Source organism: Cyrtonyx montezumae, unplaced genomic scaffold (genome assembly GCF_038088225.1).
Source record: "Cyrtonyx montezumae isolate F1298 unplaced genomic scaffold, pur_monq_1.0 scaffold_34, whole genome shotgun sequence".
NCBI lineage: Eukaryota > Metazoa > Chordata > Aves > Galliformes > Odontophoridae > Cyrtonyx > Cyrtonyx montezumae.
The window spans coordinates 5,888,801-5,948,396 of record NW_027072039.1 but is presented as its reverse complement, the minus strand read 5'-3'; the positions used below and the strand labels follow the sequence as shown (position 1 = coordinate 5,948,396).

Genomic DNA, 59,596 nt, shown 5'->3' with positions numbered 1-59,596 from the left:
GCACAACAGTCCTCACCCTCCTCTGCTGCTCAGGAAGAGGTCTGTGCTCCTCTCCACGCTCCTCCACACCTTCATGCAGAGCTATGCTGCACTGCTTACACCCCCAAGCTGGCTCCACAAAGCAAAGCAGCACGATGTGAGCCCAGCTGCTTTCAGCACTGGAACTGTGACTTCTGCATGGTGAGGTGGAGCCATCTGCCATTTAACCCCCCCCCCCCACCTTACCACCCAATGCTACATGGGTGAGCATCTTCGCCTTCCTCGGCGTCTCCCCCCTCAAGCACGAGCTGGCAGTCGCAGCATTCCTTGGCCTAGTGAGTTTACTGCAGAAACAACAAGGAAAAACATAGGAAGCTTTCCACTCCTGACTTAAAGCAGAAATCACAGATTGCTAGAATGTCTGGGCTTGGAAAGGACCCCAAAGCCCATCCAGGTCCAGGCCACTAAGGGCCCCATCCAAGCTGGCCTTGCCCACCTCCAGGGATGGGATGTCCGCAGCTTCAAAATGCCTGTATTAACATTCAAAATGCCTGTATTAACATTCAAAATGCCTGTATTCACATTAACACATTCAAAATGCCTGTATTAGCATTCAAAATGCCTGTATTCACATTAACACATTCAAAATGCCTGTATTAGCATTCAAAATGCCTGTATTAACAGTAACGCATTCAAAATGCCTGTATTAACTGCAGCAAAACTGGCCCAGGATCCTACCTCTGCTACACCCAACGGCAGCTGCAAGGTGACAAAGCTGCAGAATCTCACCAGGATCGCCAGCGATGTCCTCGTCCTCTTTTTTACCCTCTTACAGCGACTGAAGGTGATCGTCGGCAAATGAATGAAACACGAATGAATTTCATGCGAATGAAGCAACACGTGCCGGCCTTGCTGCTGGCATTCTGTCCACATGAGTCGCTCCACCTGCACACCGCTCCCAGCATTTCTGTGTTTAACCCTGCTCCCACAGTCCTAGGGAAACGTGGCAGATGTGGGGGCTGGAATATTCCCTCCCTCCCCACTCATACTCAGGAACAGTCTGGAGGTGGGAGAGGAGGGGAGTTCCGTTTCCAGATGTGTTGTGGAATCCTGGGTCCGGATCGATTGCTCTCGGGTGAGGAGCAGAGCACGACAGGACTCAATCCATGAATGATCAGGCTTCAGTTTATCACCCGGACAGCCTTATTCTGATAGTGTTCAAGACAGGGGCGTACAGAGAATAGCACACAATCATTGGCTGAGAGCCTCAGAGAAAGATGACTTGAAGCAGTTCCCAACAATTAACAGTGGTGAGAAACCATCCTGAGGGAGGTAACTCTTGATATCATCCTAATCCTAAAAAGCCAGGCAGGAATGCGTCGGCAGCGGATGTGAAAGGCAGTGCTGGCAGGCCGTCCCCTGTTCAAAGTGCACTTTTCCTCTCCCACTCGCCACAGACCATCTCCTGCTTTTCCTTTTCTCAAGGTTCACACAGTGTAGTTTCCTTTGAGCACTGTATCAGCGTGGCCAGTGAAAAGGGACGAGAAAGGAAATCTACGGCATTTAAAACTGCTACTAAAGTGCAACACAAATGTCCTAAACCCTTTGTAATCAATGCAGCATAAGGAGTCTGCAAAGCTTCGAACTTCCAGTTACTGCAGGGCACACCCTTAAAACACAACACAACAACAACTACGTAGAAGCAGACCAAGGAGCCCTTGGGTGAAGCAAGGAATACCAGGCCACCACAGAGAATTTCAGCTCCCAGGGTCTAACAACACCATATTTAGAACATTTGGAAAAGAAGAAAGTTAAAGCAAAACAAAACAAACCAAAAAAAAGAGACCAACAAAACAAAATACAATTCTCGAACCTTGCGCAATGAACAATTAAACTTTTTGGTGTTTTCAAAGAAATCCCAACACACAGCCTGGCATAACATTATCTGCTTCCTATGGTAGAGATGCCCATTTGACCCATGACTCAGGACACCATGTGCACTGGACACGTTCCATCCTTAAATGTGTCTCAGCATTCCTCCATTCATAAAAACAAATCACTAAATCATTCCTGTTTACTCTTCAGCCTGAAAGGAAAAACCAAAGCTGAAGCTAGATGGAAAATAGCCAGAGGGAGGAAAAAGTTTTCACAGACTAGAGGCCAATCTCATCGGCTCCACAAGCCTGGAAAGTGCATTCCTCAGTGTTGCCTCATTTTTACTTTCCTGGCTGGGCTGCCATAACACAGAGCCCAAAGGGAACACCTGCTAGCTAAACAGAATAGACTACCAAGGACAGCTTACTCTAAAAATACCTATAGTTAGAATTATCAGCAGTCCTGTGAGGCCTTCTTCACTGAAGGCAGGGTGAACAACATGATCACAGAAGTTTCCCATAGACATCTTGGCAACTTGGGTTGCTCAGCTGAAGCAGTTCATGTCCACTTTGAGTTGTTTGTCACTTGGCCCAGGAGCATCATGACCTCCTATCAACATTTAATACTTTTCCATGAGTATATAGTCTGTGCTGCAGTGCAAACTGTGCTCGTACATATCACCGTGACCTCCCTGCTCCTGCAGCCATTCCCCAATACGGATGGTACAGCAATGGAAAGAAAACCATATGTTTGAAAATGGCATCTCTCCGAGGATTGAAAGAACCCGGAGAAGTGTGGGTGCCCCATCCCTGGAAGCGCCCCAGGCCGTGGATGAGCCCTTGGCCAGCCCGAGCTGCTGGGGGAAAACCAGCTCAAGGCAGGGGTGCAACTGGGGCAGCACAGAGGTCCCTTCCAACCCAAACATTCGTGTACTTTTCAGGGTCCCTTTCAACCCAGCAATACTGCGGTTCTGTGCTCTTCAAAATCCCTTCCCATCCAACCACACTGTGACCCTCGGATTCATTTGTTGGGCTCAGAGCAGCACGCAGCTTCACAGTGTAAAACATGTGAATGCGATTCGTGTCAAAAGACAGAGGGTCAAAAATACTGAGGCAATACTTTTAAATCCAACCAGCAGATAAAACTGGTTAAAGGAGTAAAATTTCCTTCTAAGGCATGGAAGGATAAACTAGGAACAGAACTCTATCTGCATCTCAAACATTAACCCTGCAAAACGGAGCCCAGAAGGCGCCTTCCTCAAAGCGAGGGGTGGCGGAGATAAGCATTTCAAACACAGACCTTGCAAGGCCGGCCTGGGATACAATGAGGGATGAATCAGAGGGAATTGTGAAAGACCAACAGCCTTCATCCCGAAGACCACCTGAAGGAGCGTGCAGCCCCCTATGAATGGCCACACAAGCACAGAAGGATAAAATGATTGACCAAAAGGAGGAGGGGACTTCAGGGAATTTGAAATAAGACACTGTATAAAAGAAGAGGGGGGGAAGCAGAATCTCAATCACCACATAAAACAATAGGGATGTTTTGTTCTGTTTTGTTTTTTCATTGTACTCTGCACAGAGATCTTCAATCCAGAAACCGATCAGGAGCTCTTCAGCTCCCAGAGACAGCTCGGGGCAGCGCTGGGAAGCATCCAGCATCAGATGGGACCAACGTGTAGAAGAGTCATTTCAAGCTTTATTATTATTTTTTTCCCCGTTTATGATCGTGCCAGATAAAAAAGGCATTAACTAATTATTTTAATTGAACTTCTTTGTGCTGTTTCCCACGGGAGCTGCAGTGCAGCTGCCTCCGTCCCAGCTGGGTGGGGGATGGGAACCGGTTACCAAACGCTGTTTTCCCCAGAGCAGGACTCAGTGACACAGCTGCCTCTCCAGAGATGGGGGACTGCTGGAAACGGGTACTGCACTGCACTGCACTGCACGTAACACTGCCTGCTCGGAACCGAAGGAGCTCGGGGAGACAACTTCCACCAGACCCACGGAAAAAAAACAAAAAAACCACCCTCATTTATTCCTTCTTCCTTCTTTCTTTCTTCCCTTTATTACTTTCTTTCTCTTTCTTTCTTTCTTTCTTTCTTTCTTTCTTTCTTTCTTTCTTTCTTTCTTTCTTCTTCTTTCTTTCTTTCTTTCTTTCTTTCTTTCTTTCTTTCTTTCTTTCTTTCTCTTTCTTTCTTTCTTTCTTTCTTTCTTTCTTTCTTTCTTTCTTTCTTTCTTTCTTTCTTTCTTTCTTTCTTTCTTTCTTTCTTTCTTTCTTTCTTTCTTCTTTCTTTCTTTCTTTCTTTCTTTCTTTCTTTCTTTCTTTCTTTCTTTCTTTCTTTCTTTCTTTCTTTCTTTCTTTCTTTCTTTCTTTCTTTCTTTCTTTCTTTCTTTCTTTCTTTCTTTCTTTCTTTCTTTCTTTCTTTCTTTCTTTCTTTCTTTCTTTCTTTCTTTCTTTCTTTCTTTCTTTCTTTCTCTCTCTCTCTCTCTCTCTCTCTCTCTCTCTCTCTCTCTCTCTCTTTCTCTCTTAATTGCAGGAGGGAATATGCAATATGTAAAACATGCGGATGTGATTGGTGTCAAAAGACACAGCGTCAAGGATGCTGATGCATCTGATTTTCGCAGAGAAAATCGCTTAGAGTAAAATTCCCCCATAAGGCACGGAAGGATAAACTGAGAACAGAACTGTCTTCATTTCCAACAGAAAACCTTGCAAGGTGGGGCCGGAGTGCAGCATTCCTCAAACCAAGGAGTGGCAGAGATAAGCATCTCAAACAAACCTTGCAAGGCCGAGCCCGGAGGGATGAATCAGAGGGCACTGAGGAAGACCAACAGCCTTCATCCCAAAGACCACCTGAAGGAACGTGTGACCCCCCTGGCGAAGAAGAATAAAATGATGAACCGAAAGGAGGAGGGGACTTCAGGGAATTTTAAATAAGACACTGCGTGAAAGAAAAGGGAACCATCTTCTTGGTGGAGCAGTCTGCTCGGCACACCCAGCGCTGCTCGCTGACTGCTTTTCACCTTCTGATGGTAATAAAACATTCCAAAAGCTCCGACTGGACTCTGAGCGTTTGACACAATAAAAACACCCTTAAATCAAATACCTTTATAGGGCTGATGCCTTAAAAATGCACGTAAAGCTTTCCAATGAAAAATCTGCCCGTTTCTGAAGGCAAAATATTCTAAGTTTTGGAGCAGTTCTGATCTCGCAGGCAATGAGCTTAAGGGCACTGATGGAAAAATATGCTGCTAGGATTGAAAGCACCCGATTAATCAAGGAGAACTGGCAGCAAGTCCAGAAAAAGGATTTTGTTCCTTAGGACACTTCTAGTGCAGAGTTTGAGTTCTTGCTTGGCCCCAAAGGAAGCTGCTAGGCCTTCCCTGCACCCATCCCTGTTCCCGACTTCTCAAAGGGTCTACTGATACCTCTAACCCCAGGAGTTCTGACTTCGTTTGGGCTCTGTCTTTCGGTGCCAAGAGAGAGGGAGGGTAATTGGGATCTACTGCTGCTAAAAGTCTGCTGAAATTTCCTGCTGAAAGCCCTGTGTGAAAGCTGAGCTGTGCTGGTACCGGAGCTGGGATCGTGGTATTCCCAAAGCTGGACAAGCTGCTCCTCAGAGCAGTCCTGGTAACCCCCCAAAGGCACTGCTGGGGGTGTGCTGTGGGATGGAAGCTTCCCCTTTAAAAACTTAAAAATTGATAGCTGCAAGTGGATTTCACTCCTCCTGGTGTCTGACAATAGGGAGTTAATCTTTCCTCCGTGTTATTTTAGCTCCTTTTGTGAACGTGCAATAGATGTGCCCAGAGCTCAGCCAAGAAGCTTTGGGAAACGTTTCTGTTTTCTCACTAAACAAATTGTGACAAGTCAAACATCCCACGTACAACAGCTTCCTTCTCCCCTCTCTGCCCTCTGCCTCGCAGCCTGGGGATGCTGTCATGGGCTGCTTCTCCCTGCACAGCTTCTGTAATCACAGCCTGCTCCAGGCACCGTTACTGCTCACGCATCACCCCAGGGCAGCTCAGCATTCACGACTCTGGAAGGGACAATATTACCCTTAATTTAGTTTTTGGTCCTTTTTTTGTTGTTGTCTTTGTTTGTTGGTTTGTTTGATTTATTTATTACATCTGTACAGCTGTCAAAGGAAAGCACAGCACCCGGTTTAAGAGGTCCTAATTAAATAAGAAAATATCACATTTTCAAAAGTTTGCAGTGAGGTCTTTCGGATCAGAATATTTTATGGAAATGTTCACCATCTGCTAGGACAGAAAGGTTTTAATGTCTGCAGACAGCACGAAGCTGGAGCACTTCAAGCTGCTGCTAACAGCAGAAAAAGCAAGCTAGTCATGCTGCCAGCCACCTGCCTGTGCTGCTGCCATGCTCCTGGACTTCAGGGCATTAGTGCTTGCACAGATGTGTGGTGCATATCAGGGAGGTAATCCAGCTTAGAATAAACCCAGAAGAAAAAAAAAACCAAAAAACTAAAGGTTAGTTTTCACGTGGATCACCTTCCTCACACAGACAATGCACACCAGCAGCTGCTCCCAGAAAACAAGAGAGGGGACCCCTGGCAGGAAAGAGGGGGCACAGGGGGCAGGAAGTACGAGTTCTTGGCAGCCAAGAGACAGTTTACCCTACCTGGAAAGCTGTGGGGAGGGATGAGGGTGATCATAAAGCTGAGCTGGGCTGTGCTGGATACGGTGTGGCTGCTCTTGGACAGTGATGTGCAAAACTGCAGCAGGGATGCCAGAAACCTCCACACAGCTCCCTCCGATCTTGCTGCCCATCGGTCCCACAGAAGGCTGCTCATGGCATCTGACTGCTTTCTTTTTTTGCTCATACACATCATGTCACCCTGAAGGGCACGCATTCTTCGACACTTCACACAGTGAGATTTAGGCAAAACAAAAGCCTTAGGATCCCAAATGATAATAAGCTGACAAGATGTGAATTTCACTTAGTAGAGTCTAGAGCCGTGGACTGAGAAGGAACAAGCCCTTGCGAAGCAAGGATCTGTGATAAAAAATGAAACAGCACTCAGAGTTATTACGTATTATTAAGATCTATTCCTTCCCCGTCAAAGATAACAGACGCATTCATTAGAAGAGCAAAAACTGGACCAAGCCAGAGGGAGAAATGCAATACTCAACTACCTCAACATATCACGGCCCACTGTCCTGCAGGAGAAGCCCCTGCTGATCCCTGCTGCCCTGCATAAGGAAAGCTGGGGGAGCCAGGAGGGTGACACGGACACCAGAGGCACCAGACCTCAGAAGCCCACATCCTAAGGAATGGCTCCAGCACGGGGCTGGGGTAGGGGCAGTGACTCAGCGCTGCCCAGACCTCCTGAGAACACACTGAAAACGCATTTTAAAACACTTAAAACCTCACCTTCTCATTACAGGCTAGTGAATGTCCAGAGGGAAAACCAACAGCTTGCAGCAATCAAATCCCACTTTTTGAGTCAAATACAATTTTTCCTAAGGCCTGCAGTCAGGAGAAGATCCAAATCGCTTCCTGAATCCAACCTGCTCCAATGTAGGCAATTTGCTTTGAAAAAACAGAAGTGAATTGGACATCTAATTCCTGATTAATTACCACTGATGACTGTAGGACAGTAGATCTGAGGATTAAGGAATTACGCAGGCTGAAAACACCACAACGCATCCCTAATATCACTCTGTCTCATTTAATATTCTGCATGCTTTAAGATCCCTTCTTGGGTCTTCATTCACTAACGGGAACATCCATCTTGGATCTGGTTAGTGCAAAGGTTTGCCTGCAGCTCTGCTTGAACATGTTTTCTCATCTGTACTCTTCAAACGCTGCCTTAATCGTTTCCCTGGGAACAAACCAACATCCCACACACGTAGCAAGGGTAACTACCATCCCCACTTGTTTTTTATACGGATAATTCTTAACACAGAATAGTAACACAGGGTCCATTCATACAACTGCCTTAAGTGGAAATAACAATCCACAGCATCAAGCTGATTTTTGAATAAAAAATGCGTAGAAAATGTGGATAAAGCCTGAAGTTCATGATTTGAATGAGCTCTTTTTCAGTGAGGCTTGATGCCTACAGCAGAGGTTCCCCAAGCAGCAGCATCCAGAAGCAGTGCCTTGCTCAAGACCCCCATAAAGCAGCCTGGGCTCTGCCATTTCCACAGCACCCAACAGGGATTAAGAGATGTTGGCACCACCCATCCAAATGCTTCCCTTCCTTCTGGTGCCTGTTTTCATTTCACAGCACAGAGGAACAAACCGGGAGCACCGATACTGGCCAACATTCTTAGAGGACATAATGGAAACTGGGATCAGGGTGACACAGCTGCTCAGCTTCCACCAGGTGATTCTTCAGCTAAACTGGGATTTCAGTTGTATGAAGGTTTCGAGAAGTTCACATAAAGACACAACCTGAAATTGCACAAAACTTCAGTAATACTCCTCAGAGTGGATTTTCTTTCCTCTCTCATCTACCCATGCAGTGCTGCCAAAAATAAATCGATGGCAAAAAAAAAAAAAAAAAAAGACAATGTAAGAAATAATTCAGGTGTCCCAGAAAACTTAATGAATCCTCAGGTTTAAAACACAAGCAATTTGCTTTCACCTCCAGCTCAAACCATGTTTCTTCTTGCAAAATGAAAAGCATTGCATATGGGATTAGTTTACCTCATGACTTCTCATTCTGTTCAAACTTTCAGGGGAAGGACCACGTGGGGAGAAGCGCAGGTGGGAGCTCTGCAGAGCTCAGGGCACTAAAGTTTGTGGATTTATTGACAATAGAGCAAGTCTGTCCAGGTTTAATCATAAACACTTCCTGCAAAAGAGGGTGTGGAGGAAATCGATGTCTACAGTATAGAGGGAACAGATGTCTAAAGAGGGAACAGGTGTCTACAGGAGTTTGAATCTGCTCTTTGATACTGGTATTTTTATTTGCTGTGAATCTGGAAAGTATATCCATTTCAGTTGCAGGGTTAGGAAGTCTCTCATGCTAACACATATCTATCTATTGGCCCCAGCCTTGCTTCCATAAGTTACATATCCGTTGAAATGAAGGATCTTTATGTGCACGTGGTTGTCTTTAAGTAAACATAATCAACAACATAAAACTGAAGAGCACTTGCTTTTCTTCTCAGAACAGACTGTTGCACTCTAGAAATGTCAGAAAACACCTGACTCAAGCAGGGATTGAATATCTGAATATCTGACAGATAGAAGTTTCTCACTAGAATACTGAAACATATATTCAGATTGAAGTATTAAAAGTAAGGAAAGTCTAAAATTAACTACAAAGAAGTTTGATTAAGAAATAAGAAATTGTTCTAAAGGACGTGATAACAGGTAATAGTTCAGGAATAACACAATGCTGAAAGCATATCAAGATCACACGGAAGACAAAATGGTCCAGCAAGGATCACTGCACACAACTTTTCCACGTGTAATTACTCACACGGTACTGCCAGACGCAGCAGCCAAACAGAACTGGTGATACAGCACGGAACTTACGCTGCCAACAAAAACAGACCAGCAGCTATTTCCTTCTCAGATCTTGAGTCAAGATATATATATCTGAGTTCACAGACCAGGGCTGCTGATTTGCCCAGTGCTGTGGTTCAGAAAGAGGCTTTTGCTAGAATGACACAAGCAGCTGAACAATGCAGGAATGCTGCACTAAAGGATAAAGACAGGGGGGTCAGACTGCTCTGCAGTTCATGAAAAGGAGAACTGAGAACTCCTCAGTGGGTCCATGTTCTCGCTGCAAGACCCAGAGGCACGTGGTGAGATCCTACTGAGTTGTTTTCCTTGTATTAAATAAAGGTGATTTGCCTGGCATACACTTAGGCAGTCATAAACAATAAATGTGAAATATTTTGCAACAATCTCTTTCTCATCTCCACAGCCAGGCAGCAAGAACTGCCCTCCTCAGAGGTTTGGAAGGTGAATGCACCCTAACTCCTTGGGTGATTTTTGGAAAGCAGAGTAAGAGCAAAGGAGATAAATGATGACAATGAGCGACAACTCACCCGACCTGCAGCTCCTGGCACCCTCCTTCCCTGCACTGAATCACCGATTACATCTCTCTACTCTCACATCCAGTGACTGAATAAGCACCCTGCATCCCAAATTACAAAATGCTTTTCAAGTGAAAGCTGGCATGAAAAGGTGTTAGAGGTAAAATTAGCAAGATGCTGCGTAACATTCCCAGAATTCAATAGGAAGGGGCTGTTGTCCCTTCACTCATACACGGCTCCCCACTATTTCCCAGAGTAAATCATGCCTGTGGGGTAAAGAACAAAGGCAAATATTGATTCCTCACGTTTTCTCACTTCCCCTGATAGGAAAACACTGGCTGTTGGTTTTTTTTTTCAGTATCTTAGAAGCACTTTCTCGTGCCTAAGGTATGAAACAGGCTCCTAAAAAATAAGTTAACATGACAGCAAACAGGCAAAAATAAGATCCAAGAACAAAACCTCTTGGCAAAAGCAGAGGTTCTCTTTGCACAGCTTGTAGTACAGAGGAAGACAACAGTGATGGTCAAAAGCACACACAGTCTTTAAACACCTGAGGTCTTTCAAAAGCTGCAGAGTCATTTGGAGCTTGAAATGAAGCTGTAGTGTGACACTAGTGATGCACTATGCCTCTGTAGAACAATTAAGTGCAACTCCTGGAGCTGCGTGCGTGGCTGCTGCACTCCCGCAGGAATACCTCACTGTTCTTTTTGTGCTCATGAAAGACAAACATTCTCTCTGTTGGGGTTCAGCTGGGGAGTCCTGGCCCAGCTTTTCTTTAAATCCTGGCATCCACTTTCTCTTTCCTCTGGTGTGTCAGCAGTATTAAAAACTGTGCATGCAATAAGTGTGCAGTGCCAAGGAGGTGCAGTGCAGCCTCCTGAACGTGGCAGAAAGAGTCAGTACTGTAATTTCTCAGTCGCAGCTAGCTGATATTCCATCCTAAATAACAGATTTACACAGAAGCAGAATAGAAGACCTCAAATTTTCTTCTCAAAGGGCAGATTTGGGATCACATTTATAAGGTCACTCCGCCAAAATATAGCTCCACCTCTTCTCCCATTCCCCACCGCACACCCTGGAGCATTTACACTATTGTGATGGGGTCCAGTTTGACCTGCAGCCACGGCACTGCCCTGAAACTCACGCTCAGGAAACAACTGATTGGATTAACTTGGCAGCATCTGCAAAGTGCTCCAGTGCTAGTCAGCACGAAAATAAACCAACAACACCCTGCAACCCTCCAGGAGTTGAGCTGAGGCAAATCACACCGGAGTCAGATTGAATAGGACTTCATTTGACTTCTGTTTGTGCACACTTCCTCACATAGCAAGTTCCCATTACGGTCTCTCTTTGCTTCCTGCTTCTACAGTTTCACACCATTCTCCCGGCACATGAAACTATTAATAGAGTTCGTGAGATACTCCAAAACTTCTGGCTCCTGTGTTCAGTGTGAGTGTAAACAGCTCACAGCACATCTGAAGGACGAAACTGAACGTGCACGAAGCTCAGGACAGAGCTGCCAGTCATCTTTGCTCTCCCACAGCACACACGCATCTCCCAGAGGTATCACCCTACCTCTGATCCCTTTTCTTGCCTAGAAATGTATTTTACTTCAAAAACAAATAAATAGGTAACCGCTGGAAAGATAATTGTTTTTTGTTTGAAGTTGACTTTTTTTTCTCTTTTCTTTTTTAACAAAGCCCCTAGCACAGTTCACCACGAATATAGATTAGATCTAAAGTTTTGCATAAATGCATCAGAACCGTGCTGCACCCAAGGAAAAAAAACAGCAGCAGCAATAAACCCAGGCCAGCAGCAGCAGCAGCCGAACGCTATCCAATCCAACTTCCCCTTCTGTTACTGTGACTTACCTTTTACTGTAACTTCCCCTTCTGTTACTGTGATTTACCTGCTAGACGTATTGTGGCTGCCCTATTATGCCAGAGCATACCTTCTCTCTCTGTTTCTCTCCTGTTAACCGTGGGCTCCTTCTCCTCTGCTCTGAGTTCCTGATGTCCCCCTCTCCCACCTCCTCTGAGCACCATCCTAGACCCAGCCCTCACCTCTGCATCACAGCAGCTTCCACCAATGCCAGGTTTCAGTTCCCTGATGTCAAGTTTCAGCCCAGCCCAGGGAACCCACCCCCTGCTTCAGCTTCAGCCTTCTGTTCTGTGTTTTTGTTTGGTTTTTTTAATTCACTCTGTGCTCTATATCCAATTTCTTTTGCAGCTTGCACGTCTGATGTGACAAAAAACAGCTGTTTGTGTTGGGGGAAGCCTCTTCCTTACACTAAACCCTTGTCTTTGTTGGAAACACCTCTTCTGGTTGCCCTAGAGGCTTGGAGTTGATTTCTAAGGGGAAATTTTAATATTAAGCTATATGTAAGAAGCATTTAGTCTGCCTTTGAAGAGGTTTATTTCTCATGAAACGTGAACAAAATTCTAACTCTATAATTCTCAAGAAATGCAATTTTTATAGATATATATATAAAAAAAAGGGGGGGGGGGGAAGAAAGGAAAAAAAAAGAAGAAAAAGATGGGAGGAATACCTCTTTTCTGCGAATAATATATAAGGGAATAATATATAAGGGAATAAATAAAGAGCTGAACGCTTAATTTAATGATTGATTCTGCAAACTTTCTCATTAATAACTTGACTCAAGCACTGACCTATTTGGAGCTGTTCACATGAGTACAGGCATAGCAAAACAGATGAAATTTTGCAGAATTTGGATGCTGAATGAATAGTTAATGGAGGGCAGCACCGCCTGTTCCCGTTTGTCAGCACAACACAGCTCTCTGCTCCTGCTGAAAGCCTCCAGGTACATGTGCAGTAAGGCTGAAAAACAACAACAGACTGATGGTGGCATCTGAAGCATTGTCCCTGCCTCGTCAGGGCTCCGTCACATTTCACACCTCAAATCATCTCTGAAGTTGTAAGGCTGGGTAAACGTGCAAGCCCTGAAAATAAGACAGTGGGTGAGAAGATCCATTGCAGGGCTTCTCCATCCCAATTACAATTTGCAGCCCCTGTAATTCTGTCAGAACCTATCAACCAGTTTTATCTAACATTCCCACTGCACAAGTGCATTCCCCACACACACCACCACCCAATTTGGGCTCTCAGAAAAATTAATGACCTCTACCATGTTCCAACCTTTCAAATGACAGACTGAAAATCTCACACACCAGATAACATTTGCGGGGATCCCGCAGAGAAAAGGAAATTGGAGGGATAAAAATAATCCTTTGCTGCCTCAGTGTGCATTGGATGAAGAGCAGTGAGTGGGTGCGAGGAGCCCCCCGTGTCCTGGGCCACACATTAAACTCACTGAGAATTCTACAGCCTATGGCAATGTTTCTCAAAGTATTTATCAAGGAAGAACTGTTTTTTGGGGGGCAGAAGCATAAAGGTTGCTAACTGTATTTCACCTTTCCCTTTTCTGTGCCTACACTGTAAGAAATATGGCATTATCCTTCCATTTCCACCATCACCAGGTAACAGAGGGGCAGGGCAGCAGGAGGTGGGCAGAAGGAATCAAGTCCTTCAGGAGACATTTCTGATTTTTCCAGAGCTCCTCTCAGAAACAGCGGTGAAAAAGGAAAGGGAGAATACTGTTTTCATTAGGTAGAGGATCCAAGGGAAATACAACGTTCAGACTCAAGATCTCAAGGAGAGTTACTCACGGAGAGCTGGCTCACCTAAGAAGGAAAGGAAGAACCACGATAGGTTCTTTTGTTCTGGTTGTGGCGCAGTACGCTGACTGCAGATAAAGCACCGAAAGACAAAACTCAATGGGATGACACACTCAGCAGTGCTAATAGAGCGCACTCCTGCAAGGAAGGCAAGATGCAGCTGCCATTTTGCAATTGATTGACGTCGCAAATGACATTGGCATAAATGTGGTCAACTTTGCTCAACATCTGTGAAGTGAGTGGAAGCATTTTGTGCAGCGATCCGACAAGGTCGACGATGCCCTGCTCACTCAACTAGGATAGGCAGGTGTCAGCAGGGCAGGTAATCTGCCAGAAGCACTGCATGCCAGCTCACGTCAGGGTGATGCTCACGAGGCACTGCCTGGATGCACAACCCAGATTCTGCTGCAACATCTGCAATATTTATTTTGCTTGTATTGTCCGTGCCTTTGAGTGGGTTTGTACTTACAGCGAAAGCGAGAAAGATAAAAAAGGGAAAACACGCAATAAATGAGAAAGGAGGGAGAAAGAGGAGCAGCCTAGGAACGTGGCAGGAAACTCTATCTCAGCTCTGTGCCCATAAATTTGTCCACAAACTCCTTTCTCCCATAAAATTGTCCACAGTGGCAGGGAAGCACAGCTGCAGATCACTAACCATGCATAGCAGGAAGGATGCAGCACACCAACAGCTTCAGCAGTGTGTGTGCAGGCAACACTTCACAGTTTTGTTCTAAGGGATTTTATGCAGATAGAAATCACAGAGGGCAAAAGTCTAATGGGATTTTGAAAATGGATTGGACAGCACAAAATACCCACAGCTATGTCGGAGATAATAGCTCTAGAGATCATAATGACATGTTTCAGCAGACGTAAGGCCCCCTCCAGCTTCAGAACAGAAGCACTCATTAAGCAGCTTACGATTACAAATTTCCCTGCGTGACCTTCTTGTGTCGAAACTACCAAGTGCCACAGCTTTATGCCTTTCTCCTCAGAAGCCACAAATTCTGTAACTCTATGAGATGAAGGGCCTGGGAGGTGTGGAGCTCTCTGTGCAGTCCCAGACATGCATGACCAAACACAATAGAGCAGGAAGAACTTGGGAACTTGGGTTTTGTTGTGCTGCCCTTAGGAACACCCTGAGGAGGATAAATAATATATTTTCCACGCAGCTCCCTTTGGGGATCAGAAGGAAGCCCTGATACCAAGACCACTGCAGCTCAGCATTTCTGCGAGGGCACGAGGACTGGCTGAGAACCAGCATGATTTTTCTTCAGAGCAGCTGCCACTTGGAGAAGGAGGAATTCCTTCTCCTGGAACCGCAGTGCCCTGAAGTGTCCCGTAACCCAAGCCTCTGCAACTTCTTCTGCATAGGTTCATAGGTTCATAAGGTTGGAAAGGACCTACAAGATCATCTAGTCCAACCATCCTCCTATCACTATCCCTACCCAACTACTAAATCAAATCCCTTAGCACCTCATCTAAACGCTTCTTGAACAGCGCTAGGGATGGTGCCTCACCCACCTCCCTAGGCAGGCCATCCCAGTGCCTGACCACTCTTTCAGAGAAAAAATGTTTCCTCAGGTCTAATCTAAATCTTCCCCGGTGCAACTTGTGGCCATTCCCTCTCGTCCTGTCATTGTCTATCAAGGAGAAGAGGCCCACCCCCTCCTCACCACAACCCCCCTTCAAGAAGTGGTAGAGTGCAATAAGGTCTCCTCTGAGCCTCCTCTTCTCCAGACCGAACAATCCCAGCTCCCTCAGCCGCTCCTCATAAGACTTGTGCTCCAGACCCCTCACCAGTTGTGTTGCCCTTCTCTGAACACGCTCCAGGGCCTCAATGTCCTTCTTGTAGTGAGGGGCCCAAAACTGAACACAGTACTCGAGGTGCGGCCGTACCAGAGCTGAGTACAGGGGGATGACAAAGGTGGCTCAGACAATTGTGTCAGAAGTATTTCCTCTCTATACTGTGTTTTCTCCAAGGTTCTCTCTGAGGCAGGTCCTGATCCAGAAAGCAGTTCTGGTGGTGAAGAAGCACACTGTCCCTAAGCACAAACAGAAGATTGGAGCACACACTGAAATTATTCTATTTACCAGAGAACAGAAAGATTCACAGTCAGAGCTGGAAGAGTGATGCACCATATGCTTTCCCGGAGCCACACACCACAGGGTCCCCTTCACCACCCCTGCCTTGCTGATCCCTGTTGTACTTCCACCTGGAAAGACATATGGCACTGCCAACGAGAGAAATCCTTTTTTTTTTTTTCTTTTTTTCCTGATCTTAATGCAATTTCCCAGCTTCAAAGGATTGTTTAGTTGCAAAAATGCTCAGGGCAAGTATTAACAATAAATAAATACCAGGTGCCTAACTGTTCCCACTAACAATGGAAACAAGTCCATGGGCCTGTCGGCATTATGGACAAATAAAAACCTGACAGAATGGCTGGGGTTCTACTTTTTCACCTCGTGCAACATTGACAGAATTCTCTCATCTGCAGAAATTCGGGGTCTCACAGTTACATCAGAGACACCACGAAGAGTTCACATTTTCCTTTTCAGCTCTCAGGGGAAGGGAGGCGTTATAAAATACATCATTCTGCTTGTAAAATAAAAGAAAAACACTGCCTTGCACAGAACTGACCACAAACTAACATTCAGCTGCACAACAGGCACTTTTTTTCCTGTGACTGATTTCCTTTAATGCCATTTTTCCACATTTGTCATTACTATAAGCTGCTTACAATTGCTGCTTGGTGAGGTCAGAAAGTAATGTTAAGTGCTGGGAGTTCCTGGAAGAGTGAGAGACTGCAGAGAGTTCTCATAACCATCCTTCTGTCACTTAACGTATACAGAAATCCTTAACAGTGTTGTTATTCTGGACGTGATGCTTTCTGCCTCCTCGAGTCGCTTGGATCACTTGTGTTTGAATGCAGGAAGCTGGCTGCAGCATCTGGCTCAGTTAGGAGCCTTCAGTCTTCATCCTGCTCTCCTCCTGATAATAGAGACACAGAGATACTCCAGAGACTTCAAGCAAAGGTTCACCAAAACTCCTTTCCTGATAAGCTTCTTGAAATTCTGCCTTTTTCCACGCTGGCTCTGCTCAGGGCAAACCCGCCACATTGCCCCTTGGCCTACGCCATCCTTAGCAATCCGTTACAAAACGTAACCCTGCTCCCAAAGAAACAGAGGTGACCTACTCAGGGCAATGTGGCAGATGTTTTCAGGGCAGAAAAGTCACCCCAGCACTGAGTGAATGCCCTAAGTCACAGTGTAGAACATCTGCCTGCATTCCTCCCGAAGCAGATAAACATTTCATCCCCTGCACTCACCCTTTCCTTTTCGCTGGCTTACAGACTAGGACGAACACAACTGAATTTTCTTGACTATTTGATAAAACATATTAGTGATAAAGCTTCCACACCTGCGTCACTGTACTTAATAATACAGTTTAATACTGTCCAGAGAGGTGGAAGCCCCATCCCTGGTGACCCCAAGGTGAGGCTGGACAGGGCTGTGACATCTGATGGAGCTGTGTGTGTCCCTGTGCACAGCGCGGAGTGGGACAGCCCTTAAGGATCCCTTCCAACTCAGGTCATTCTGTGATACAGTATTATAACCATTCATAACATATTAAATTGCAGGAAGCATTAACTGTAACGGTATAACCGTAAGAAGTGATAACAAATCATGATAAGGCAGGGCATTATCATTAATTTCGTTCTCAGGCGTGGACATGGTGGCAGAGGTTATGTAATTTAACAAAGCTCTTGGCTCATTTCACAAACCACGTCGGGTGCCTTATTTACGAGGAGCACCCTCAATTCTCAACACTTTGACTCGCTTCACTGGTCATGTGCAGACGAGATGACACGTTGTACTAGCACAAACAATCCCAACTCATTGCAAACTTACAAATATCAGTATTTTCAGAATTTTTACAGCTTGGGTTTTCAAAAACAGCCCTTTCGGGGCAAACTATTTCAAACCAAGCACAGCAGCAAGCTCACTCACTTGAGGAAGAGCATAAAGACAATGCAAAGACAGCAGCTCTGAAAATGTTTCGAGCTGCTTCTCTGTGTTAGTATCAATGCCAGATACTCCTGCAAACCATACAGTGAAGGAGAAGAGATGATACCATGTGGCATATTGTACTGTCATTCAGTCACAGCCCATTACAGGCAGATAACAGGATGAAACACCTTCAAGTGCCTGTCTCTGCATTGCAGAGCAAAGCCTTGGGTGCAGGTATCTGCTCAATGTCTGATGCTTAGCGAGATGGGTTCAGGCCTTCCTGGAGAGCAGGAGAGATCTGAAGGATTACTCAACTGCTTGCACCTTATCTATAACATTACGGCCCTCAGGAGTTTGAATTTTGGTGTGAAAATGAGTTATATATATGCTGGTGAAGGCAGACTTTGAGCTCCTTGGACACAGCTGGAACCCTCAAGATCCACATCCACAAGGGAGAAGAAGTGACACAGCGATGATATGAAGTGCTTCCCATGAGTTAACACGCTCCCTAAGGGACACACCATTAACTCAAGGCCAAAATAGGCTGCCTGGCTTCTGGGCTGCCTCGTGCACAGCCAGAGCAAGTCCTGACAACACAGTGAACCAACACCACATAATAACCCCACCCTGCACGCCTCGAAATACTGTCAAAATGGATCTGTGTGCATCATGAGAACATCTGGCTCCACTGCACTCAGAGAAACCCCAACTGTTCTGGGCACTACAAAACAGGCCACGTCTGTCTGAATGGAACAGAAAGCAGAATCTAGACCAAAGCATCAGCAGTACAAAAACATCAGTTCACTGAGCTGTGTCTACAGGCATGACTTTGTGCACAATTCATTAATTGTAGTGATGATAGACCAGGAAAGTGCAGCACTGACCACAGCTGAGGGTGATAGTGAGGAAGGAGAGAATGAGGACAACAGCTGTTCCAAAGGCACAGAAAGAAGGTTGTGCTCCTGGTTTAGATAGGCAGACAAATAAAATCACGAACGAGAGCCACGAGCACCTGTAAAAACAATCCTGCAGGAAGCACACAGCGTGAAAGATGCCTTGTTTAAGAGCTGTATTGGAGGCCTTTGAATCGAGAGAAATGCCATAAACACTCAGAGTTCAATCGGAGTTTTTGTAATATTTTATTACCATCAGAAGGAGAAAAGCAATCAGCAAGCAGTGCTGGGTGTGCCGGGGAGTCCCTGCTCCACCAACACACACCAAAGAGAGAAACAAATACCTATGTAAAGGTATAGCACATGCATAGTCATCCCATTCCAAACTCTGGTTATTGAGGGGATTGAACATAAGGGTCAGTTTTGCTGTTAATTTTCAAGCCTTGAAGGGGGAGAGCTCCTTCACCATTCCTGTGGGTGTTTGAAGAGAGACAGGATGTCTGTCCTGCTTTCTTATCGACAAGTTTAGCTGCTTCCACGTTCTTGTATTAGATTGATGCCCATCCCCATTTCTCTGGCCCGGCAGATTAATCAGCAGGGAGCGGCACCTTCGTTGCCATGCACAAGTGTTATTGTCCTTGGCAGTGTTCAGCTTCTCCAAGCCGCACCCCAAAAAAAGACTCCTTGCCCCTATTTCTGCTTATCTTTACAACCACAAACAGACATCGAGGCGCCGCGATGACCATCTATGATCTGCAGTTGTCTTTACTGTGGAGCTGTTCTCATGAGTCAGTGTCTTATTAAAAATTCCCTGAAGTCCCCTCCTCCTTTGGGTCAATCAGTTTCGCTAGGGGGTCCCACATTCCTTCAGGTGGTCTTTGGGATGAAGGCTGTTTCTGATTGTCGCTCGGTGCATTCCAGGCTGGTCTCTGCAAGGTCTGTGTTTGCGATGCCGCTCTCTGTCCCCCCTCAGTTTGAGGAATGCCCTTCTGTGCTCCGTTTTGCAGGGTTAGCGTTTGAAATGCAGGCAAGAGTTCTGTTCTGAGTTTATCCTTCCATGCCTTACAAGGAAATTTTACTCCTTTAAGCAATTTTCTCTGCTGAGTGGAATTAAGGCCAGTTTAAAGGTATTGGATCAGCATCTTTGATTTACGAATCACATCCACAAGAAAGGACGGACACCCTGTTGTCCCAGCAAGATAACCAAACTGATGCCTGTCCTAAACAAAACCCCACAGGAACGGTGAGGAGCTCTCGCCCTTCGAGGCTTGAAAATTTACAGCAAAATTGATTTAATCCCCTCGACCACCAGAGTTTGTAATGGGATGAATATGCATGTGCTATACCTTTACATATGTATTCGTTTCTCTCTTTTGTGTGTATGTTTGGTGATCCCTCACGCACCCAGCGCTGTTGGAGCGGACGTATTCGTGTGCCAAGTTACCTGCCCGCATTTCTCAGCGTCAATCCAAACGCTGAAGGGGAGAGGAGGGCCACACCGGGCAGGAAGGAGCCCTGAACGGCCGCGCGGTCCCACTGCGTGACACCGGCTAACGCTGCCGCACCCAGCCCCGCCCCGCACCGCTCGGGGCCGCCGTCCCCTCAGACACCGCGAGCGGATGGAACCGCGTCCGCTCCCCCAGCGCCGCCGCTATGGCGCGTTCCCGCCTCCCGCCCCTCCCCCCCCACCGTCATCTCACCCGCCACGCTGAGGCGGCACGGTCCTTCCCGCGCTCGGCTGAGGGCGGAGGGGCTGCCGCCATCTTGGAGGCTCCGTTGTCCCTCAGTAGGCGGTGCTGAGTGGGAATCCGGGCTCGGGCAGCGCTGAGCGGATTTTGTTTTATCCTCTGAGCTCCGCCGTTACAAACGGAGGTGCGGGGTTGGAGGGGGGGTAGGGGGTGTCGAGGATCCGTCTGCTGGGACGAGGTGTGTAAATAATGGAGCTGGAAGCAGTGCTGGGAAGGCCTGGGGGAAGGATGCACGCGGGTGTGGATCGCAGGATCCTTACTTAGAGCTGGAAGGGACCTCTGAGGGCCATCGAGTCCATCTCTGCTGCCGTGTACAGGGACAGTACAGTGAGGTCGTGTTGTTGCCTAGGGCCTGATCCAGCCTGGCCTTGAAGGTGTGCATGGACAGGGCATCCACCGTGACACTCAGCAGCTTGTTCCAGTGCCTGACCACCTTCGGTTTTTAAGGATTTTTTGCCTATATGCAGCCTGAACCTGCCCACTTTAAGCTTGAAGCCATTTCACCTTGTTCTGTCACCATACTAACAGGTCTGTCCCCTTCTTTCCTGCAGTTCCCCTGTAGGTGCTGATGGCCATTCTCAGCTCTCCCCGCTGCCTTCTGCAGCCTGCACAGCCACTGCTCTCAGCCTGTCCTTGCAGGAGAGGTGTTACGTCCCTTGGATCGTTTTTGTGGCCCTCTGTGTGCACTCCAGCAGCACTGTGTGTCCTGCTCTGAGCACTCCCCATATGGACGCAGTGCTCCAGGTGAGGTCTCGGCACAGAGCAGAGGGGCTGATCCCTCCCTCACCCTGCTGGCCGCACTGCTTTGGATGCAGCTCAGTTGGCCTTCTGGGCTGTGAGGAACGCTGTTGGCTCACGTCCATCTGCCAGTAACTCACCAGTAACTCACCAGTACCCTCAAGTCTTTTTTGCCAGGGCTGCAATCAGTCCTTTCGTCCCCTAGTTTGTATTGGTAATGGGGATTGCCTCGACCCAGGTGCAGGACTTTGCATGTGGGTTTGTTGAACTTCATGGGGTTCTGCTCAGCCTGTCTTGGTCACTCTCGATGGCATCCTGTCCCTCTGGTGTGTCTGCTGCACCCCACAGCTCAGTGTCATCAACAGACTTTCACTCAACCTCACTGTTGATGTCAATATTAATGAGTTTTGGCCCCAGCAGCAACCCCTGGAGAGTGTCACTCATCACCAGCCTCCATCCAGACACTGAGATATTGACAGCCATGCTCTGGACTCAGCCCTGCAGCCAGTTCTTTGTCCATCAAACAGTCCACCCATAAAAAACATATCTTTCCAGTACGGAGAGAAGGATGCTGTGGGGTGGTGTGTCCAGATAGGTGACATCAGTGACTCTTCCCTTGTCCACTGATGCAGTGACACCACCACAGAAGGCCGCTGGGCTGGTTAAGCAGGATTCCCCTCGGTGGAGCCGTGCTGGTTCTCCCATATCACTCCCCAGCCTTCTATGATCTTAGCAGAGCCTCCCAGAGGATCTGGGATGCATCTCAGCAGGACCCGTGGATGTTCAGGCTCCTCAGGTGGTCACGAAGCCCACTCCTGCCAAACGAAATGTTGGACAGAATCCGGGGTTTGAGGGGCCTGATGTGGTGAGCACTCAGTGCCACAGTGAGCTGCTGCTGCTGAAGGACAGTCTGACCTGGTTCTGGTCAGCATTTCCTTGTGGAAATCCTCCCTCTCTTGAAGGAAAGGTGGAGTGCTTCCTCAATTAAGCCTCAGTAATTGAGATGCTTAGTGCCCTCTTACGTGCAAGTGTCCTGCCACTATGAAATGAGATTTCCTCCTTTCCTAAGAGCAGCCTGCCTGAGTGTGCAGGTCACAAACTGACCTCGGTAAGCGTGGCTCATTTCTTACTCTAGTCACACACCGTGATTAATTTGGCTTTCGAGCAGAGGATGGAAGAGTCATTAAGAATGATGCTCTGAAAGAAATGTTTTACCCCGTAAAATAAACGCGTGGCTATCAGAGGAATTCCAAACATAAACAAATCCATCAGCCCCCCTGCAGTTCTGGGAACACAAAGCACGTGCCCTACAAGGCACCCCAGACTGATCCTGGTGAGTGCCAAACCCCAATTGCTCTGAGCACACATGAAGAGGTATCTCTGATTCTCTCTGTGACCTAGTTGTGTGTTCACGTTGTGTTTATGCTTTGCATTACTCCCCTCGGCATAAGAGCTGCATTAGGGATGCTGATGTTGATGGTTGGGCTGGATGACCTTAGAGGTTTTTTTCCATTGTGTGATTCTGTGGTTTTCAGCTTAAGAAAACAGCGTTCCTGTCTGATCTGTACAATAAATTCCAGAAATACCCCTAGGTCTCATGTGTAACACTGTGCGAAGATGGCACTACATATACATCTTTGCACTTCTTGATGATGAATTAATGCTTTTTGGAACCTCCCTCTGTTTTTCTCCTAACCTCTCGTTGTGCATTTGCAGCCGTGTTCTGCTGTGTAGTTAGCTCTGTTGGCTTCAGAGCGTGTTCCGCTTGTCTTTGCTTTTAGAAAACGTGAACCGCTGTAAGAACGGCGCTGCAGAAGAGGAGTGCTGGAGGTGTCGGTGAGCAGCAGGGATGGGCTGCGGGGTGGGTGTTGCGGAGCGCTGCAGCCAGCAGGGGGAGGACTGTCCATCAGGAGCGGCAGAAGCGGTGCTCTGCCTGTAATGAAACAGTAATGTTTCTCTCTTCTGTGCACAGCTTTCTTCTCCTTCATTTTTGCTTCCTGTTGTTCACAGAAGACCTCAGCTCCTCCTGCAGCCGTCATAGAAAGATAACTCCAGCTTGGTTGCCCTCCAGTGAACAGACACAAAGCTCCGTACCAGCTCTGTAATGAAAAACAAATTAAAACATGTATTAATTTTTAATCTGGCTTTGCATTTTCAGTTGTCTTCGCAACAAAACTTGGTGTGATGCCAGTGTCTCTTTCCGTTGCAGAGCGGTGTAAATGGTAAATTCTTTTTTTTTTTGGCATTTGGGTAAATGAAGTGGTAAATGAAATGTTTGGAAGTAGGTTGCACTTATTTACTAAAACATGCTCCTGGTGCTTCTCTGGGAAGGCCTAGCAAGAATATTAATGCTGGAATTCGGTGCTTTATTTTTTGTAATGTACTTTATTTTATTCACAAGTTAATTAGTAGAAACTTAACAATGAATTACCTAGTTGTATTAACATAGAGCAAAGCAGATGCAAAGTCAGCCACCAGTGTTGTGCTCTTAAATATCCTAACAGTGACAGAGGTGTGCTGGTCTGTCAGCATTATCCTCATCTAAACAGCTGATGTTGTTACTGACTGTTTAGAGAGAGGATTGCTCACGATTTTCCTCTTTTTTTTCTTGACAATCGGTGTCGCAGCAGGAGTTGAGGAGGCAGAAGAGCATTGTCCTGAAGTTCATTCTGGAAACAAACACTGTTATATTTATCTAGGACATAGCAAGTAAAGCACTGGAGAATGGTGGAGTAATCCCAGTAAAACTCGTCGCTGTGCCGTGATTGCTGCTGGAAATAAATCCTGTACAAGATTTTTGAACGACTTTCAGTGAGAATCTCCCTCAGTCACGACACCTGAGTCAGATCCTGTGGAGCTGTCCCAGTGATCCGGACAATCCTGGCTCCTTATAAGTTCATAAGTTCATAAGGTTGGAAAGCTTGTCAGCTTTTGCTTTACTGAGAGTGACCTGTGGGTACCTTCTAACTTAGAACCAATAACTGCTGATGAATTTGTCAGGTAGTGGGAAAGGAACGAGTTTGTTGTGTTGTAACGGTATTTAGTGATTTCATCGATGACCTAGAAAAAAAAATGAATATAACTACTAGTAAAACTTGTAGATTTTTTTTCAAGTGAATTTGATATCGACTTTAATAATAGTTAATCCCTGCAATCCTAATTAATTGATAAATTGAATGGTTGTCCAGATCAGTTTGCAGCCAAGTGCAAGGGGTCGTTTTAGAGAAGTGATTATTTTCCAGCAAGCAGTGACTGTCCCTGAAGCGACATTAGAGTGTTTGGATTAGGATTCGTTCTTCTTTCATTATTTTATTTTCAGTCTTTATTGGGGAGGGCTTTTGATTACTTGAGGCTTCTGCAGAAGTTGTCTCGCTCTTTGTCATGGTAGCTGAGGAGACCCCATCCTCTGCTGCACATGGACTTTACTGCTCTGTTGCAGGAGATGTTGTTGGGAACAGTCGTGCTCCTGGAGCTTTAGGTAGGACGTCAGAGTCATGAGCCCACATCCCTTAACACCCTGAAGGTAAGAATCCAACTTGGACCTTAATTCTTCCATGTGTGGAAGGGTCCGGTGCCTGCCTGAGCAAGATGAGTGAGTCCACATCATCTGTTGCAGTGTGGCCTCCTCCACGCTGAAAGTTTCCCAGCCAGGAGTGGTGTGTTGTCTCATTCCTGACAGAAAGTACTAATGCAATAGTAACTTAGAAACAGGAACCTCAGTTCTGGGGAGGAATGCTGTCTTATGGTTGAGCAACAGGATGGGAAGCTTGAAATAAAATTCGGAATGTGTTTTGGGGATTGTCTTGGTGTGAGAAGTTCAGAGGTCACCGGCTGAGGCCTGCCTCCAGACCTCATTGAGTGGTGTTGCACTTCTGTTGTGGTATAACACAGAGCTTTGAAATGGCTGACACCATCCTATCTCGAACTGTAAGAACATCCCTCCATCCCAGCACTGCAGTGCTGGGACTCACGCACCTCTCTGAGAGCAGTGGTATCGTAGCCCCGGGGGAGGACCAGAGCTTCCGTTTTGAATGCTGGCATTTCAGGTGTGCTGTTGAACCCACAGTGCTCCCTGGGGCAGCACAGATGCTCACACTGGCCTTGCCACCCCCACATGATGCTGCACCTCCCCTTGCTTTGTGCTCCTAATGGCAATCCCCCAGGATCCCTAGTATGAAGTCCTTTCTGTCTGTCTCATGCTACAGGCCAAGAAACATTTCCCTCAGCAGACTCTCATCTCAAAGACTCTCTTCCATGGCTATCAACCCAAGATTTTGGCAGCTGTCTTAACGGCCTAGACCCTGATCCTAGTGCCAGGGAGGCAGCATATGTAGCTGTGCAGAGGCTGCAGGTGGAGCCTTGTCCCTCCGAGGTCAGATGCATCATTAAGACTGTGTTGGAAACATCTATGATGATGTGATAACAATGCATGTTTCTTTCTTCCTCTGTTAGTTCTAACTTCAGTACAGATGAGTAGCCTTCCTTGTTCTGGTGTTCATTCAGACAGCTGTTCATTCAAGTACTGTGGTGTGTGATTTGGGTGTATGTTTACTATTCCCCATCATTTTTCCTCCTACTTCTGCCTTCTTCTATGCTCTGTGTGCCACTTCAGGCACTAAAAGGATTTGCGGGAGTAACCACCTGGGCTGCAGTCCTGTGACCTACAGGTGACTCAGTGCAAAATGAGACAAGCCCAGATTAGTAAGATTTGCTGATGTGTCACGTGTTTAATACCTGCCTGGATGTCATAGTGGAGCACATCTGAATGATCACGGACAGGTCCAGCATTAGGACAAGAAAGGTGGGTCACAATCAAATCTGTGTAAGAGTTTGCTTGTATCTTCTGTTCTGTGTGCTGTTTTCCTGTCTATGATACGTGTGTCTGCGAAGCTGATGAGCTGTGATGTCACCTGAAGCGTGATTTCTCGTGTCTGACAGTGACACAATGCTGCGACCACGTCTTAGTGTATGTTGCATAAAAATCATGAGGCACCCAAAGCAGATTTTTAGATCTTGAGAACATTAAAACTGAAATGCTGAAATCTTATCGTGGCTTTTGTCTTTTAAGTAGGTCAAGAAATATTGGCACTGTAACAGAGCAGTTAAGTGATTAATCACTGCAAAATTTAAAATGATGAAATTATTGAACATTGGGAGTTATTAAAATGAACGATCTTCTCTTACAGGGCAATTTCTGTGTGTGTGAACTCAGACTTGGCCTTCATCAAGCAGTGCAGAGATGGCTGGGGGTTTCTGATGAGCCTGACTGACCCCCCCGAACACGCTGTTTCCTTTGTGCTGTGTCTGCCATGTTTTGGCTGATCGGGAGACCTGCCATTCTGTTGATGAGGAGATTGATTGTGGAGCACTCCTGCAAACAATACAGAGATGCTAATTTATTACATTTTTGAATATCTGGAGTTGAGCGGTTTGAGGATCTGACATTTTCTGGTTTAGTCTGCGTGTCTGTGTTAATACTAATTAATTCTGACAATATCTGCACCTTAACATTTCCTTCTTATTGGAATTATGGAGGAGTCTGGTGGACACATAATTACTGGAGCTGGCGAGCTCCAGCCAGAAGTTTGTCTTAACTGATCTTCTTCCAGACCAGGTGACTGTCCTCACCAACCTTAGGGCTGCCTTTAGAATGATACCTGTCCCTTCTTGCATTGCCACCAAACCACCTCGAAGTGTGGAACAGAGCCTTCCTCTGGTCTTATCTTTCCTTTGTGTGTCCCTTCTTCCTTTCTCCCAGTTACAAAAATCTTCAGGAGTGCTCTGTAACGTCATTACAGAAAGCTTACCAGTTCTGTGGGGCACGCTTGGATCTCCTCACACAGTGACACTGTAAGATATTTCGTGTTGTATTCTGAGGTTTTTTTTGTTTTTAGCCCCTTGTTGTATCCTTCCTGACACACTGCTGCTGTTTCTCTTCCCAGTCTTTGCTTGCATCTTTGCATGGCAGCCAGCACGTGGCTTTGACCGTCTGTATTCCCTTTCTCTGAACCTTTTTTCCCAGTTCTGCAGAAGCTGCTCCAATAGTAAGAAAGGAAGCACAGCTGCACTCAGCATTCAGGGTGCAGGGTTTCACTGGGCATGTTTTGTTCCCTGTGCCTTACCTGACATAACAGCATCTGATTTCTTCCCTTGACCCGTCCTTGTACCGCGTGCTGTAACGCTAGGATTTCAGAGTGGCAGTGATCATTCTGTTACACACAATTTACCCATATTATGCAAACTGTCCTTCACGGGCCACTCTGTAGTTTTGGTCACACCAGGTCCTCCTCAGGAGTTTTGTGGAATTGCTCTCATTTTTACCTGCCTGAAGGAGTAGTTTGGAAAGCTGCAGTTTGCTAGCACTGCCTTGTTCAGGTCCTGACTGTTTTTCGGGTTCTGTCTATGCAGAACGTCACACTCAGCCGTAACGTTCCTATTTCTGAGCCATCCCTTTCTTTCTTTCCCTTCCCATTAGGTTTTACTGCTGACTCGAGATCCAGTAGCCAGGCTTTTCCACTGCGAGTCTCTGATCACTGCAGATTCTGCCTGGAGATCCTTGTGGTGCAAATTCTGACCCACGCTGAGAGACGCAGGAGCACAGGCCTGAAGGAGGGCACTCCACCTCCGGATAACTTTGTACGTCAGCTGTATAGCCACGTCTGTCTCATGCTGCATGACTTGCTGCAATGGCCCCACCATGGGACCCCCAGTCCCTTCTCCACCCGCCACTCCCACAGGGATATTTACTCCACGTTTACATCCCTTCAGCCACTCCAAGGTCTCGCACTTCAGCTGCTGATTAAGACCACAAACAGCACGGTCAGGAAGTTTTAAGCAGTTTATTCACAAGGGCTCTCGAGCCTCCCCCCACTCCTAGCTCAATTACTGTGCAATTGTGATGCAGAGAGCACCGACCAGCTGCAAGCCATTAGAAAACACTTCATGAGCAGCGTGGCTTTATTAGAAATAAATCATGCTAAAAGCTGATCCTTAACAGGTACAAAAAAATTAATAGGTAAGGAAAGGAGAAGAAAACAGATGCAATATTAAGACCAGTGGGTGAACTGAGGATCGGTGTGAAAGATGATACAAAAAAGGCGAAGAAAAACAGCAGTGCAGCATTAAAGATGAGAGTACAGAGCAGACGAGAGGTACAGCACACATCCTGCTGCAACATTTCTTATCCATATGCTTAGTTCAAATACTGTAACAGTACTGGAAGGCAAAAAAAAAGCACCAGACATCTGACGAAAGAAAGAAAACACGAAACAAAATCGGGATAAAAAACGAACATTGGAAAAAGGGAAAGAGTAATCTCAAATACAGTTACTCGACAGAGAAACGACACTTGGAGAAGTTGCTATGTCAACATATACAGACAATACCATTACTCCAGCAGTACGGAAATGATTTTCCCGGCGTGCAACCTCTTCCACGCGCGGCACTGCCCGCGTTATCCCCAGAAACGCGTGGGGCCGCACCCCACACGCTGAACAAGGCAGCGCAGCGGCAGAGGAGGTTATTGCCATGGGATGATGTGGCCTCCTGGTCGTGGCAGTTCCATGGTGGGGACAGGGGATCGTTTGGCCCCGAACGGCGCGAGGGCTGCTCCGAAAGTAATGCCTCCTGTGTCACCACGTCGGCCCACAGAGTCTAAGGAGGCGGATGCTGGCAGCTCGGCAGCAGAGGCTGAAGCTTCCCAGTGGCGTGCCATTCTGGTCACCGCGAAGGTGTGGAACTGACTTCCTCCATATTAAAAAAAAAAAAAAAGCAAAAAAAACCAAACAGCACCCGTTGACACTCATTTACAAGCACGGCCTGCGGGCTCTCATTTCTCACTGGTGAAAACGCAGAGCTAACAGTAGTGACTGTTGAAAAAGTGTTCTGCAGCCGAGAGCATGCTCCACTGAACAGCATCGATATGTCTTCGCAGCTGTTGTCGTTTTCACAAAAATAAATAGGAAGCATTACTTTCAGAATGGCCTCCATCAGTCAAGTTCAGCGGGAGCAGCATGCAGCTGCAGCTGCTCTGCTCTGAGAAGTACACCGTGGCAAGCCAGACTGCAGGATGCCTGAGCAGAACACGGCAGTTGTCAAAGTGGCAAAACTGTGGCTATGACATCCCAGAAAGCAATTCTGCACCAGAAAAAGTCAGTGTGCTCTTTCCTTACAATTGCCATAGAAAGTGTGCACCTCACTGGTGCATCTAAGGGCAGAGTTGGTGGTGGCAAAGAAAAGACACCGGGTACTTTTGGAAAAGCAAAAAGCATGGAAAGCCTTCCATGCAAAATTTCGTTATTTCTTAAAGTTACCAATCAGAAACTCAGCTGTGTCCCAACTGTGCACAGTTTGGGGGTTTCGGTGGTGGGGGATACGTCCCACTCTGACACGGCAGCACAGGGGTTGTACAATGCAAGGTTTGCATAGATGCTTGCCCATCCCCAGCTCAAAAAACATTTAAGAAGTCACAGTTAGGAGCGTTAAATTTGTGAACAACATAAAAATCAAAACTAAAAAAAAACCCGAAAACCTCCACTTACAGCCCCTTCCCATCCATTCCAGGTGAGGGGAAAGTGGGGATGATAAGACAAAACTGAAGTCATGGCTATTTCACAAAGCTTCACTGTCTTAAATGACATTTGTTAACCGGCCCCAGTGAAAGCATTAAAAATTCACCATCTACCTTCGCACCATTTTCCAGGTGGTTGTTTTTTTCTAGAGTGGTTAAGTACCTTTTTAAAATTTTTTTTAAAAAAGTTTGTTTTTACATTATTGCTGTTTTACACCAAATCATAGAATTAAAGGGGGCTGGAAGGGACCTTAGGATCATTGAGTCCAACCCCCTGCTAAAGCAGTTCCCTACAGCAGGTCGAGCAGGAAAGCATCCAGGCAGGCCTTGACTATCTCCAGAGGAGACTCCACCACCCGTCTGGGCAGCCTGTGCCCACGCTCTGTCACTCTGAGTTAATCATTTGTGGAATCCATCAAACAACAAAATGTCAGTTTCCCCAGAACAATGCAGAAGCACAAAACGCGCGTTCTGAAGGGGCCTCTTCTATAACAGCTATTTAAAAAGCAAGGAAAAAGAAAAGGAGTTCTATCACTTCTGTCCCTAACGTAATTGAATTACTCCATTTCCCAGAAGGCAAATCCTTTTAATAAATATCGGAGTATCTTCCGAGATGCTGAAGTTCCAGAGATACAAGCAGCAGCCAAGTGCAATTTCTCCTGCAGTTCCAGTGCTGCCTCTTGTTTCAGTCCAGTGAGATGATGTCAGGAGCGCTGCCGCTGCTGCTGGTTATAACTCCTGTCTCGCTCCTGCTGGAGGAGCTAACGTGCGTGCTGCTCTCGTGGTGACTGGTCGATGTGATGATGCTGCCAGGCGTGTTGCTTGTTAAGGTTGAGGTGAGACTATCCAAAAACATAGGAGGACAGTACTGCTTGAAACAAACAATGAAAAATGAAGAGACTAACTGCACAAGGGAAATGTATGCTCTGAAGATACATCTTCCCTACAACAAGCACAACACAAGTGACTAGTGGGACCTCACTAGTGCATGCAGAGCAGGAACTCGAGTTCTGTGAAACAGCAAGAAACCAAGCAGAGGTGGGAGCAGCAATCCCTCCTTCATCCAGTCTGTTCTTTCTCCTCCTAACCAGGTAGTCTGAGCATTTACATTAGGAAACACTATCATGACTCCCAGCACAGCGTCCAAATGGAAACCTGTAATCAACAGTGTCCCTCAAGGGTCCATACTGAGATCAGGACTACCTGTACCTTATTGACAAGGATAATGGCATGGAGCACATCCTCAAAGTATGCAGACGGCACCAGGCTGAGCGCTGCAGGTGACACAACAGAAGGAGGGAATGCCATTCAGAAGGACCTGAGCGGGCTGGATGAGCGGGCACGTGTGAATTGAGCGAGGCCAAGTGCAGTGCACTGCTCCCAGGTTACAGAAATCCCAAGCACAAAATACAAGGTACAGACAGAACGGACTGAGAGCAACCCTGCGGAGAAGGAGGGGCTTGGGATGCTGTCAGATGAAAAGCTACGTACAAGCCCCTAGTGTGCACCTGCAGCCCAGGAAAGCCAGTCGTCCTGGACTGCGTCAAAAGGAGGCCCGCAGGTTAAGGGAGGTGTCATTTTCTACTCTGCTCTCATGAGAACTCCAGGTTGACTACTACCTTAGTTAGGGAGGCAGAAGTCCCCCCTGGAAGGGGACTGACCTCAGTGCAATCCAATCATTCATGCAATGAAAGGACAAGCACCAGCCAGTAACTTCTGACCTTCACGACTTCCACATAGGGCAAGGCCAACAGATTTTGTGTTACACTGAAGGACTTGTAAAAACGTTCAGTACACGTGCGCAAACTAGTGACAATACAGCCTCTACAACTCAATCTACAATTACTAACAAACCGCAGTCACATTTTTACAGAAGTTAATCTGGTTTCCCACAGCATGAACTAAGAGCATGAAATACATGATAGCTGTATTCGTGTCAGCGCTGTGCAAGTACCTGCTTCAGTAAAGCAAAAAATAATTTGCTGTGCGTGGATTTGTAGTGCCGCTAAACAGAATCCTCTTTTAATGCATTTTTTCCTCATTACCACCTGCTGGGAAAGTGCATTTTCCTGGTCTGTGGTTAGGGCTAAGCAAGTGGACTGCAAACGTGACATGAATAACATCCTGACAGTTACTGAAGCAGTATTTCATAGAAAACACACTTGGAAATTAAAGCCCACGGCAGTTAAGAAACTTACCTGTGATTCAACTGGAATTAGTGAAAGGAAATCCAAACCTAGAAAGAAAAGAGGGATAATAAAGTGACGTGTCTTCCTTCTCTTCGTACACAACAAGTTTAAGGAATTTGTGTTGTTGTCGTGGAACAGATTTTTGCAATTGCTATACAGTTTCTAAATGAAGTATACCACTGTGACACCACTCTCAACGACTTCAGGCAGCAGCAAAACACGTTCTCTAGTACGAGTGGCTCTTTTTAAGAATGAGGATGACAATGATGTATTATTCACTGGATATTGCAGGGTGGTTCAATGTGGTTGCTTAGATGGAGGTTGCCATTTGGAGCTGTTGTTCATAACACAAGTTTCACTGCATATTGTACCTGACTTGGCCAAACTGGGACATGAAGAGTGTCATCACATTAAGGATGCTGGAATGAAGTAAAGTCACAACATGCACAAGTCCAAAAACAAGCAGCAGGTCTCTTCCTCCACCCACAGGCAGCCAATAAGGAAACATTTCTAATATCATCCCCGTTTTGCGTCTAGACAAATAAAAGGAACGAAGAAGAGGAAACTACAAGTAGTTCAAGGTAATCCTCTATGAGCAGTGACAACCAGCGCCCGTCCTATAATGCCATTAGCACATAAGCATTTAGGGCAAGATGTTTAAAAAACACAAAATCAATGAGAAATCACAGCCATTTTTATTCCAAAAATCTTGGCCTTGTGTTTGCTATGCCAACAGAAAGAAATGGTAAGCTTTCTCCCTCCCTCTCTTGTTGCAATACGGATCTGTGCCAGCCAGTGGCATCTCTACTCTTCTCCTCCATTACAGAAAATTAAAGAAAAATTTCAAAGGAGATGTAAGATCAGCTGCCAGCTTTTGTTCACACATACGCTAGAACTTCAGTTGACAGAGACGAACAAAGTTCTAGACTTCCATTCTCTCAGCTTAGTCTTCTAACCAATTTGGAAAGAAAATTAATTTCTTATCAAAGGAGAAGTGGAGGGAGGGAGCAGTGAGGCAACCAAAACGGACAGAGAAACAAAGGGAATGATATCCATCCCAGTTCCAAACTGAAAGAAGACAAAAAAAACCCAGAGATGCGACAGGGGAGAAATGGAGACAGGCAATGGAGCGGGGCAGGGGAAGGACAGGAGGCCCACGTGACACCTGCTGTCACAAGTCACCATCTCCTGGGCTCTAGGTTCACTACAGCCGACAGAGAACCCCCAGAGTCCCTACACACAGCGTTCTTTTCAAGGAGCCAGGATAGAAAACAATCAGTATCCCCACCTTTTGTCTGATATTTAGCAGCAGTGTTGAAGAATACATCATAGGCATTTAGGGTTTGTCTAGGTAAAGAAAGTCAATAGAGGTCAGCTTACATATTGTAGCTCACCTTAACCTTTTTCATACAGTTCAGACAGAGCACCACTAGAATTAGCTACCAGAAATCTCTACATCATTTAGGGCTGGGATGAGTCAGTGCCATTACAATTCTCAATCTTAAATAAGCAGCTACTCTCCCTCACATCTACGACAAGCAACAATCAGGTGTTTACACACAGTCTAACTGGATATATCAAGAAGTGCTTCTGGCTGCCATTCCAGAGTGCCAATTTGAGGGTGTACCCCAGAAGCAAGGTTTTTCACATCACTGTTGGAAGTGCAATCTGAAACTGGAAAGACAGCTCGTCCTAGACTCGTCTAGACATCACATCAGTGCAGTGCTACATACAACCTTGTCCCATCTACAGAAGTTAATCTCCGATTTTTACCCACCCCACATACATTAATAAGTCTCTCAGAACACACATTAAAAAATAATCACCACCTACCTGGCAAGTCTGAGGAAATGCTGGACATGGGTGGGTGGTGGAATGGCACGGGATAGTCTGTTAACGACGGAGGAATAGCAGCAGTATCAACCGTCGTCACGCTGGGCACTCTGACAGAGGATGGCTGATACATGAGAACCCTGTTTTGAAGGCACAGCACGTTACAGCCAACCTGGCTGTCAGACACAGGACAGACATTATGCACTCGCATTCACGGTCACCACGTTACATCACAACTACAGCGTGGCTACTCACTACACAGTACTCCACTCTTATTTCCTTTCATAACAGTCTTCATAACAACATGATCATATCTTGGCTCTCAACAGCAGCTGTGACATAAGAGCAAGTTGACATTAAAACAAAGTACAGTGCTGGAGTCATTCAGAACAACCCAAGCGGGAATGTGTATCTGCAGAGCACCCTGTGGGACACCTGCAGGTGGCCTGAAGCAGGAGCAGAGCACTCCAAGTCCCTCCACTGTTCCTCAGTGCTAAGCTGCGGCCCCAAGGATGCGGATGACCACAACTCAGCCCATGCAGCACAGACTTCCAAGCCAGGAGTTCAGTATCCAACTCATCCTGGCCAACAGGCAAGCCTAAGTCCAGCTCTCCAGGCACAAACTCCATCACGAAACCCTTTGGTATCCACCATTCTGCATGATTCTTTGCAGCACTGTTAAAGGCCACGTCATAGGCAGCCCACCACCTGCACCAGGTGCTTCATATGCTTTCAGTCAGGTGAAAACATCGTCCCCATTGCAGGCGTCCTGCATCCCCTCCCTTCCACTCACCAGCTGTGAGCTGCGATCCATTCTTTCCACACAGACTGCTTCACTGTGAAGTTACACTACTCCTGGTTTCAGACTCTTCGATTTCAGACCCTCCCTTCTCGAGCACCTCCTGAGCTGCTGCTGCCAACAGGAGGCCACCTCGCAGTACTGCCAAAGCTAGCATTCGAGCAGCGTTCTTCACAGGAGGCAAGCTGCTCTCCAAAAGCTGGGCCTAGACTTTCACTTCAAGAAGGAAAACTTGCTACTTCCATACCCAAACACTGAGGAAAATGCACTGGGTAGATAAACAAGAGAAGTTATTCCTGCAGTTGGGACTGCAGGCAGCCACAATGGACCAACCCAGGAGTTTGGAAAGAATATTGGCACCTTCTGGAACTTCATTAGATGTATTTGTAGCTTTTTTTTTTTGCATCAAAATAAAGAGTCTTTTGCAACAGGACCCCTTCACAGCATTCTGAATAAGCAACAGCGTTTCAAACATCACTTCTGCAGGTAGCTGAATAACTATTGCTGTCCAAAGACCACAGCTTGCTGTCGAGTACAGGCAGCACAACACACCTGCTCATCACTTCAAAAGGTGGCAAAACAGAAAGACTGTTTTAGTAAAAGAGAAGCACCTCGTGCACGCAGCAGGACTGATCAGAGGGCCAACATAAAGCCAATACTTCAAGTTCCCGTGTGGAGCAGTGGCTGCGGGAAAGCCTAACTAATGCCCTTCTCCCTGCTCTGCTGGTTGTGCACCCTGCAGCCCTTATTTCCTGCAGGCTAAAAGCAAGGACAGTGTAAACCACAAACTGCACAGATTGTGCCAAACAGAAGGCAGAACAGTAAAGCAGACAGTTAACTGTGCTCGAGTCAGGGCAGGGAATTCAGACAACTACTGAGATGAAGGGGTTGGCAGGGGACTTGGGAAGCCCGTGGCTGTGTTAACCAAGGCACAGAACTGACAGACAACCAACGGCAGCGACCACGGCCAAGACGTTTCAGATTCTAACAGCGAGAGAGAAGAGAAGTTTACTGTCTTGGTTCAAATCAAGGAAGTGCCTCCCAGTCTGAAGTTTCAGAAAATGGAGAAGCCATGCAACATAGCCTTGTCCCCTGGGCCAGAGCACATGATAAAAGGTAAAAGACAGCGAGAAAAGCCTTTAAGATGACAGTAACACAACGAGAATGCAGGAAGCTCCTGCCATCAGGATACTCTGATTTCTAAGGAGAATTAGCTTAAGTACTGTCCTTTCCTACAGATCAACATCCCTGCAAACACAGCCACAGCACGTCCTTTGAGAGACACAAGTTAATAGAGGTTTGCCTGCGCAGAGGTACTGTATCAATATAACCGTCAGAACAGAGTAGAAATTCTCCTCTGGAGGTTCAAAGCTGGATCCCCAAAAGAATACTGAGTCCATATGTCTACACATCAGTTTATCCGACGCGTAACAGAATAACAACTAACTTTAAAGTTGACAAACCCTTTGGTTGGGCTTCCTTGCGTTTCAGACATGAATATGCACTTCCTTTTGGCTGGGGGATCTTCCTCTTCATCAGAAGAGCTTTCAATTGTCAAATCAATGACATCAACTTTCTTCTTGTTTACCTCGTTGGCCACCGTCACAGAACACGGTTTGCTAACAACACTGGAACCTAAACCAGAAAAATAATTTTATTTTATATATATACATACATTTAAGGGCTACTGACATCAGCAGTTCCAAATTGCAACGGAACCGTTATCTCAAATCCTGCATTACCTCATCTTTATTAAGACCACTACAGAGGCCACTGTGACCCAGGAACAGTTTTATTGGTGGCATTCTGTGTTACGTTAAACTTGTGCTCAATCTTCTCAATTTCCACTTACCAGTTTAAGGGCAAAATAAGAGCAATGTAAGCGTTGCTATAAAGAACAAAGATAAAAACCGACAGATATACACTTCAAGAGAGACAACCTTTCCTTTTAAGATTAAATGAAAGGATTGGAAGAATTAGGCACACCCTCCATGAAACAAACATCAGCGTCCATACCCACCACCCCAGCTACAACCACCACGCCTCCAAGGCGCTGAGCCCTTGTACTGATGTACTTCCGGCATCCGTGACGTACTCACTTTCTATTTTGGTGCACTGTGGACTTGAGACTTTCACAGCATCTTTTTTAGGCCTCATAGGGCACCAGGAACCATCTTCCTGGAATTTAATCTCATCCACATCTGAACACTCGTTGAGGATTTCCATAAAAAGCCTGAAAAAATAAAGCAAAGTGGTTTTGATGTTTGGTTCCAGACTTCTGCTAAGTGAGAAGGAGACAGCTGAGGAACTGAGATCAGCATCAACACACAGATGATCTCCCAGCTTCATCTTACCTGGAGACCTGCAGTTGTAGCCTTCACTGACAACCACATGTGAAAAATCCAGAGTATTCCAACCCACCCATATTTTACTCAACATTAGTGCAGTTCAGAAGTTTTCATGAAGTAGAAACCATCATCCTTTGTATCAATATTAAACTTTTAATTCAAACTGTGTCAAAGTTAATAGCTTTGGAGATGGGATGCCCTCCTTTTACATGAGCCTGAGATGAAACGTTTGGATTTCTCATTGGATTTCTCCAGAGGAGACTGCTGAGGCTCAAAAGTCGGATGACTCCAACAGGACATTAGTTTACATGGTTTGTTACAAAGGAAGAGAAACCGAACGATTCTAATAGCTCCTCCCAGAAAGAAAATGTAAACTGGTAAACTTCAGATCACAGGCACAGCTATCAAGTGCAGTATGAAAAACTGGTAAACTGCAAGCCCAATATCTTACCCATCTAGTATCAGGCTCTCATAAGCTGCCTTCTTGTCGCAGACAGGACAGATCCAGGTAGGCTTCTTTTCATTCATTTGCAGATAAAGAGCAGCATCAAAACACTGCAGGTGTGTGCAGGTGACAGCCCGGCATGGGATTGTCAGCCTCATTTTCCCCAGCTGCAAAGATGGATTTAAGGAGTGTCAGAGAGAAGAGTCAGGCAGGCCTGTATGGCTGACAGTGAAATCAGACAACCAGCGAGGGAACCATCCCTTCTCACTACAAAGCACCCAACCCTGAGCTCACTGCATGCAAATCCACTCTACCCAAGCACATACAGTGTACCTGAACGAACAATAAATCAGCCCTCAAAGTCTTCACTGAGCTGAAAATGATCAGATTTTTAATGCACCTACAGCTTTACTTCCGGGATTTTGATTTTTATTGGTGAGACCTACTGAAGCAACTACTTTGTCATTTCCAGGTTTTTGTGTGCTGCAGACACATACAAATGGCATTACACCCACATCAGTGTGAGACCAAAGAGACAAGTCACAACAACACCCGTTTCTGCCTGGGAAGGGAAAGCCACGTAGGTGTGACTTTGTGACAAGGTGATCTGGCTGTTTTTCCTCTTATAATAGCAGACAGTAAAAGCAATACTCCAAAGAGCAGGTGACCCCAAGTGCTGTTTCTCACTCTGCCCTTTATTTATTCCATCACCCTGCCCACCGGTGGAACGCTGCTGCAGTGAGGTGCTTGCAGATGCACCTTTCTCCCTGGGACCTCTTAATGAAGCTGTACGTAATGAAATCCCATTACGTTTCTAAAGCAGGTCTTTGAAGAGCAACCCGACTCCGCACTACTGATGCAAACACCAATCGGTACACGGTAGTTCCCAGCCTTACTTACAGGACACATCAGAGACACCCGCAGACTGGTGGTGGCAATCTCACTGTCAGGATCTGCTGTTAGTTTTTCTTTAACTAGAAAAACAAATTAAGAAGTTATAGATAGATACCACTGTTTACAACCCTAGTGTTAATTCTGCAGCACACATACACTTTGTTTCCAGGGATCTAAGACAACTGAGAAGCTAGTTTATAGCAAATACCAGTGGGAAGAGCTTTGCTGTTTGTAGGCAGTGCTAGCCACAGGGGTTAGCAGGGTAAACTCTACCCAACACATAAGAAGAAAAAAAAATCATCATCAAGGAGTGAAGTACGCAGACAAGACAACCAGCAGCACATGCAAGTGAAGAAAACGCATACTTCAGACATGAACCTGCACTTCAGTGCCTACTACAGTAGGGGGTGCTCAGGGCTCACAGCATTCCCATAACTTTTCAGACAAAAACCTCCAAGGACTCCTCCCTGCAGGTTAGGGACCTGTGCTGAAGCATTCACAGCTACCTCAGTAACAGCAAAAGGAAACTCTGATACTCTAGGCACCGGCTTCCTTTTCAAAATGCTGCAGATCTCCTAAGTATTATCAGTTCTGGTTTTAAGAGCCATTAACCACCCCTAAGGAAAAATTAATGGGAAAATTAATTTGACTTACTTAGTGCTCTGGAATGATCAGGGTTTCTGATACCCTTCATTTTTAACCTCTGCAAAAGCATAGCTGAAGTGAGCTGACGAACGAGATACACAGACATGGAGTAACTCTACAAAAAGAGTAAGTAAAGATGAGATATTGATTTAATACAGTACTTCTGCCACAACAGATCACTGTTACACCCATCTTAGTGAGAACAACAACATGCTGATATTTTTTTTTGCTTGTTATTACGGATATATTTGGAAAAAGCACTGACAGATGACTGCATTGCTGTGAAGGAGTCCACGCTCTGCCAGAATTCTTCTAAGTCAAATAAGCAAGTAGCAGTTCAACTGTAAAGAGAGCCTTATTCTCCACAGCTAAGAGACAAGATGGGCTCCTTGAAAAGAAGTTAGTCTGAAGATACAATTTCTTAAACATGCAGTCTCTAAGATTCTCACTCTCACTCCTAAACATCTCCCATTTTGTGCTGTCAATAATGAAGAGCTCAAAGACAAACCTGCTATAAAGAAAGGATTAACGTAGTTTCAGGTGCAGTCACCACCTTCAGAGGGCACAAAGCTGCACGGGTTGACAGCTGGACTTGATGACCTTTGCGTTCTTTTCCAACCCTAATGATTCTGGGCACTAATTTAGCTGAACCTTCTCTTCAGCTTCCCACTCTGAGGCCAAGCCTCACGGCAGCCTAGAGGAGTGGGTATGGTGCTCTACAGTCACCTCCTTATTCCTCCTGCTCCACCCTGCTCCTGCTTTACCAGCAATGCCAAAAGCAACTCTTACCTTGATGAGTGGATAAAGCGATCAAAACGCACAGGAAGTCACTGAGACAAAAGCCTCCCCTGCCCCACCAACAACGACCACATACTGTCCTGCTGACTGCCTGCAGCACCTCCCTCATGAGGAAAGGCTGAGACCTTCACTCCTTTGCTGAACATGAGCTTCCCACTTTTGCTTTAAAATTTTATTTCGTTTTTGTAGGTTTATCCTGGAGTCTCACTTGAAGAATATGATACCTCCAGTCCAGATTTTGGTGTTAAAGGTGAGGTAAGCTACTTTGATAAGGGAGCCCAGAAGGACTTCCAGAAGCAGCCACAGATGAGGAACAGGTCTTCTATTTACTATTTGCAAAGGCTGCCAAAACTCATGACACTTCCCCTCCCTTCCTTAGTAAATCCACAGGCAGATTTCTAAGCAGTCACTTGTCCATTTAGAAGGCTAACTGCCTTAAAATTTAGTGACACCCCTAAATCCAAAGCTCAGCTGCCAGCACCAGGAAGCAACGTGACATTTCAGTCACCACTTGCTCCACCTCCTTCCATCTGAAATACAACAGCTCTTCTGCTTGCCCTCCAGAAAGTCTACAGCTGCATTCTGAGGACACTGTGGTTACCGTGCTGTCCATTCCTCCCTGGCTCTCCACTTCTTCCTCAAGCTGCCCAAGCTTGCAGGAAAACACTTCATTGTTAACAAGAGGCACCTTGCTCAGATACTCTGCATTACAAACACACTCTGGTCTAAGATACATCAAGCCTAGAAGCAGTTGACACCTCCCAGCTACACCTCATCCCAGGAAATTGCCACCTGAAAGCTTTCTGAGCTGGAAACTGTACTTGTGTTTAACTCGAAAGTACAATTTTAACTCAAAAGGAGTCATTTTAATGTAAAACGTGAATCTCAAAAGAAAAAAGAGGGAGATACTCATTAAGCAGATCTTCCTATGAAATAAAAATTGCCTTTGTAGAACTATTTGGTATTACTGTGATAAAACAATACAAAAAAATAAAACAAGTGTGCATTTCCACCCCGTCATGGCACATCTGCTCATTCTCCAATGAACAGATGCAAAAGAAACAAAAGAAACTGAGAAAAAAAGCTTTTGAAGACATGGCTACATACATCTCATGTTGACAGTACTATGCAATCAGGCTACAAAGAAGAATGGAGCTTCCCCTTTTGCTGCATCTGAACTGCTCTGTGTTTACACTGCAGAAAGATGTGGGTGTTTCTGACACATCCCAGGCAACATTTAATCAGACGTTGCCAGAAAAGATCTCCAAGAAAGCCACACCCCCAACCAGAGGAATTCCACACTGAAGTCTTTGCAACCCATGTGCAAATTTCTCACGTTGCTGTAAGTCTGCTTCCCAGCACTGGCAGTAAGTTTAGCCACTGAATCACACCATGCCTTGCCAGCAGACGGCCGTGGGTTAGAAGCAACACCAGGCCAGATCACTGAGACTGCTGCCCAAGCCCTGTAAAACAGACAGTTTACCTTTCCAATCTCAGAAGCCCAGGAAATGGAAATCTGGTTTGGCACTGCTGATGACAACCTAACTAGAGAGGTTATATTCAAGGGGCGTCCAGGTCGCTTCTGTTCAATTCCATTTTTTGGTGGTGGAGCATAGCCCTGCAGGCAAAAAAAAAGACAACGAAAACATTACTCCCAACAACTTGTGAATGTGAACTCAACTTCTTACACTGATCGGTGGAAAACAGAAAAGCCTGGAAGTTCTCCGGGCTGGAGTCTGAAACGAGCATTTGAGAGAGCTATCAGTCTTTTTGACAGTCTGTACTATAGATCAGTCAGGATTTTCAAGAGATTTTAAAGAAGTGCTGAGAAGACAGAGCCCTGGCCCAGGCAGGTTTACTGGGGGTGTAAAAATCAGTGCTGATGCTGTATCAAAAGAAAAAAAAGCTGTACTGATGCTCCCTCCACACAGTCCTACCCCAAACAAAGCAATCGGAGTCTCACAAGGGCACAACCTTGGTAATCCAGACACAGCAAGGTGAAAATTGTTAATTCAGTTTCACGCCATAGAGAAAACCAGTCCCAGGTCTGAATTACCCAAAAAGGGTGACAGTCACAAACCAGTTAAAGAAAGGAAGACTTGCTTCCTGTCCCAAGGATCAGGGCTCACCAAATACTTCAAAAGGAGGGATTCTCCAGGTAGAGATCCTTCCCCTGTGGAAGCCAGCCCTTAAATGAACTGCTTTCACCTGTGCTCCCCAGGCTGGCTGTGTCCATTCACCAGGAGCTCCATCACTGATCCAGACCATAGCAATTCCCACACACATATACGGAATACTTCCACTGCTTCTAAGACACAGCAAATTCCTGCTCCAAGAACTCTACGACTCCTCGGTGCCAGCTTTGCCTTGCACTCGTTACACAGAGCTTCATTAGCAGCAGGTTGTCAGCAGATACTGAGCTGACCATGAGCCAGCAGTGTGCCCAGGTGGACAAGAAAGCCAACAGCATCCAGGCTCTTATCAGAAATAGTGCAGCCAGCAGGAGCAGGGAAATGATCACCCCTCTGTACTCAGCACTGCTGAGGCTGCACCTCAATTACTGTGTTGAGCCCTCACTGCAAGAAAGACACTGCAGCCTTGGAGCGTGACCAGAGAAGGGCAGCAGAGCTGTGAGGGGTCTGGAGCACAAACGTTATGAGGAGAGGCTGAAGGAGTTGGAATTGTTCAGTGTGGAGAAGAGGAGGCTCAGGGGTGACCTTATCACCCTCTACAGTTACCTAACGGGGGGCTGTGGTGAGGTGGGGAGTCAGCCTCTTCACCTGGGTAACCAGCAACTGGACAAGAGAATGGCCTCAAGTTGCACCAGGGGAGGTTCAGTTTGGATATTAGGAACAGTATTCCTCAGAAAGAGTAGTTAGGCATTGGCACAGGCTGCCCAGGGAGTGGTGGAGTTATCAGCCCTGGAGGGGTTTAAGGAAAAGGCAGATGCAGTTCTTAGGGAGATGGTTTAGTGGTCACTATCTGGCAAGTGGGTAGTCAGACTAAATAACCTCGGAGGTCTTCTCCAACTTCAAAGATCCTCTTCTATGATTGCCTGTAAGGTGCTAGCAGACTCACTCAGGAGCCAGTCAGCTCCCTTTTGCTTCTTGACGCGCACACTCTTCCAAGCAGAGAGCACTTGTGCTTTGTGAAACAGCACACGGCCTAACGGCACCTCATCCTGCAACAGCCACTGCGAGAGCAAGCCAGTCTGTAACAGGAACTCTAACTCAGTCTGCTCTGAGTTCAAGCAGACAGTCTGCAGTCACAAGCTCTTATCTTGCATCAGAAGAGTGCCAACCAGAGACCGAAGCCTTGTATCTTGCACAGAACTGACTGCCAGACTTCATTCAGTTCAAGTGTTGTCCTACACCAGAAACTCTCCAGAAGTGACATGCTGAAAAGCATGTGTTTACACAGAGTTAACACGAGCACTCACAGTGTAACGCTCCAAAACAGAACTGAAAGAAGCAAATTCTGAGAGTAATATCTAGAATAAAAGCCAGAATCACTGCCGTTAGCTGCTTCACCAGAAACGGTCCCACAGAGCACACAAAAACAAGCTCCCCTGTCCTTCTAACAATAAGGGAATACACAACAGCAAGCCTTCAAGGGAACTGGATCAGCTCTTCTTGGCAGAGTGCTCCCTATCATACCCAACAGCACAGCAAAGCTTACGAAGACACCTCTGCCAACGGCAGCACAGGAACGCAGGGCTTCAACTGCCAGGTCTGCCAGCACTGAGCTGCAGGCAGCAACCGCTGATCAGTTCTTTTCAGCAACCGTGTGCTGCTCCAGATGAGTGACAGCAGCTGAGGGTCTTACAGTGTGTGCTTTACCACAGAACACGGAGGCAGCAGATGCTACAGTCTCACACTCAAAAGGAAGGAATGACCTGTCATTCCTTCAAGTCAGATGCAACAACTGCAGCCGTTTATAGGACAAAAATCCCACCATTTTCACAGTGGCAAGTGGGACCTTTGATTGAGTTCATTCATGAGGACAAACAGTACAATTTTAGGGAAGTATTCTCACACATACTGTAGCAGACACAGCAACAAGTCCCTTCCTCTTGGTCTCAAAGAGGAAAGTGAGGCTGCCTTACTCCCAAGGGATATCAAGAATAATAATAAAAATACATCAAACTTGCATTATTTTTAAGACTGTTGCATATATGCCTCATTTCAGTCAAGCTTCTGATGTTTTCCTCCACAAAGCAAAGCCTTTCTGCATTCAGCCTTGTACTCCTAAAACACATTTAAGCCCTCCCTTCCCAGCCTTCTATGACTTCAATACTGAGCACTACGTTTGCTTATCATTATCAGCATGCTCTAACACTGCTCAGTGAGGTGGCAAATTCCAGTGGCTACCACTCATTTTGTTCTGAAGTCTTCCATGCTTCTTGCAAGAACCATATCAGTAAAAACAAGTGGACTCTGCTGTAACCAGAAAATATATCAGAAGAGTAATTAGGCAAGAACAGAGCCTGGCATCACTCACTAGTTCCCTACAACTACTGAGTTGGACAGCAGTGATCTTGGGGCAAAGAAGTCCTTCCATTTCTCAAACCACCGGGGGGATGCAGACAGAGGGAAAGAAAACTCGTCTGAGCACTCAGGCTGAGACTATATTATTAATCATTCAGCTCACACTGGAGGAGAAGAAAGTTGCCAAGATGAGTCATTTACTCACTTTCTCACTTCATGTTTCTGTTGAACAGTCTGAAGAACGATGTGCAAAAAAACTAAAGGATTCAGACCTAAGCAAAGTGAGAATCCGAGATTACAGAATTTTTGCCATGACTGTGACATTACACGTAACAAAGCATCACCTGCTGATGTGACATCAGCAAGACTGAGAACCATCAGAGCATGATATCCACAGGATAACATCAGACTCAGTTCACTAGGGTTGCCTGAAGAAGGACAACTTCAGAAGAAGAGAAGTCCTCCTATGTTCCTTACAGAACACAGATTGTGTTTGATGAGAAAACATCTCAAAGAAACCCTTTCAAACACTGAAGACAAAAGAACAGTGATGTTAAAGAAACAGATGGAAAAGGTGAGGAGAATCATTTCTGCTGAGCAGAGGCAAGAAAACAGGCATGGCTGCATACGAAGGAGGGGACAGTTACAGGGGAAAACAGGACACGTTAAACATACCCAACAATCTGACATGCCAGGAAAGTAACGTGCATTCTGAGATCAAAACACACCTTCACTCCCCATCCAACGCAGCAACTTTAAAACATGAGACACCTACAAAGTGTGCAACTACGAAGAGCACTCCACTTGAGGACCAGTAACTGCTGGGAACCCTGGAACGCGCTGTCCTTCACCATCTGCTGCTCTAACCAGACAGACAGAGCTGCATGCAAACACGTACTCCACAGGTGACACCGTTTCCTCACAACGAGAAGGAACTCAGGCCAACACACCGACACTCAAAGCAGCGAGGGATACTGCCAAGCCACCCAACGTGCTGCATAGGAGACTCCTCGAGCAGACACTGGCTTGGTTTTGAACTTTTTGTGCATTAACTGCACAGAGGAGGTTTGCTACAGGTGGCTAATACACAATTAAGCTGTGGAGTGGCTTTCACGTAATTAATAGCAGCAATGGCTACCTCACCCAGGCATGATTTGCACATTTACTAGCATTAATGCCTAGGGAAATGGTAATGACAGCAATAAAGTGCTCGATCACTTCAGCAAGCTAACATTACAGAAAAAAAAATACAAGTCAAAGAAACCACAAATACACACAAAGAAGCTTACCGGCAATGGAAACAGCTTCCCATTCACTTTAATGCACAAACTGTTAGGGTAATTATCTTCTTGAGGACAGCTCGTCTCAGCCAGGCATAACCTACAGCACCAGGAAGAGAAAACATGTTCAGGTGTCACAAACATTAAGATTCACAGCTGCTTTGTTGGCTAACAAACAGAAAACGCCATGAGAAAGATACCTGAGCTGAACTTGGACAGTGTAATCTCTTCTGCCCCCTGGCAAGAAGTCCCTATGACAAAGAAAAAGGAAAAGTTCCTATTTAGACAGCAGTCACACACAGAAGTGGCACACCTAAGCCAACACTACGTGTTGCTTCTGTTTTATTAAGCTACCAACAAGCCTCACAAGTGACACCCCCATGTGGCCTCTGTAGGTTAAGCATGTCTTGGTGGAAGATGCTGATCCTAGAGACTGTACTGCTGCTACACAGTGCTGCCACAGAGGGATGAAAACCAAGTCATTTTGGCTCACACCACAGTTCTTCCAAGAACATGAGTGCCCGGACAAAAGAGAAAAGCAGCTTTCCATTGCTGCAGCCAGGAAACACGCAGGGGATAAAGGCTTATCACCTCCCTGCACAGCCATGCTCATTTACAACAGCAATTTTTAACTCCTTAGAAGCATCAGATTTACCTCACCTGCACATAAGTGCTGTGCACAGTAATCAGAGAAATAAACTGAAGAGCTGAATCCACCTTAAATTATGAGGGGATTATCATTCCACAAGTGCAAATTTATAGGATGCATCAAAAAAAGTAATAAAAAAAAAATCAAGAAAAAGCCTCCCCTCCTCCATTTTTGCAGCATTTGCTTCTTACCTGGAAATACAGATTTCTCTGACCTGCTGAGGAGTCAAAGCGAAGATAAAAAACTTCTCTTGGAACCGCTGAATACTGCTCTGTACTGGAAGGAGAAAGAGACAGAGGGGTTTAAGCACACTACTTGAAGTCACTGATCAGGAGAGGCTCTGCAATAGAGTTCTTCCCCAAACAAGGCACGGAGCACTCAGGTCCATAATCAAACTGCTGCTGAACCGCGTGTAACTGCCAAGAGGAAGGCGACAATAAATCACTTGCTCAGCCAGGTTCAGAAGGCCAAGTATCACTTCACACCTCAGTACTACAGCAACTTGGTGAGCTGCACTGCAACTCCTGGGGGGAGAAAGGGACAAACAACAAAATGTAACGCCAAACACTCGGAGTAAGTACCAGAGAGATGTTTACAAGTGTTTTATCTTGCTACAGTAGAAGTTACTCCTGAGCAGCTGAAAAATTATTCCATGCAGAAACAGCTGTGGTAGCAAAGTGCAAGATGCATGCACACTGCAACCGTCAGGGACTCATACAAAAAGAACCTAAGTCCAGGAGGAACGAACACACGCACCAAATCAAAACCATGCCATTCTGCAAGTACCTGTACATGCAGGCAGCATTTTATACTTAGAATTGTTTGCACGTGTTTAACATGGAAGTCACTTTGTTACTGAAGCGAACCCCCACGTGCACACCTGCACAACACAACCAACAGCCAACTTCCCAAGGGAAAGATGAACTCTCACACGCCCTATCTGTATCAGCTCTTTTCCTCAGCTCTGGAAACTCTCCTTTTATGAAGAGTTTCACAGTTAATCTTCTAGCAGTGACTGCTGTTCTACAAGAAAAGGTGACCACAAGGCTGGCAATAAACCTGGTTAGCTCTCACCAACACCTGCCACATTATCACCCTCCTGAATCCTGGCCCCCAGCACAGGAAAGACAGAGCTGCTGGAGGGGGCCCAAAGGAATCGTGATCACAAGGCTGGAGTCCCTCCTCTGTGAAGCAATCTGCCTCACTCAGGTGCAAGTCACAACCTACTGTGCTTAATCAAAAAAAACTGAAGCATTTAGGGGGATGCAAACAGCTTGCAAAATGTTAAAAGTGTCTCTAAACTGTACTAATAAATTCTTACGGAACACTTTCTACGCCTTAAAGTAGGGCACTGAATTTGTCTTGAATTTCAAGACAACCAAGTTATTTTCAAATGAGTATACTCAAGAGTGAGGTGCCTGAAGAAAGTGAGATTGCAGGATGTTGGGAAAAAGGCTTTCCCATGGCTCTCACTTGTGCCGAACAAATTCCTCAGACCCACACTATCCAGACCAAGAAAAAAAAAAGAAAAAAGAAAGGAACTTCCCTCAGCTGCAAAAAAAAAGCAGTTTAAACCCAGGCTTAGTACTGTCATAAGCAACAACTATTCCATGAATTCAGCGACCTGCAATGTAATTAACTTACCCAGACTGGTAGGCTTTATGAGTACATCAAGCACATCATAGAAAGGCAAGCTCTTCAGCTGGACGTCAGGATGGACAGGTGGGATGGGCGGCGACGGCTGCTGCATCTCAAAGTGAGCCTTGGTGTCCTGGAGGAGCACGGAGCTGACGGGTGAGGAAGGAGACTGAGGTGTGACCGAAGTAGAAGGGAGAGGGTGAATGCCAGCAACAGCCAGGTCAGGCTCCACGGGAGAGGAACTGCTATCCAGGTTGAAAACTGCAGGTTTTATAGCTGATAAGTCTGAAAGTCCTTCGATGGTCCTTGGGTACCGGCGCCTATAGAGTTCTCGGATTTTTATCTGCACTGCTGGGCTGCAGCCGCTCTTCAGTAAGTGCAGAGCCCTCATCAGGAGGTCATGTTTCCGTCCACTTTTATTACGCCCAGCAAAGCCCAACAACACTTGAAGTTCAGAAACACGAAAACTTGATACCATATTCTGGAAAGAAGAATCAGGGTACACACATCAGTGAGCTAACAGCACACAGCGTTGGATGAGATGATCACTGCAGTCTTTAACAACCTTAAGGACTCTAAAAATTCCCTTTGGAGAAGCACAGTGAAGCACCTGAACTTCCATCATTCTACGTCCACCTCTGCCACCTTAGACATTACTTACCCATATCCTTACCCAGTGGGAGAGCATGGTCTGCTTAAAGCAAGGAAATCACACATCCAGGAAGGCTGAGCTCAATTGTAATACTGATGTTGTATTAATTTGGTAATCCGAATTCCACGTAGAACACTGAGCCTTGAAGTTCTTGAACAGAAAGGTTCTTCCAAAAATAAAAGGGAGGGAAAAAAAACAAACAAACCCACTACGCAAAAGGAAGTGCTCCTCTCTCCTGATTAAATCAAATCAAAGTCGGTTGGCACAGACGCATCACTCCCATTTTTCAGAGGCAGCTTTCTTTTCAGAGAGAAAAACATGAGAACTCTCCTTTCCTTCCCACTAGTGATGAAAAGGTTAACTTCTGAAGAACACAGAAGCAATTTAATCCACACTAACTTTAATCCACAGTGCTGTACTGTACCAATTCTGGACTCAAGGTCTGACGGATGAAGGACGTGACAGCAGGTAGCAAGCAGGACACACCTGCAACCATACTGCAGACTTCAGATCCCCTTTCAGCTGTTAAACAGTGGTCCAGCACACACCACTTCATACAGGGCATCGATTTTAGGAGGCCTATAACGTGCAGTACCTTGTGTCCATCTTCCTTAGTTGTTACTCTGTAGAGTTTATAATCACATACTCCAACGTGGGTCCAATCCTAACTGAAGGCTGAACATGTCTTACAGCTATGCCTCAGCCACCAGCACACACTGGAGCTCGCTCTGTGCCCTGCTGCTTGCTCTTCATTTTCACCTGAACAGCACTGCTGGTGAAAGCAGCACCACATCAGAACTTCACACTGACTGCATAAACACACGCACGAGTCGAACAGCAACAGCACCTCCTCCCTTTCAGATGGAGACAGTGAGATTCTGGATTCCACCCTCAGGATGCAAATGAACAAAATAATCCTTCACACTGATTAAGGAAACGGCCTTGCTAAATACTTAGCATTACCCTGACTGCTGCATTCTGCGTATCCCTGTGCGTCCCACCATTAACCAAGGTGAGACATCACGCAGGCAATCATGCCTTGGAGCAGCCAGCATTTCATGAAGTGCCACAAAGCAGCGTTTTGTTACGAGTTGGATTTCACTTTATTAGAAGGCGCAGGCTTCAGTATCACAGTCAGCAAGATTTTAAATCGACTCCTCCATTTAAGTGCTTGGGAGTGTAAACATTGCATAGTTTTATCCACCAGCACTGAAACTTTGTTCAGAAGGAGACTCCTGCAAAAGTGACTTTTTGCTGGAAACAATCGATGTCTCTTGCAACATCCCTGTAAAATTGATGCTACATTCCCTCCAAGGCAACAGTAACCAGAAGCATAAAGAGACAGCTAATCTGGTCTGCACTGCCGAGCTTATTATCCGCTGTACAGAGGTATCAAAGCAGGGCTTGTTATAATCAACAAGGCTTTATGGAAGCGTAACTGCTCAGGAGTGCCTCTAACCACCGTGCAGGGCAGATTTGCACCAAGCCTTCCCAAATTATTTCCTTGCAGGGTCCCAGCCCTGTTGCAGAAGCCTGCAGCCTGGCCATTAACATGCTCTTCACATCTCTGCACTAAGATAAGACACTCAAGCTGTGTCGTGTACATGCCATCAATTTGCTCTTAAGAGTTAAGTTCTTTACAGCTGCACAGCCCAATAAAAAGCTTCTTTGACACAGAAGACCAAAGCCACTTTATTTTTACAGTCTCTTCATAAACACAAAGTAGTTTGACAGAACTTTGAGAAATGGAAATGGATAATTCCAGCTCTTAACTGCTCCAGAAATAAATTTTTCCCTGAAATCCATACTTGAAGATCCTAAGAAGCCAAAATCCCATTTTACCTAAACTTTTTCTGACTAGTCATTAATGAACAAGCACACTGTGACACCTTTTGAATTACGTTTGCTGATCTACAGCGCGCTAGAAGCGAGTAACACTGCTAAGAAAGAGCAACTCGTGTCGTGGGATGCTCGAGGATGTCTGCAATGACCCTACACAGAGATAGAGTGACAGAGAAGCTGACGTAACCTCTGCTCTATGGGGACTTTTGCTTTGGACCTGCTTTAGTCCACTCCCTTCCTCACACACTGGAATCCTCCAACACCACAATGAACATTTAAGTATTTTGTTTAGAGTTTTCCACTGTACATAGGCCCTTGAAAACAAAGCTTGCCTCATTCCATTGCAACTGTTTTTTAAGCACTGTAAATTACTTGGCCTCATTCTTCTCCCCAGTCACTGCATCTCAGCATGATCATTAGTTGTTAATTATGCTGCACAAGAGAATTTTCAATTACCACAATAAGCTTCACTGGTCTTAAGTAACTTCAAATATACAAAGCACAGAAAAAGTGAAATACAGGAACAAGATGGCCTCTGATAGAATACCACGAGCAGCTTATCATCATACACTGTTACCGGATACACGGAATGCTAAGTGCAATCTCCTCCTTCCCAGAAGGAATAAGACTACACTTTCATCCCTTGTCACTAAAAGGCCTTTTCTGATCAGCCATGAAGCTGATCACGAGTGCCACACAAATTGGTTCTGGCAGAGGCATTTTCATTTGACTATAAAGAGGTTTTGTTTTCTGTAAGATGAAGCTAACACATTACTTCCAAACACAACCAAATTGCTTCAGCCTGACTCCAGTATCTCCTGAAGAAGGGATGAGCAGCAGCTCAAGCTGAAGTTCCCACTCCCAGACCAATACCTTTAAAGAAAAAAAGTCCACGTGCCCCCCATAGTCTCCACAGCACAGACCTCAGCTCCGTGTTCAGCTCTGCCTGTGGAATCTCTTCAACATGGATCAGGCTGCTCACGAAGGAAAACTATGCAAAAAGTTCAAAGACTCATCCATGAAAAGCAAGCCTAGAAGTCATCTCCAGTCACAAGGAAAGCTCTGCCTACCACATCCTCTCTGCCACGCCTTCATCTTCCAGAAAGCAGAAATCTATGAACTCGATAAATTACTGCTGCAGCCACTGATGGAGAGTTTAACTGGAAGAACTCTTCCCCCCAGATCTGAGGGGGAGCCGTGCACCACAGGTTTTTCACCAAGATCTCAGAAAAAAAATCTCAGCAGCTCCTGCTACGTCCGAATCCTTAACAAAGGTGCAAGCTTTCATCAGTCTGAGGCCACAGCAAGGCCCCCTGCATCTGCTGCCTCCCCCTGCACCTCGCAGTTAGCAACCTCCGCATCATGGCTCCCCTGCAGCCACATCCAGGGGAGCCGGAGGAGGACAGGCACGGCGCGAACCGATCCTGAAGGGACGACGGGGAAACGCTACCCCTGCGCCTTCTCCTCCCTCCAGCAAACAACACAAAGCGACCCACAAAGAATTGTGACCCCCTGCCCTTCGGGAAAAGCGTTTCTCCACGAGGCCCCAACAAAGGCAGCCGCGCTGCTGCCAGGTGCAGCGCTGCGGGGTCAGGCCCGGAAGGGGCCTTCCAGGAGAGCGTTTCCCGCGAGGAAATAGCGAGGATGCGGGACTTCTTTCTTTCGTTTTCTTTCTTTTTTTATTTTATTTTTAATTTTTTTTTCTCTCCTCCGTTTGGAGGGAGATCAGCGAACGCGGCTCAACCAAAAAAAAAACAAACAAAAACCCACTTTCAGCGACGGCGGAGCACAGCACAAAAGGGCTGTCACGCTGCGAAAAGCCACGCAGCGCCTCCGAAGCCTTCAAAAACGCCGCGGGAATAGAAATAATAAACACAACAGACAACAACGAAGAGAAGGAAATCAAAGAAACACTCGAAAGCAGAAGGCCGCGGGGCCCAGCCCTCAGCCCCTCATGCCCTCCTGCTCCCCATCCCCCCCCCCCCCACCGCACCCCTGTCCTCCCCCCGTCCCCCTCCCTCCACCTGCCCCCCTCCCCCCCCTCCCACCTTCATCCCCTCCCCCGTCCCCTCAGCCCTCCTCACCCGCAGCTCCTCGAAATCCGCCATTTTCTACGCGCTGCCGCCCACTCCGCCGCCGCCGCCACAGCCGGGCCGGGCCGCCACCATGGTGCGCCGCCGCGCGCCCTCGTCACGTGACCGGGGGTGGGGCGGGAACGCGGCGCTGCGCTCGGCGGCGGGAGGGGCGGGGGGAGGGGGATGGGGGCGGAGGGGGGGAAGGAGCGCGGCTCGCTAATTAAAAGCGATCTCGTTAGCGGGATGCGTTTTGTGAGTTGGAAACGAGACGGAGCGATACGCGCTGATGGAGGGCGGCGCAGCTGAGAATCGGTATTGTCCGCTGAGGTCATCGCCGAGTCGCGGCGATTACTAAAGCGCGGCGTTCGAACGCAGGACGCTGAACCACACGGATTTATCGCCGTTAAAGAACCGTAACGTCGCAGAACCGTTAAGGCTGCACGAGTCCTCCCTGATCCCCATCCATCACCGACCGCGTCCCTAAACTGACCCATAGGATCACTAGCAGCGAAGATCACCGAGACCCCCACCCCCCCTCATCCCCGAGACCCCCAGCCCACCCCCCCCCCATCCTCGCGGACGCGCCCCCCGCGATTTGATTCGGTTTGACTTCAGCGCGCTTCCGTACACCCGTCACCGCCCACCACTCAGGTAAGCTCGGCAGTGATTGGTTAGCGCTTCCAGCCCCGCCGGCCTCTCCTCCGCTTCTGATTGGACGTCGCTTCAAACAATCATTCACCTCAGGACACTTCGATTAGCTGCGGGGAGGACACGCGTGGCCGTGGCCCTAGGCGTTTCGCGGCAGTTGCGCCGTTCTCCGTTCCGTGGGCATTTCCGCAGCCCGCCCCGATGGAGCTGTGCTGCGGGGAGCTGCGAGCTGCGAGGCGGGCGGTAAGAGCGACGGGCCGCGCGTCCTCATTGCTATGGGAACAGCGATGGGTTCTGCGCATGCTCGGCGGGTGGGGCGCAAGCGCTGGGTGTGAGGGGGGAGGGGATTGCTATGGCTCCGCGTCATTCCTGTGATGAGAGTCGCAGGTCTCTGCGCGTTCTCCGAGTAGAAGTGGGGTGGTTTGCTCGCTTCCTGATGTCACTCGTCTGATGATGCAGCCCTGTTGGCTTTCTGGGCTGTGAGCAGGCACTGCTGCCTCGTGTCTTCCAGCTTCTCGTCTAGCCAGCACCCCCACGGCCTCCCCAGGGCTGCTCTCATGGAGCTCTCGCAGTCCGCACACACACCTGGGATCGCCCCCAACCCAGCAGCATGGGCTCAGCCTTGTTGAATTCACATGGGCTGACTTGTTCGTCCTGGCCAGGTTCCTCTGGATATCATCCCTTCTTTCTGTTGTGTTCATGCACCGCTTAGCCTGGTGCCGTCAGCAAACTGGTGGGCTTGGTCCCATCAGCTTTGCCTCTGGAAGAACAGTACCAGTCCCAGACAGGCTCCCACATACACCACTCGTGACTGACTGCCACCTGGACATAGAGCTATTGACAGCAACCCTCTGCGACCATCCGACCAACTCCTTATCCATCAAACAGCCCATCCTTCAAACCCTTGTCTCTCAAATTTAGAGATAACAAATGTGGCGTGGGACCGTGTCAAAATCCTTGCACAAGTCCAGGTAGATGACATAAGCGTAGGGCAGATAATTCAAAAGGATGGAAATCAGAGGAGATATCGCAGAGGATGGTATATTTCCATAAGGCTTTATAATAGATGGTACACAAACCACTGGTAAGTAAAGGGTGGCTCACCTTTCATGATGATTGAAGCTTGGCAACAACCCCACATGGGAGAGATCTTCAAAAAGAGATCCTTCCCTGGTGGTGGACTGCCCTTAAATGGGGTCTGGGAGAGGTGGAGCCAGACTCCTTCCCATCACACAGGTACATTACCTTCACCTGTGCCCCTGTGGCTGACTTGGTGCTCACCTCAGGTGATCCATCAGTGGTTCAGGCTGTGATTCAGCAGTTCCCATACAATAAGCTGCCCCTCATTTGTTCACCAGTGCCTCCACTCCATCACAGCAGGCCACTGGATTGGTGGGAAGGATTCAACCTCTACTGCCGTACCAATAACATCCAACAACATCGGACTTGTGGGGCAAAGTAACAAAGCAGGACGCATTACTTTTGGAGCATCCGTTGTAGGCAGTCTGTTTTCACACGAATGGAGGGTCAGTCCCTTTCTGAGCTCAGATCCCAACTAGAGGGCTTGGCCAGGAGATGAGGGATCTGGTTGGGAACCTTCCCAGGGAGGACTGGTGGAGCCCTGGCATGGGAAAATTGTGTTGAGAAATACAATATAACAAACACAGCGCAGCTGTGGGAGTGGGTGTTCGCTGCAATGTAACTGTGAAGTCATCCAAATGAGAGTGAATTCTTCCTAATTAATTTGTGAACTCAGTATCGTTAATTTGTGTTGTTTAATAACTCTCCGTACCACATGTCCTTCACACAACCATGCATACACCAAAACCCGGGGTCACATACTAATGAAATTGTGCATGTTAAAAGTAATCTTCCAGCAGCTCAATCAGTGGGATGGAATTGCACAAAACTAGGTTGATTTTGGGGGAAAATGCATTTTAGTAAAAGAGATGAAGGAGGTGAAGTAAAAGAGATGTAGGAATGAGTTCAATTTGAAAATGCGTGGTTCTGCTAGAATTTAAATGACTCAGAGGGATAGGTTGCATGCTTTTGTTAAGCAAGAGATAAATAAAATATTCTCCAAGTGTTGGAGATAATTGGTTAAGGGCTCAACTATTTAGTTTTTAAAAGAAGATCACACTTAAGTGCCTTAAGCTTTTATTAATTGCACGGACCCCTAAATCCCCTGTAGTAATTGAAAATGTAATTACATCCATTTTTTTGTTCTTTTAAGGATAGAAGCTTATTAAACTTTAAGCACTCAAACATCCTTTGGAATACCAGTGGCTTTAAATGACAATTCCGACTACTGATTAAACAGGAAGGCTACGTCATGGTAAAGCCAAACTGAATTTTAAGTAACTTTGCACTCAAGAAGTATTCCAGTTTTTTTTTTTCGCTGAGCAAAGGATTTACTGTTTCCTGTCTACACACAGCTGAAGTCTGGAGAAACAGGAAAACATCCACGATTCAGGATGTTTCCTGAATGTCAGTGGCTTGGAAGAGTGAGGAAAGAAGGATCCTTCCAGTGCAGGCTGCTGACTTTTTGTCTTTGCTCTTGAGCACGACCTGGCTCCTTTCTTCTTGCAGCACCTCTCGAGCACACCACCGACCCGTTTGATCCCTTTGTCTCCAAAGCCAGAAGGAAAATGTCACCCATCGGTTTAGTAGTGCATCAACTACATTTCCAGCTGATAAAAAATGTTCAAACCAACTCCTAGCCCTTCTTCATTTTGCCACCAGATGGCCCTACGTCTGCAGCAAAATCCCACAGACCTGCTCTGCCCTGAGATTTTACAGCTTGTGCTATCTCAAATGTGTACCTTTGCAGGACGATTCTGTGTGTTACCTGTACGAGCCCTACCCTGAAATGCCCAGCAGCCTGACTCTGGTGGAGATCCACAGCCACAGCAATGCCATAAGTCGTTTGTCAATCTCAGGCTGTTTTGCTTTCCTCCAGGAACAGTTTTCTTCCCATCCAGTAGCTCTGGTGATGTGTAATTGAAATAACACTGAAAGCCACGTGAGTTCTGTTTGTTAATAGTGCATAGTTTTAGAACTCTTGCATGCTGTTGCCTTAATCTTTTTGCAAAGGCTGTGCTGTTCACAGCAATGAAGTGAACACGACTTCTGGTCTCAAGTCCTGTCTTTATCCACAGGATGAGCTGCGAACTGAAGCTCGGCGGAAGAATCTCCTCATTCTCATCTTGCATTACTTAATGCAGGAAGGGTATGTGATCTAAAGAAAACTGTGTTTCAGTGTCTGACCTCCTTAATGTGTGCTTCTGTCTCCTAATGGATGAATGGACAGCGTGGCCATGTGAGAGGGAGCTGAGCTGCTATTAAATACCTTGATAACTCTGCTTATTTGTTTCCATTTCTGCAACAACTGTGTCCTATATGATTTCCAAACACATCTGAGCAATCCTTCTCTGAAAGGATTGTTAAATGTGGTTTGTGGATTTTATGACATAGAGCTGAGAAGCAGGAGGGGGAAGGACTGCTCACCTGGGTTGATAGTGATAGGACTGGGGGGAGTGGTTTTAAGATAGGACAGGGGAGATTTAGGTTGGTTGTAAGGAGGAAGTTTTTCACTCAGAGGGTGGAGATGCACTGGAACAGGTTGCCCAGAGAGGTTGTGGGTGCCCCATCCCTGGAGGCACTCAAGGCAAGGCTGGGTGTGCTCTGGGCAGCTGGTGACCCTGCCTGTGGCAGGGAGTTGAAACCAGATGATCTTCGAGGTCCTCTTCAACCCAGGCCATTCTATGATTCTCTGGAAATACCATGTACCATTGTCTTCCTTTTCTCTCAGAAATCATAGAGAGGTTATAACTCACAACTTTTTCACAAATTCATAACTTTTTGCTCATTGCTTTTTATTTTTATTTTTATTTTTGTAATTACCAGGTACATAGATGCTGCAAATGCTTTGGAACAAGAGACAAAATTAGCTTTACGTGGCTTTGAAGTTTGTGACAACGTTGACCTTGAGACCATTTTGACAGAATATGAAAGCTATTATTTCGTAAAATTTCAAAAGTACCCTAAAATCACAAGGAAGATCCTGGACTCTGGTATGCATTCCAGAAGAAAGCTTTTTTTCCCCTCAAAACCTAGAATGTGTGTTTTCCTGATACACTCGTGGCACTCCTGGGGTACCTCTGTGCTCACTGTGTGAATGCTCTTACTATAGTTCTAGGACATCTGTTAAAGGTAATGTGCCAAAGCAGTAGTTGGTTTATTTGCTTCAAAGGGCTTAAAGGTCTGAGACATAACTGAATGATGCAGAATAAGGCAAACCAGAACATGAGCATTGTGTTACAACTCTGAGCCTGAGTGGTTCTGTACTTGAGCGCAAAATGTGATGTATGAAGTCCTAAGTCAATTCTGAAGAGCTCGGAGGGTGCAGAGAACACTAATATCTCTTCCTATGCTTATTCTAAGAAAAATAAAGTCAGCAGGGTAGGGGTGATGGTCTGGGATTTTGTCTGAGCAGCTTTCAACATTTCAGATGGCCGAGAGCAACTTGGAGATCCAGGGGAGATGGAATATCTTGGTTTGGGAAGGACCCATTGGGATATTCTTGTTTTTGCATTGATATTTCTAGGGTCATTAAAATATGCTTCAAAATACTTCTGAGGGGGGAAAAAAGCAGATTGTTATACATTTTAATAATGACCCTTAATTCCCTTCCAATATTAATTTTGCCACAGCAGGAGATAAGCAACAGCTGAGAACTGGAGGAAGGCGGAGGTAAGAGAAATGCATGGGTCTTCTGGGCAGAACGTTTTCCTCTAAGAACAACACGCAGCATGGCTATGATAATGCTGTTTTGAAGAAAGGAAGAAGTTGTGAATGCCTACGAAGCACTCATTTGTTGTATTGTAGGGCAGCAAGCTCTCAGAATCTCCCAAGGATCAAACAGCAGCCACTGCAACACTCATCATCAAAAACTTCAGCGGGGAGCCCAGAAACAAAATCACCCACCAAGGAGAGCCCCAAACAGGTTGAAATGTGTTTGAACTTGGCAGCTGAGATCAGTGGGGTTTTATTTGGAGTAGCTAGTGAGGTGATCGTGCAATCTGTGTAACTTAGGGGTTTTCCTAGTTCTGTAATTTAAGTGTTGCAGAATCGTAGAGTCATGAAGGTTGGAAAAGACCTCTAAGATCATCAAGTCCCACCATCAGTGATGTAAGACTTGAGGAGGAACTGCTTTCTAGCTTCAGCTTGGGAGCAAGTCACAGACCAAAATCAGAGGAAGAGAAGTCATATAACTCAACCCATACAGAAATCAGCAGGAGTCTTTCCACTGATGTCCGTAGATGAAAGGATTCACCGTTTTGTCACTCTGACAAGAAATGCAGCCTTTGAACTCTTAACAACAGTGTACTTGTCCTAAAATTGTTGGACTTTTTTCAGAATAACAAGAACACTGCGGAGCAATCTGACTTTGGCTTAAGCATCTCAGCAATCAGCAGAGCTGGAGGAGGAGGAGAAGGCCCTCACCCCAGAAGGGTTGGTGGAAACTGAACATGCTTTGTAACAGAAATGTATGAGATTCCTTAGTCAGCTTTTTCCCACATTTGAAACTTTCTGCAGCAAGGAAAGTAATTGCTGCAATGTTAAGCACAAATTTGGCCCAAGGTGTTTTTAGCAGTAGAGCTGTCATCCTGGTAAACCTCATCACGTTTTCTTCTTCTTTAGGGCCAAGTATCTGACTTCCATAGGATGATCCAGGATGCTGTCAAAGTATCACCAAATGGAACAGGCTTAAGCAACCTTAACTGGGATCCAGACCCATCAGTGAGTGTTTCTTTTTGTATTTCCATTCACTGAACATTGAAATAAGGTTTATATAAACAGGAACAAAATAAAATACTGGGGTGATGCTTCCAAAGTGTTGGGTTTCTGAGTGTATTTCTTCCTTAGCCATACTTGATGCTGTTCTGATTTCTTGACAGTTGCTGACTCTTAGAGCACAGAAGTGGGCACCAAACACAAATGGTGCATTGTGATTCACAAACTGGCAGAAACCCACAGTACCTCAATGGCCTGACTGTTCCTACACTTGAAACTTTCAGAACAGAGTCTGTGTCACCGTGGTGTCCATATTTACATTTTCACTTCCTTTAATGTATGTACAGCATGTGTAGGACTACATCTGCAGTAAGAGAGCTGCTCATTTTAATGTTAATTCAGGATTAGATTCTGTCAGTTAAACTGATGAATTATACCAATCTGACCTGCTTCAAAATCATTACTCCTAACCGAATTTTACATCTTTCGAAGTTGGTACTGCAATGATGCACTGGTTTGTTTTCTGAAACTATTTTACAGTTCATCTATTTAAAAATAAGCTAAGTCTAGTGAGAACTTTTGTTTTAAATTTCAGGAACGCTTCCTGAAACCCCTCAGTGCTTTCATTGGCACGAATGCTGAGATGAGAGAACTTGCAACTGTTGTAAGCAAAGTAAGGTTGGATTTTTTGTTGTTATCTTTGTTAGCTGAGAGTGCTGTTTCTTGCTTTAGCTTTCATTATTATATGCTTTGTAAGGGATATGTTTTTTAAATTGCCTAGTTGCTATGGTAATCATCACTGTGTAAATCAATAAAAATAAATAGCATGTGGTATCTATTTCACAGCACAATCTAATTTAATTTGGAAACAGTTATGGAAGCCTCTACTTGGTGTCATAAATCTGATTCATCTTAATTTGCTGTTAATAGAAAGGGAAAGTGTAATCTACTCTATATAAATAATTTTTCTAATTCTATTAAATCAAATTTTCCCCTTGGACACAAGCGCATAATTTTTCTTTAGTCTCTGGAGCCTGCCTGTTTTTATTAGGGAGCTG

The 59,596-nt window shown here is 46.2% G+C and overlaps 2 protein-coding genes across 4 annotated transcripts in view; one reads left to right on the top strand and one right to left on the bottom strand.

Moving 5' to 3' along the window:
- Positions 1-30,040: 30,040 nt before the first annotated feature.
- PIAS2 (protein inhibitor of activated STAT 2) lies at positions 30,041-52,169 on the bottom strand. 3 transcript variants are annotated; one of them, XM_065745268.1, is made up of 14 exons: positions 52,104-52,169; positions 47,532-48,006; positions 46,079-46,163; positions 45,439-45,489; positions 45,248-45,338; positions 40,955-41,089; positions 38,683-38,788; positions 38,035-38,108; positions 37,141-37,301; positions 36,441-36,574; positions 35,805-35,976; positions 33,543-33,682; positions 31,719-31,756; positions 30,041-30,388 (listed from the first exon to the last, which is right to left on the bottom strand). In XM_065745268.1, exons 1-14 carry the CDS (start codon positions 52,125-52,127, stop codon positions 30,206-30,208), a joined length of 1,869 nt encoding a protein of 622 aa, XP_065601340.1. In that variant the 5' UTR covers positions 52,128-52,169; the 3' UTR covers positions 30,041-30,205. The 3 variants fall into 3 exon arrangements, 2 of the variants coding, with proteins under 2 accessions (XP_065601340.1, XP_065601341.1); XM_065745269.1 differs by having other exon boundaries at positions 30,041-30,362; XR_010622714.1 differs by lacking the exon at positions 30,041-30,388 and adding an exon at positions 32,081-32,242.
- Positions 52,170-58,229: 6,060 nt separating this feature from the next.
- The window catches only part of KATNAL2 (katanin catalytic subunit A1 like 2), an 11,425-nt gene continuing 10,058 nt past the window's right edge, over positions 58,230-59,596 (top strand). The window contains exons 1-2 of the mRNA XM_065745270.1: positions 58,230-58,256; positions 58,446-58,544. Of these exons, the coding sequence (XP_065601342.1) occupies positions 58,470-58,544 (75 nt within the window). The 5' untranslated portion in view covers positions 58,230-58,256; positions 58,446-58,469. The remainder of the gene's footprint in view (positions 58,257-58,445; positions 58,545-59,596) is intronic.

Bases quoted from the DNA above. Each gene is read 5' to 3' on its own strand.
- PIAS2 (XM_065745268.1), bottom strand. From the start codon at position 52,127: ATGGCGGATTTCGAGGAGCTGCGG. The intron at 38,789-40,954 runs GTAAACTGTCTG...CTCTTTTTGTAG, and splicing joins GGGCTTCTGAGATTGGAAAG to AGTTACTCCATGTCTGTGTA. The intron at 36,575-37,140 runs GTAAGATATTGG...TTATTTTTTCAG, and splicing joins GAGAGCCTGATACTAGATGG to GCTTTTTATGGAAATCCTCA.